This window comes from Chelonoidis abingdonii, chromosome 5, assembly GCF_003597395.2.
Source record: "Chelonoidis abingdonii isolate Lonesome George chromosome 5, CheloAbing_2.0, whole genome shotgun sequence".
NCBI lineage: Eukaryota > Metazoa > Chordata > Testudines > Testudinidae > Chelonoidis > Chelonoidis abingdonii.
The window spans coordinates 11,143,657-11,203,459 of NC_133773.1; the positions used below are offsets into that span (position 1 = coordinate 11,143,657).

Sequence of the window (59,803 nt, forward strand, 5' to 3'; positions counted from 1 at the left end):
AGTCAGGGGACAGGAAGTGGGTGGGGGTCAGATAGGAGGCAGGGCCAGGCTGTTTGGGGAGGCACAGCCTTCCCTACCCTAAAGCTCATTCAGCAGTTTGAGGCTTGCAGACAGCTATTTAACACAAAGAGCCAAGCTGTTATCTTTTCCCTTGGGCTACCATCCTTTTCACTTCTCAAATGCCAAATTATAGTCTACGTTTACTTTCAGTGCCATAGGGAGATTCATGTCAGGGGAGGGCAGCTTCATTAAAATTAGCCACTTTAGATTAACTGTGATAGAGCCAAGAGAGCCATGGGGGAGGGATCACATGAGAAGAGCAATATCCTACACCACCTACCTCCTTCCCAATCCCACCAAGGGAGACCCCCCTTCCCTGCATTCCCCGAGGCTCCAGAGGGGTTAATTCAGTGGTTCTCAAGCTTTTGTACTGGTGACCACTTTCACATAGCAAACCTCTGAGTGCAACCCCCCCCCTTATAAATTAAAAACACTTTTTTATATATTTAATACTATTATAAATGCTGAAGGCAAAGCAGAGTTTGAGGTGGAGGCTGACAGCTTGCAACCCCCAGTAATAACGTCGTGACCCCATGAGGTGTCCCGACCCCCAGTTTGAGAACCCCTGTGTTGATTTAATTTTAGCACCCTGTGTCCATTCACATGCATATGCTATTTTGAGCATTTCAGTTTTCACAACATAGGCTCATCGCAGATTCTGGAACAAGGTCAAATGCTCAGTTCGTGGAGTATGTACATAAGCTGTACTAAAGACAAACCCTCAGTAACCGTCTCCAGTTTCTGAGGGACCCCATGGAGCCAGCCTCTAGGAAACATAAATTCATGAAGGTTAAGTCCATTAATGGCTACTAGCCAGGATGGGTAAGGAATGGTGTCCCTAGCCTCTGTTTGTCAAAGGGTGGAGATGGATGGCAGGAGAGAGATCACTTGATCATTACCTGTTAGGTTCACTCCCCTTGGGGCACTTGGCATTGGCCACTGTCAGTAGACAGGATACTGGGCTGGATGGACCTTTGATCTGACCCAGTATGGCCGTTCTTATGTTCTAAGCTAAATGAACCCAAAGTTATGGAGACAGATGTGAGTTAAGGAAGCCAGCAGAGTATCAGAAACCTGGAAAAATCTCTGTCTGGATGGGCTCAGGCATTTGGTCACAAGCTGAGGTGGTTAAAAAGTTTTGGATTTTTTTTTAATCAGAATTTTTGTATTGTTTCTTTAAACAATCAAACACAGCAAGCAGCAAATATTTGGCCACGCACTTCTGAAACCCCAAGCCATGTTCAGGTTTTGGCAGACTAATTTCAGCTTTTCAATTAAAAAAACCACAACAAATTTTGAAGGAAAGCAGATATTGTCCATTATTTTTTTCTACTTTTAAAAAAAAACCCTAGTTTTCGATCCAAGAAAAGTTTTGATGGAAAATCTTTGTCCAACCCTTTTAATGAGCTTTAGTGCCTTTTAGCACTAGTTGATGCTGAGACCCAGTGATACCTTGTAAAGGTGACTTGAAAAGAAGTTTTCTCAAAACTGGGTTTGTTCTGAGATGCAGAAGGTTTTTAAAAGTTTATTTTTCCCAGGGCTGCTGGGGGAGCAAGTGGGGCAATTGGCCCTGGGCCCCACAGGGGCCCCCACAAGAATATAGTATTCTATAGTATTGCACCTTTTTTTTATGGAAGGGGCTCCCGAAATTGCTTTGCCCCAGGCCCCCTGAATCCTCTGGGTGGCCCTGACTAATATGAGAGAGATCTTTGGATTAGCTTCAGTTGAAGAAACCTGGCCACTAAGCAGGGAAATTAGAACTGCAGCGGCAGCGAGTAGGAGGCTGCACTGCTCTTGTGCATGTTCCAAGAGTCACCTGTAATCTGGTGCACAAGGAGGCGACAAATACGGCTGAGGCTGAGTCAAGGAGATCAAGGACCCTATGCACATTAAAATGTGGGTCCATCACTACCATGTAGGTCCCCAGTGGCCTCACCCCCCTCCCCTTTCCAGGCAGGAGGAGGCCCCAAGCAGCAACAGTGGAGGACATGCCTCAGCCTCCCAGTGTGCATCTTCACTTCAGAGTTAACTCAAGTGATCAAGCTCTCAAATTAGTCTAGCACAAACCACATTGCAAAATAACACTTTGGTTGGCCAATAATACCAATATGCACAGGAACATGCAGATAGATTGGAAAGACTCCAGCAAGGAATGGAGTGAGATTCCCCTCTTACAATATTGTTTAGAGTTCTTGTTTTTTATAAGGCAGTAGATAAGGAAAAGCTGAATTTCCATGCAGTGGTTTATGGGAGAGAAATAGTTTGAAATCAAAACACTTCAGTCCGCATTAGAAAGTATCTGATCTCTTCCTACAGCATGAATTAATGCTTTATGTGGCTCTTGGAATGGGTCTCTTTCCAGCTGTGGCCTGATTTTGGAATGAGCAGGCCTCTGTATGGGGGTAGGGGCTTGCCCACACTGAGCTCCTTGCAAGATTGGGGAGTGAACAGTAAACATTGCTACTCGAGAAGTGCTGTGAAACAGAACTGACCTTTGTCCAGATGAAATGTTTTATCAGCATTTGTCCAGGCCCCAAAAGAGTGCTTTCTTGGTGCTTTTCTGAATATCCCCAGTGCTTTCTGAAGCAATATCAGAAGGCCCAGAATTGCTACAGATTCCGAATGCAATGAAGGTAAAAATCAAGCCCCTTTTGTATTTCTCTCTCTATAGCCTGGTTTATAGGTGTCAGAAACAGGTGCAGCTAGATCAATGCTGAATATGATTTAACTGCCAGTATTTCTGGACTTTTTCAGAAACTGAGGCTCAAAACGGGTCAAAGTGCATTGGAACCGCATGGAACCCAGTTTGCCCTGGGCTACACTTGCCATTAAATAGTGTTCAGCACTGATTGTACTGCACCTGTCGCTGCCACCCATTGTCAGCAATGAGTCATTTCTCTAGTGCATGCAGTCCCATGTTATCATCAGAACAGCAGCCATTCCTGGGTTGTGTTCCAATATGGTTCTCTTCCCTTGCCAGCAAACACAAGCTTGGTTAATTTTACATGTTCTCCTCTATACCGGAGCTAAGAATTTGCAATGAGGAGGTGGGGATCAGGGAATAATTCACTATGTAACCGTATGCACAGTTGTAAAACATTGCAAATATGAATGCTAAATGAGAAACCATGCTGCTTGGAATTAAACAAGCCAGTTTTGACCAAGGTATTAGAAATACACTATTTAAAAAAAAGTTTTCATCTTTTTTAATAATTAAAAAACTATTGTCTAACCATTTTCTTAATTTTTTTTTCTAAAAAATAAATGACTCTCCTCTGAGGTCTTAGATCAAAGTCCTCGTAGGTCTCAGCTGATGGTATCTCCAGCTCCATGTACTCTGATTAAATTAGGGATGGTTGAAATGGACCACCTAATCACAGAGGAGCTGCAGCAGAGACCCGAGTCCAAGGCAGGAGCTGGGGGCAAAGAGGGGCTGCGTGGCGCACAAAGGTGGACTGATGCTCCTGCAGCGAAGTCAGTGAGGCTCTATGCAGCCGTTGAGCTACATACTGCATATTGCAGGGCTGGGGCCTAGGAGTTGTAGGAGCCGCCACAGGAGCCCAAGGAAGTACAGTGGATATTGCTTAGTAATTATAATTCTGATATCAACAACTTTAGTTTAATTGCAACATCTTGCCTGGAACTGATCCTGTCCCATTGACATTAATGTTGACGGGATTCAGATATTGGCAATAGGAATGTGGTTAGTAACATTTTCCCTCGCTGCATGCAGGTTTGAAAGGCTGCAGCCCAGGAAGGCAATTCACAGATAGGTTGCAGCCCTGCAAACTTGCCTTTTGCTTATTGGCAATTCTAACATAGTAGCAACTTCTTCTTCGAGTGATTGCTCCTGTGTATTCCACTATAGGTGTGTGTGCTCGCTACGTGCACCGGTTCCAGCAGTTTTTCCCTTAGCAGTATCCGTAGTGGGGGAGCCCCACTGCGATCCCTGGAGTGGCACTGACATATCAGGCTATAAAGGGGGCTGCACGCTTCCCCCACCCTCAGTACCTTCTTGCCACCAGTGAAGGTAGTTGAAACTTGCTCCAGCCTTGGCTGCAGCGTTATAGCCTTAGTGGTATCCAGTTTCCTTGAAAACTTGTTTGCTGAACTTTCTCTTGCAAAGCCTGGCTTGGGGCATGCCTCGTGGCCCAGACTTCAAGTCGTGCGACTCCTGTCGCAACTCCATGCCCAGAAGCAATCCACACAGTCAGTGTCTTTGCTGTCTGGGCGAGGCTCACATTAGTGAGAAGTGTAAAATTTGCCGCTCCTTCAAGCCGCGAACAAAAAAGGAGCGTGAGATCTGACTTCAAGCTCTCCTCATGGAGTCAGCATTGACCCCAGCACCGGCGCGTCGATCCGACCCCATGCCTGGCACCTCATCTTTGGTGTGCAGCAAAGTGCCTCTGGTGCACCATCCTGATTCCGTGCCCGGTACCGTGTCCTTGGTGCACAGCGAGGCGCCGTCAACGAGCTGGCATTGCTCCCCTGCTAAACAAGGGAGGAGGACTCAGCGGCGCCGAGAGTAGCAGAGGGGTGAGGCCAGACCTGAGTTGGGCAGCCCATAATCCCCATCAGGACATAGACCTCCAACTTGCACTGAGCGGAGTAGTCCAGTCCCGTCCGCACGAGCCTCACCCGAAGTACGCATGCCTTCAACACCAGAGGCAGCTCAGGCCATGCGTGATATCCTGACGCTTCCGGTGTCGGGTGTGCCACCTCAGTAGGGCCCCCAATCCCATGGGAAGCCACCCTTGGGCGCCCATCAGCCATCCCCGGAGGTGTCGGAGGTCTTCAGTGAGCGGATCCCACTCCTCCGGTCTCGGACGCCATCAAGGAGGTGACAAGAGATGGTGCCGTTCCTCCTCCAGTCAGTCCGAGAGGAACAGGTCTCGCCGCCATCGGCACTGATGCTTGTACTCAAGCGCCCGCCATTACAGAGGCCATGCTCAGAGTGCGTCCTGAGAGCCCCCGGCACCGAGGCGCCATGGTCACAGGCGCCGCAGGAAGTCCAGAGACACCTCTTCAGACATTTACCTCTCGACTTCCTCCAGGTCGAAGTCTCAAGGCAGGAGCCGTCATGATAGAGACTGCTCCAGTTGTTCCTACGGCACTGTGCATTCCTCTAGGACTTCGGCGTCGGCATGCACCTGTCTCTCCCTAGGCCGTGCCGCACCGCATGAGCAACCAGCCCTGCCGGTGCCTGATGCGTCTCATTTCCAAGTCGTTCCCTGGCAAGGACAATGGTGCCACTGGGCACCGTGGCCTCAGAGGAGGTGAGGCCTCCCCGGCACAGGGATCAGACTGTGGGTGCCGAACCCCCGGCACCGATTCTGGCACCGGATGTGGACGTCAAGCCCACGATGCCGTCGGTTGCTGAAAGCACCGCACCATCCACCTTTTTGGCGCAGGGTGACTCAGTTGCAGTGCAGCCTCCCTCTTCCCAAGAGGACTTCAAGGTGCACCAGGAGCTGCTTAGGAGGGTGGCAGCAAATCTCGAGCTCTGGGCCAAGGAGATGGAGGAGCCCTCCGATAACCTCTTTAATGTCCTTGCCTCCTCGTTACCGGGGCGTGTGGCGCTCCCATTCCATCAGGGAGTAGCCAACATCCCCACTGGCCCCTGGCAGACCCCAGCCTCGCTTGGGCCAATTTCCAAAAAGGCTGAGAGGAAGTACTTTGTCCGCACAAAGGGTCACATGTACCTATACACCCACCCACTCCTAACTCCTTGGTGGTAGAGTTGATCCACCACCGTGTGCGGAATGGCCAGCCCGCGCCCACACCAAAAGACAAGGACGCTCGTAGACTGGACATCTTTGGGAAAAAGGTTTATTTGTCTGCGAGTTTCCAGCTCCGAGTAGCCAACCACCAGGCACTGCTGAGCCAGTATAAGTTTAATCTCTGGGGTTCCCTCTCTAAGTTTGAGCCCCTTCTTCGAGACAAGGACGGAAAGGAGTTTCGGGCTCTGATCGACGAGGCTGCGGCCACGGTCAAAGCAGCTCTCCAGGCGGCTTCGGATGCAGCAGACACAGCCGTTCGTACGATGGCTTCCGCAGTCTCCATGAGATGGGCATCGTGGCTCTCGCTCTCGGGGCTGTCGGCTGAGTCCCAATCTATAATGCAGGACCTGCTGTTTGATGGCAAGGCCTTGTTTGAAGAACAGTCAGACACCCGTTTGCACGTGCGTGGCAGCACATTTTGCCAGCACATACAGGGGAAGGTGGTCAGAGTCCTTACAGACAACATGACCGCCATGTATTACATCAACAAACGGGGGCACGCATTCCCAGGCCTCATGCCAGGAAGTCCAACTCCTGTGGGAGTTTTGTATAACCCACAACGTACTTCTGCGGGCTTTGTATCTGCCTGGCAAGAGCAATATACTCGCAGACTGTCTAAGCAGGGTGTTCTCCCAGCAGCAAGAGTGGTCCCTGCACAGGGAGGTAGCCAGGATGATCTTCCTACAGTGGAATGCTCCCCAGGTAGACTTGTTTGCCACTGCCCAGAATCAACAGTGTCCTCGATTCTGCTCCGGGGGGGGGAAGGCAACGGGGCAAAATGGTTTGCCTTCCTGCTCCCATGGTCGGGGCCCGTGTTGTATGCCTTCCCGCCCTTCCCCTTAATAGGCAGGGTCCTACAGAAGATGAAGTCAGACGGGACGAGGGTTATTCCCATAGCCCCGCATTGGGCCCGTCAGCATTGGTATGGGTCCCTACTGCAACTCTTTGTGGCACCTCCGTGCAGGCTCCCGATCTGCCCTGACCTCCTCTCCCAGGAGGAAGATGGTCTTCTCCATCCCAACCTAGCCGCGCTCTACCTGACAGTGTGGCTGCTCCGTGGTTAAATGAGGAGGAAGGGAGGTGTTCTGAGGATGTAAGGAATGTCCTGCTGGAAAGTAGGAAACCCTCCACACATCGCACCTACCTGGCTAAATGATATAGGTTCTCTATGTGGGCGAAGGATAGAGGTTCCTCTCCTTCCTCCACATCTATCCAGCTTGTCCTCGACTACCTCCTCTTCCTTAGGACCCAAGGACTGGCGCCCTCTTCAGTCAGGGTGCACCTGGCGGCCATTTCGGCCTTCCACCCCCCTGGTGCAGGGTCTGTCTGTGTTCTCGCATCACATGACAGCCCGGTTTCTGAAAGGGTTAGATCGGGCATTCCCATATGCCAGACCCCCGGTTCCACTCTGGGACCTGAACGTGGTGCTCTCCCACCTCACAGGGCCTCCCTTGGAGCCGTTAGCCACGTGCTCGTGGTCCCACCTGTCGTGGAAGGTGGCATTCCTAGTGGCCATCACCTCAGCTCTCCGGGTCTCGGAGCTCAGGGTCCTGACTTCTGAACCACCGTATATGGTCTTCCATAAGAACAAGGTTCAGCTCCGCCCTCGCCCCGCTTTTTTGCCAAAGGTAGTCTCAGCTTTTCACATGGATCAGGATATTTTTCTCCTGATCCTCTGTCCTAAACCCCATTCCTCCAATGAGGAATGCAGCATGCACACGTTGGACGTGCGCAGAGCACTGACCTTCTACCCGGACAGAACCAGGTCATTTAGGAGGTCCCCCCAGCTTTTTATTGCTTCTGCCAGGCATATGAGGGGACAGCCAGTGTCCATCCAGCACATCTCCCGCTGACTCACCTCGTGCATTTGCACCTGTTATGCCCTGGCAGGGGTTCCCCCGCCTCCTATTGTAAAAGGTGCATTCCACCAGAGCCCAGGCCTCGTCAGTGACTTATGTGGCTCATGTCTCTATTCAGGACATCTGTAGGGCTGCTACGTGGTCCTCTGTCCACACCTTTTCATTGCACTATGCAATCGTCTTCCAAACAAGGGATGACGCCCGGTTTGGTAGGGCAGTGCTGCACCCAGGTAACCCTTAAAACTTTACATTTAAACTCCTACCTGTCTCCATCAGGTATAGCTTGGAGTCACCTATAGTGGAATACACATGAGCAATCACTCGAAGAAGAAAGGACAGTTACCTATTCCGTGACTGGCGTTCTTTGAGATGTGTTGCTCAGGTGTATTCCACATCCCACCCTCCTTCTCCTCTGTTGGAGTTGTCTGGAAAGAAGGAACTCAGGGTGGGGGGAGCGCACAGCCCCCTTTATAGCACGAAATGTCAGTGCCACTCCAGGGGTCACAGCGGGGCTCCCCCACTACAGGTACTGCTAAGGGAAAAACTTCCAGCACCGGTGCACATGGCGAGCATGCACACTTATAGTGGAATACACCTGAGCAAAACATCTCGAAGAACGCCAGTCACGGAACAGGTAACTGTCCTTGTTTGCTGGGAACTGAGAGGTTGCTAATAAGCAGAATCCCAGACTTGCCAATACTTGAAAAAAATTCAAGGAACAAATCTTGAAATAACCCCACAGCCTGCAGGACAGCAGGCTCCTGGCTGCCAATGACTTGGGTGCATATTTGGGGGCGGGGGGCTGTGTTATTTTTTAAATATCTCATAATTTTAAGTCAGTCTCATGATTTTTGAACAGTTGGAGTTGGCAATACTGACTGCATCACTTTAAGTGGTGAAATCAGTCCATGTCAGGGCCATCCAGAGGCAGGGACAAGTGGGGAAATTTGCCCCAGGCCCCGGGCTCCGCAGCGACCCCCATGAGAGTTTTTCAGGGCCCCTGGAGTAGGGTCCTTCACTCACTCCGTGAGCCCTGGAAAACTCTCGCGGGGCTGGGGCTCCCAGAGCTTCTTTCGTTCTGGGTCTTCGGCGGCAATTCGGTGGTGGGGGGTCCTTCTGAGGGACCCCCCACCACCAAATTGCCGCCGAAGACCCGGCACTTTGACGGTGGGTCCCACTTTGGAGACAATTCGGCGGTGGGGGGGCCCCACCACGGGTTTTTGGGGCACTTCGGCAGCGGGTTCTGGAGCGGAAGGACCCCCCCACTGCTGAATTACTGCCAAAGCGGGGCCCCCCGCCACCGAAGACCCCAGGCCCCCTGAATCCTCTGGGCGGCCCTGGTCCATGTCATCCTTTCACTCTTTGATTCTGCCTGTTCTGCCCTCTTTGTTCTTTGGCTCCCATCCAGGAGAGATCTGAGATAAGAAAAAAGCTGCCATTGGGATTCCCTACCCATAAAGTGGGGTACGATGGAAAGAAGTGGCTATCCTTTGAGTTTCCTTTTCATTCCTAAACTTATTGATAGCCAATTTATATCCATTTGTTCTTGTGCCAATATTGGTCCTTAATTTTAATAATTCCTCTCTCTCCACGGTGTTTATCCCTCTGATGTATGTATAGAGAGCATGCTTAATTTTGTTAGGCAAGCAAGCCACACTCCTTAAGGCTTCTCTTGTAAGGTAGGTTCTCCATTCCTCTGATCATCCTAGTAGCTCTTCTCTGCACCTGTTTCAGTTTTAATTAATCTTTTCTTAAACATGCAGTAGTCCAGATAAGGCAGGGGTAGGCAACCTATGGCACGCGTGACGAAGGCTGCACGCAAGCTGATTTTCAGTGGCACGCACACTGCCTGGGCCTGGCCACCGGTCCAGGGGGCTCTGCATTTTAGTTTAATGTTAAATGAAGCTTCTTAAACATTTTTTAAAATGTATTTACTTTACATACAATAGTTTAGTTATATATTATAGACTTATAGAAAGAGACCTTCTAAAAACATGAAAATGTATTACTGGGACGTGAAACCTTAAATTAGAGTGAATAAATGAAGACTTGACACACCACTTCTGAAAGGTTGCCGACCCCTGAGATAAGGTCTCACCAGTGCCTTGTATAATGGTACTAACATTTTCCAGTTGCTTCTGGAAGTACCTCACCTGATGCAGTCTAGGATTGCATTCAACTTTTTCACAGCTGCACCACTGGCAACTCATAGTCATCCTTTCATCAGCTAATACACCATGTCATTCTCCTCCTCTGTTGTCAAACTGATACATCTCCAACTTATAGCAAAAATTCTTGTTAGTCCCTAAATGCCTGACCTTGCACTTTGCACTATTAAATTTCTGTCCATTTCTACTCCTCCAGTTTTCAAGGTTATCTAAATCATGTTGTATGATATTCTGATCCTCCTCCTTATTGCCAATACCTCTCAAGTTTGGGTCAGCCACAAAATTTTATTTGCACACTCTCACATTAATGAAAATGTTAAATAAGATTCGTCCCAAAACCAATCCTTGAGGAACTCCAATCTGATAGCTCACCTTTCGGCAAGACCTGTTGTAGTCTCTTCTTTAACCAGTTCCTTAATTTTCGATTCTCATATTAAACCCCATATTCTCCAATTTAACTAATTTCCCATGTGAAACTGTATCAAATACTTTACAGATATCCTGGTAAATTAGATCTATTACATTTCCTTTGTCTAGAAAAATTGGTTATTTTCTCAAAGTGATCAGGTTGGTCTGGCACAATCTAACTTTTTAAAAATCATGTTATATTTTATCCTTTATGTCCCTAACTATATAGGGTGACAGATTCATCCTTTATGTCCCTAACTATATAGGGTGACAAGTTGACAGATTCATTAAAATCCTTGCTAGTTGGCTTGCAATTTCATGTGATAGTTCCTTTAATGTTCTTAGATAGAGATTATCTGCTCCCCCCCCCCCCTCAATTTATCCCATTACACTGTTTTGAGTGTGGCTTCCATGTTGGATGTGGTAATTTCTACTTCCATATCCTTGTTCCCATTAGCCACCCTGCCACTGCTTCTAAACTCATTACCCTCATCAAAACTGAGGCAAAGTATACTTTTATGCTGTGGAACATACTTACATTATCTCTAATCCTTATCCCATCCTCACTGCATAATAGTCCTACTTTTTCTTTCCTTATTTTCTTTTTATTTACGTGGCTAAAGAGCCTTTTAATATTGGGTTTAATTTCCTTGGCAAAGTCCTACTCTGCTTGGCTTTTGGCAGTTCTCACTTTTCCTTACACTTTTTGACCTGCAGGAGGAAGCTTTCCTTGGTAATCCCTCCCATCTTCCATTCCTTGTAGGCTTTCTGCTTTCGTATGATACCGTTTGAGATGCTTGGATTCATCTAGCTTGGTTTTTAAAACTCTCCTCTATGAATTTCCCGCCCTTGCTTGGGATGCAGGCTTCAGATAGCTTCTGCAAGTTATCCCAAGTCTCCTCCACATTCAGATTCTTGAGTTCTTCAGTCCAGTCCACTTCCCTAGCTAATTCCTTTTTTTCTATTTTGCCTTTTGAAATCAAGGACCCTATATGCATATCTTTTGTTGTTTACTCTTCTATTAGTTCAAACAGAATTAACCCTTGATCACTCAGTGATTATTATTTGTATGCAGTAGCACTGAGAGGCTCTGACCAAGATCATAGTAAGAGATGGTTCCTGCCTCAGTGAGCCTGCAACTTTACTTGGTAGTTTCAATTTACGGTGTGCAGTATCAGTGAAGTCATGGGCCTTCATGGGAGCAAAGTTATTCACATGCATAGGTTTTCTCAGGATTGTGCTCTAAGCTTGTAGACAAGTTACCTTATGAAAAGAGACTCAAAGAGCTTGGCTTGTTTAGCCTAACCAAAAGAAGGCTGAGGGGAGATATGATTGCTCTTTAAATATATCAGAGGGATAAATATCAGGGAGGGAGAGGAATTAATTAAGCTCAGTACCAATGTAGACATAAGAACAAATGGATATAAACTGGCCGTCAGGAAGTTTAGACTTGAAATTAGATGGTTTCTAACCATCAGAGGAGTGAAGTTCTGGAACAGCCTTCCAAGGGGAGCAGTGGGTGCAAAAGACATAGCTGGCTTCAAGACTAAGGAGGGGATGGTATGATGGGATAGCCTAATTTTGGAATTAATCTTTAACTATTAGTGATAAATATGCCCAATGGCCTGTGATGGAATGTTAAATGGGGTGGGATCTGAGTTACTACAGAGAATTCTTTCCTGGATGCTGGCTGGTGAGTCTTGCCCACATGCTCAGGGTTTAACTTAGCCATATTTGGGGTTGAGAAGGAATTTTCCTCCAGGGCAGATTGGCAAAGGCCCTCGGGATTTTTCACCTTCCTCTGCAACATGGGGCACGAGTCACTGGCTGGAAGATTCTCTGCACCTTGAAGTCTTTAAACCATGATTTGAGGACTCCAATAGCTCAGACATAGGTTAGGGGTTTATTATAGGAGTGGGTGGGTGAGATTCTGCGGCTTGCGTTGTGCAGGTCAAACTAGATCAGGGTTTCTCAAACGGGTTGCCGCTTGTGTAGGAAAAGCCCCTGGCAGGCCGGACCGGTGTGTTTACCTGCCCCGTCCGCAGGTCCGGCCGATTGTGGCTCCCACTAGCCACGGATCGCTGCTCCGGGACAATGGGAGCTGCTGGAAGCGCATTGGCCCAGAGCAGCGATCCGCGGCTAGTGGGAGCCGCAATCGGCCGGACCTGCGGATGGGGCAGGTAAACACACCGGCCCAGCCTGCCAGGGGCTTTCCCTACACAAGCGGCAACCCCTGTTTGAGAAACCCTGGACTAGATGATCAAAATGGTCCCTTCTGACCTTAAAGTCTATGAGATACCCAGGGAGATGTTCAAAAGTAAGAGTAAAGGTGAAATACACAGGTTCACATTTGGTACATTATAGCTGTCCAGATTATATGAAACAATTACACAAGTACTAGAATATAGTTGAGGAAAGAACAAAGTACATAGGAAGTAATTAACATCTGTAGTGAATTTAATTCTTAGTGTTATGCCTTTTGATTTGTCTTTTGCACTTTTAAATATCTATGGGTTCTGCAAAGTTAATGCCATTCGGTGTTCATTTCAGTGCCAGCAATCATAGGAGAGAGAGATACACATGCAGTTTTTTAAATCTGTAACAGATTCAAAATTTTAAAAAGTTTATGGTTGCACCTTGGGGTGGGATAATATCATTCTTTAAAAAGAAACTAATAAGATGCATTGTGTGTTAAGCAGTCAAGTGATTGCTGTGTTCATTACTATGTATTCTGTGCATTGTAGATGTGCCTAGAGGCTCTAATAAGGGATGACCATTGTGCTGGATTTTGCACGCATGCACAAAGAGCGTTCCTGCCCTTCACCGTTTACAATGATATTTTTGTTTGTTACTTATGCAGCTACATTGAAATTAATGGAAGATGCACAAGTAACTGAGCAGATTTGCTCAGTGTCTGTTACCTGGGTGAATCTTATTTTCATAAGTCCAAGGCTGCTTGTGGTGGTGGTAGGCCTCAGCTGCTACTTGAGTGATTCCAAAACAGAAACAAACACACACTAAAGATGAAGATTTAAGAACAATCCCAGTCTTATCAGCCCTGGCAGCAGAACAGGAAGTTCTTGCTTTAGAAAACCAGTTGACAAAGCTGCTCCTATAAGTACAGAAAGGCCTGATCTTGCTTCGCTGTAGTCAGTAGTGCAACTTCCATTGACTTCACTCAGAACAGGATTAAGCCTGAAGTGTGGGGAGAAGGGAGCCAAAATACGTTTTAGAAAAATAATTTCACTCCAGCTGAGTGTCATAGATTATTGATTCTTTCTGATGCTCTAGTCTGACCTGCATAACACAAGTTATAGAGAGCTACCCAGTGATCCCTTCAGTGGAAGGGATTATTCTTTCCTGTTGTCTCACAAGGGAGCCCAATATAAGCTGTATTTGAACTACAGCATCTCTCAAAAAGACAGTCAATGTTGATTTCAAGACTCCAGGCTAGATTCAAAGGACTTAGGCACCACATTCAACATTTATGCACTGCTGCCATTCTCAAAACAACTGCTCAGTTGCCAACTAACCCTGTAAATCCCTATGTTTTGGCAGTAGGCACATGCGAAGCCACCTAAATCCAGATATTGCCCCCGCCCCCCCACAGCTAACAAGCTAGTTGAAGCCCCAGTGGGATTCTTAAACGAGGTTTTCCCCCATTTATTGCACCAGTAGGTCTGAGTGTGCATACATACCCGGTGGTTAGGGCATTCACTTAAGATGTAGGAGACCCAGGTGTGAATCACCACTCTGCCTGAGTTAGAGCAGACTTGAAGCTAGGTCTCTGACATCCCAGATGAGTGCCTTAACCACTAGGCTATTGGGTATGATGGTGGGGGGGAGTCATTCTCCCTGAGAAAGGCCTGATGTGACAGAGGCACCTAACTCCAGAAGAGGGTTCATTGTTGAGAATCCTTAGCAAAGGGAGGCAGCTGTTGCCTGCCTGTCAGTCAAAGTATGTCTACACCAGTTGTTGGCCCAGGTTAGCTGACTCAAGCTCATGGGGCTTAGGCTGCAGGGCTGTAAAACTGCTGTGTAGATAGATCTGTGGGCTCAGGTTGGAGTCTAAGCTCTGGGACCCCACAAGGGGGACTGTCCCAAAGCCTAGGCTCCAGTCCAAGCCTGAACTGCAATTTTTAGCCCTGCAGCTTGAGCTCTGTAAGCCTGACTCAGCTGATCCATCCCAGCAATGACTATGCTGGGGTCTCTTATTCCAGTGCAGAGTACTCTCTGGCACCCGAGGCCCAGATCAAAGGCACTAAAGGTCTAGATTCACAAAAGGCACCTAAGCCCTATGCCTTTCCTCTGCATTTCACACCGGGCTAGGTTAGGTGGGTCTCACCTCTGCTTCCTGGCTTCTGAGCAACCCTTTCTTAGGTGCTTAACTCTTCTCTTACTGAGCTTAACTTGGAGCTGACAATTCCATGAGGCAAAAAGGTCCCTAGGAGTTAAGCACTGCAACACCTAAGTCCCTTTGTACCTTCTGGCCCCCCAACTCGTGGTTTACACACATTTTTTGTATCTATTTAACTATATTGGTTTAGAAATTTATAATCTATGCAACTCCAAGGGTTGATAGTTACATCAGTATAAAGGAGTTTATGAAGTAAGCTGTAGCAATATAACTGCACTATAGGTAAATTGATACAGAAACCGTGTAGATGTGATGCTGAATTTACCATATCCCTTAGGAAGCTGTGTAATCCCTCTCCCTGTTAAATAGCTGCATTTATTTCTATTTAGATTTTTTCTTTCTTCAACTTCCAGCCAGTGGATCTTGCCTACTAGAGAGAAAAAATAGCTGCTCTTAGGCCACCTTCTGTGCAGGTCCTTATTAGACCATGACCAAGTTATCTATTAACCTTTCTTTCCTTATACTGCCACGCTTAATAAGTTTGGCATTTAAATAGGCCCAACCAGCAGTTAAAATTAAAATGTCAGGCCAGAAGGCTGGAAGGTGGAGTTATCACAACTAAGCATCACAACCTTTCTCTGTGCAAGAGAAGACTAAATGAATGTTCTTAAACGAAAACTTAAGCCTGGTCTACTGCTAACTGATACGGCGAGGCCAGCAAAAGTCCTGCTGTAGATGCATTTATGTCAGCAAAGGAACTCTTCTACTGGTACAAGCTGCTGCCTACGCTAGGAGGAGTCAGTGAAATAGTGACACTGGCAAACCCTTTCTAGTGTAAGCCAGGCTTTATATTTTGCAGAAAGTAGCTAAACTTATGGAAATACCTTAAAACCACAGAATCTGTTATTCTTTTGCAGCCCTGATGTCACGTACACAGTGCAGAATAATGCATTAATGGAAAGTGAAGTTGTCAGTTTTGATACTAGGGGTACCACAGTCAGTTATAGCTCTGGGTACTCAGGTACTCTTTCAGCTTCCTCTCTTTCAAATTTTGTGCTGCTGGGGCCTTCTCTTTCCTGTTAGGCCCTTGTGCACTACAACCCAGCCATGTTTAACCACAGTTGTAAATTGGCTTTTTTTTGTATCTGTTCAGAAAAAGCAATGGGGGAAAAATGTTTAAACATAGCTGTGGCCAAAGCATGTTACAATGCACTTAATATTGTAGCTTAGATAGTGTTCAACACCAGCTGAGCTACATCAATTGCCAACATCTGCTGTCAGCAATAGGTAGTTTGGTTTCTTTTAGTATAAGTGTACCATAGAATATTGGGCAGACAAACAACAACTGCTTCTCCTAGAGTGGAATTTTCATGCATCAGTCACCACTTTTTACAGTTAGTTATAAATTTCTGAAAGATTAATTAGTCAATATCCTTTTTATCTGAAATTCACTAATACTAAAGCACTTTTAAACATACCCAAAGTTAGGCTTAGCATAACGTGGGGGGCGGGGGGATGAATGCAACTCAACTGGAATCCTCTCCTTACATATGACTACTTTTCAAAGCACTCTAAATTAAGTATTCTTTTATAAGATTTGATGTAGAGACATACTACTGACCACCTGACCAGGATGGTGATAGTTACTATGTAATGCTCAGCGAGATTAGAGAGGCTATTAAAATAATAAAACTCAATAATAATAATGGGGAATTTCAACTATCCCCATATTTACTGGGTACATGTCACCTCAGGACGGGATGCAGAGATAAAGCTTCTTGACAACTTAAATGACTGCTTCTTGGAGCAGCTAGTCCTGGAACTCACAATAGGAGAAGGAATTCCTGATTTAGTCCTAAGTGGAGCACAGGATCTGGTCCAAGAGGTGAATATAGCTGAACTGTTTGGTAATAGTGGCTGTAATATAATTAAATTTAAAATCTCTGTGGCAGGGAAAACACCACAGCAGCCTAACACGGTAGCATTTAATTTCAGAAAGTGGAACTACACAAAACTGAGGAGGTTACTGAAACAGAAATTAAAAGGTACGGTGCCAAAAGTGAAATCCCTGCAAGCTGCATGGAAACTTTTTAAAGACATCATAATAAAGGCTCAACTTAAATGTATACCCCAAATTAAAAAAACATTGTAAGAGAACCAAAAAAGTGCCACTGTGGCTAAACAACAAAGTAAAAACAGTAAGAGGCAAAAAGGCACCCTTTAAAAAGTAGAATAAATCCTAGCGAGGAAAATAGAAAGGAGCATAAACTCTGGCAAATGAAGTGTAAAAATATGATTAGGAAGGCCAAAAAAGAATTTGAAGAACAGCTAGCCAAAGACTCAAAGTAATAGCAAATTTTTTTAAAAGTACATCAGAAGTAGGAAGCCTGTTAAAAAAAAAAACCAGCGGGGCTATTGGACGATCTAGATGCTAAAGGAGCACTCAAGGACAATAAGGCCCTGCGGAGAAACGAAATGAATACTTTGCATCGGTCTTCACGGCTGAGGATGTGAGGGGGGATTCCCAAACCTGAGCCATTTTTTAGTTGACAAATCTGAGGAACTGTCTCAGATTGAGGTGTCATTAGAGGTGTTTTTGGAACTAATTGATAAATTAAACAGTAATAAGTCACCAGGACGAGATAGTATTCCCCCAAGAGTTCTGAAGGAGTCTGTAACCTATCATTTAAATCAGCTTCTGTACCAAATGACTGGAGAATAGCTAATGTGACGCCAATTTTTAAAAAGGGCTCTAGAGCTGATTCTGGCAATTACAGGCCAGTAAACCTGACTTCAGTACCAGGCAAACTGGTTGAAACTACAGTAAAGAACAGAATTGTCAGGCACATAGATGAACATAATTTGTTGGGGAAGAGTCAACATGCTTGTTGTAAAGGGAAATCATGCCTCACCAATCTACTAAAATTCTTTGAGGGGGTCAACAATCATGTGAATAAGGGGGATCCAGTGGATATAGTGTAACTTGATTTTCAGAAAACCTTTGACAAGGTCCCTCACCAAAGGCTTTTAAACAAAGTAAGCTGTCGTGGGATAAGAGGGAAGGTCTTCTCGTGGATCAGTAACTGGTTAAAAGATAGGAAACAAAGGGTAGGAATAAATTATCAGTTTTCAGAATGGAGAGAGGTAAATAGTGGTGTCCCCCAGGGGTCTGTACAACATACTCATAAATTGTCTGGAAAAAGGGGAAACAGTGAGGTGGAAAAATTGCAAGTGACACAAAACTACTCAAGAGAGCTACAAAGGCATCTCACAAAACTGGTTGACTGGGCAAATGGCAGATGAAATTCAATATTGATAAATGCAAAGTAATGTACATTAGAAAGCGTAATCCCAACTATACATACAAAATGATGGGATCTAAATTAGCTGTTACTCAAGAAAGAGATCTCGGAATCATTGTGGATAATTCTCTGAGATCATCCACTCAGTGGGCAGTGGCAGTCAAAAAAGCTAACAGAATGTTGGCAATCATTAAGAAAGGGATAGATAAAACGACAAAATATCATGTTGCCTCTATATAAATTAATGTTATACGCACATCTTCAATACTGTGTGCAGATCATACAATATCAGGGTTGGAAGGGACCTCAGGAGGTCATCTAGTCCAACCCACTGCTCAAAGCAGGACCAATCCCCAACTAAATCATCGCAGCCATAGCTTTGTCAAGCCTGACCTTAAAAATCTCTAAGGAAGGAGATTCCACCACCTCCCTAGGGAACTCATTCCAGTGCTTCACCACCCTCCTAGTGAAAAAGTTTTTCCTAATATCCAACCTAAACCTCCCCCACTGCAACTTGAGACCATTACTCTTTGTTCTGTCATCTGTGGTACACCCCATCGTCAAAAAGATATTCGGAATTGGAATAAAAGTTTCAGCCAAAGGTCCAAGCAAAAATTAATTAAGGGTCATAGGAACAGCTTCCATCTGTGGAGAGATAATAAGATTGGGACTTTTTTAGCTTGGAAAAGAGATGACTAAGGGGGGCTATGAGAGAGATCTATAAAATCATGACTGGTGTGGATAAAGTAAATAAGGAAATGTTATTTACTCCTCATAACACAAGAACTAGAGTTCACCCAATAAAATTAATAAGCAGCAGATTTAAAATAAACAAAAGTATTTCTTCACACAATGCACAGTTAACCTGTGGAACTCTTTGCCAGAGGATGTTGTGAAGGCTGAGACTATAACAGGGTTCAAGAAAGAACTAGGTAAATTAATGGAGGACAGGTCCATCAATAGCTATTTGCAGGATGGTATCCTTAGCCTCTGTTTGCCAGAAGCTGGTAATAGGCGACCGGGGATGGATCATTTGATGTTTACCTGCTCTGTTCATTTTCTCTGGGGCACCTGGCACTGACCACTGTCAGAAGACAAGATACTGGGCGAGATGCACTTTTGGGCTGACCCAGAATGGTTGTTCTTATATTTTCTTACATTGGAATTAGATTGTTTTGCTAGATTTTGTTTGCAAGACTGACAATAATAAATCCTCTAATAATTCCCCCCTTTAAAACAAAAGATGGCATATACCAGCCTTGCAGATGGATGTGCAGGCTAATAATGCTGATTAGGAAGCCAATGATGAGATGCAACCGTCACTCCAAAGGTGCAGTGGTATTACAGTGCGCTGTAAAATAGCATCATGGTATACTGTAAAAACATGGTAACGAGAAGAGTCATCTAGGCTTTAGATACAGTGTACTTCCTGGGGTTTGAAACAGTACCTCCCCCCATGAATTGTTTGCTTTTGCCTTGCCCTTTGTTGCTTTAATAAAAATAAATCAATGGATAGGTTGGTAGGGCTGTAGAAATATCAATGTCATCAAGGTTACCCATCAGAACAAATACATAATAATATTCAAAATACAAAGCAAAGCATTATATGAAGCATGTAATATACACAATTATGTATTTCTAAGCCAAGCACAGAATTCAAACTCCATCCAGACAGTTCTATGATAATGGATATTTATCTTGCACAGCAAGGAAACAAAGTGCTAAAAAAGCTAAATCATACATTAAATTTCAATGAGAAAATAAATTACAAATTAAATGGCATGATACATAGCTAAAAAATATCAAGATGGCTAAGTAAAAATACGCTACGTTCCTCTACTTGGCCAACAAAACCAAAAACCCCACCAAAAAAAGCTATCAACCCTTGCTACCATTTACTATAAGAGCTAAGATAGTTACACGCGCATTCTAGCAAGCCAACAGTAAGACTAATGCTCTCTCCCTGTTTATTCTGTTCTCTAAATTGAGAGCGAAAATGAACCTGCTCAATTCCTCTCCCGAACAACCATGTGGTCCTCGGGCAGCTCTAAACAGCAAAACTCCCATCCTGGACGTGCCCACCGTCCCAGATCAGTTACTGTCTTTCTGGCTGTATAAGGGTGACTGTCTCACACATAGACAGTTAAGAGGTTTTTTTTTTTTGTTTTTTTTTAAAACAGTGTTCCTTCTTTGGCTGTCAGGATCAGTAATGAGCAAGCCAAGGCCTGAATGTGGTGTTCCTGCAGTAGTCTTGGTCCCCACTAGTCCAGCAGAAAGCAGATCCAGATCTCTCAGATGGTGAAGTAGAAAATTTCTACAAATTTGGGACTAAGTGTTCCATACTTCCACCTTTTCATGTTCTCTGTATGTATAAATATCTCCTGTGTGTTCTATTCTATGCATCTGAAGAAGTGAACTGCAGCCCACGAAAGCTTATGCTGAAATAAATTTGTTGGTCTCTAAGGTGCCACAAGTACTCCTGTTCTTTTTGCGGACTATTTTTAGTGTCAGTTCCTCATTCTTAATAGTTTCTTGGTTAACAGGATTCTTATAAATGTAGTCTTCTTGCATGAAACAAGCCCCAAACTCAGGCAAAATAGTCTTAAACAATTGCATTTGTGCTTAATAATAGTTGTGGTTATATTTTTCTTTTTGCGCCTACTAGCATTGAGGCCAGGTTTACATTAGGACTTTTGCTGGTACTGAAATGTTGCTAAAAAAATTACCACTCAAACTGCCATTACTATACCATCAAGAGTTTCTAGTGCATACCTGGCCTCAGTGTCATATTATTCTCTTCATACCTCTAGTGGTCCTTAGAGGATCCTGTTTCTTTGCTTTTTAAAGCAGCTCCTCTTCCCTTCCTAGATCATGATGTGAAGAAGGTAGGGGAAGCTCCCACAGAGCCCATCACTGGTGGTTCCAAAACAACATCAGAAAGCAATGCCAAAGGGCCACAGAGTCCATGTTACTGAAAAAGGCTACAACATTTTTAAAAACAAAATCGGCAGAGCTGGCTCAGACACAGCCCTGTAGGGGTATGCCTAAACTGCAGCTTGAAGGTGTGATTTCAGCACTCAAGCTGGTGCACTAAAAATATCAGTGTGGCTGTTAGAGCATTGGCTGGTTGCCCTAGTCCAAGCCCACCTGACCCCTGGATCTGAGCTTGGGCAGGTAGCCTGAGCTACCACCTGCACTGCAATATCTACACTGCTATTTTTAGTGTGCTAGACCCTCACTAACTCAGCTCATGCTGTCTACCTGTGTTAGGAACCATGCCTCCAAGATGCAATGTAGACATATCCTAGGAGACCTGGATTCACATTCTGGGCTCAGTCTCGAGGTCTGCTGTGCTCTGGAGGAAGACATTTTAGTTTTTGAGTAGGGGCAGCAATGCTCTTTGTCAAATTACAGTGATCACTCCCAACCAATTGAGTCCTGGCCACTTCTCCCTAAAGGAAGGATGGTGGCTGAGGCACAAGCTGTGTCTGCACTAAGGATTTTTCTGGTAAGAGCTTTCCACCATAGCTAACACCCGTGATTGAAACATCTGGAGCCCTACTATAGATAAAACAAATGTGGCCATAAGCACTTAACACATCAATCTGCTCTGACGAGATTTGGAATTAAAGGCAATGGCCAGTTGCTTCTTATCTAGGCTAAGTCACCCAGCGGATATATATTTAAAAAACTAAATACCTAATAATGCACATAAAAGTCATGTCATTTCAAGGATGAATGATAAAGCAAGGAAGTCTTCAAATATACAACCTTCAGGCCTCAATGTTGATGCCAAGATCCCCATTACATGTGGGACAAAGGCAGAAAAAGTCCTGAACATCAGAACTCTATTCTTTTTTTGCACTCCTACAATTATGGACAATGCCTGCATATATGATTAACTGAATTCACTGTTACTGTAACACACATCAATTCTATAAGTGAAAAAGACCAACTGGATCTTCAGAAAACAGCACTGAGCTGAACAATTCCTTACATGCCAGGCTTCATTCTGTACTGAGGTCCGGATCCTCAAAGATATTTAGGCTCCTTTCTCTTCCATTGATTTCAATAATATCTTTTGGGAAGCTGGGCTTGAGTGTTTTATTACCAAGTTTGCTAGTGTCCCTGTATCCCCACTGGCTTGCAGATGCTGGAGCACAAAGACTGAGAAACCCTGGTTGAAAAGAACTGGCTCCCAGGGCATGGTAAGCTAGTTATTTTGGAAGACTGGGACAGGTACCATTGCCAGATCGCTAAAATAGTAAAGATTGGTAAGATATCCCTTTGTAAACTTGGAGAACTTTGTTTTTATTATAGGAAAATAGGGTATGTTTTGATACCTGCTAAACCTCTAAACAAGATGGTAGTATCCAACCTCTCTGTTAGGGCTATGAAAAACTCATTGCCTATATTTATTCATTCATTCATTCATTCCTCTCCACACAGTCATACAGACTAACCTGAACACATCAAAAAAACTGTTCTTCCCCACCAAGAGCAGTATCTGCTCACTGATCTTATCTCCATTTTCTTTTCAAAACAAATATCCAAAGCATAACATCTATAACAACATCTTATAAACAAACTAACTCAACACCCAGCCTCTAAGTCCTCTGGAGAAGGATTTCAATAGTTTTTAAAACTGAAGTTCCATATTTTAAAAAGACGACGCTAAAATGCAGGGAGGAAGAGTGTATTTAACTGCAACCATGCCAGGAAACTAAGAACATCATCTCCTTTTTGTGCCTCCAAAACCTGCAAAGGAAAAAGACAATCATTACAAAAACATTAACAGCTTCAGCCCAGCCACCAGCTTTCCATTTGGTTCCCCTCTCCTTTACACTTGTACACACTGATAACGGAGTTGTGTTAAAGGTAGCCACAGGATTAGTGTGACAGAGCGTAACACTGAACTGGCCTGGGAAAGATTTCTAGGCGACGACTTGGACTGTCTGATTTCTGACAAAAGAGTTTACTAAAACACACACAAATAGAAGAGAGGAGAACTCCCTAACAGACTAATGAAGTCTGCAGACTATTAAGGACGGGCCTAGTGCAGGGAACATGATGTTCACTGAAAGCCTACAGAGAAGCTCCACATGTGTCATTTAGATTGCAAACCCTCCAGACCAGGAATTTTTTTGAATGCTATGTGAGGATAAGTAGAACGGGTCCTCAATCCTGATGACAGTCTTTGGTTGCTACTATAATATAAATGTTCATTAATAATCAACCCTTGGCCCCATATTAATGAACGAGCAATATCTTAGAACACAGCTATGGCACTTGCCATAAGCTGCCACTACTCAAGCAGGAGCAAGAGAAAGACGAACTCATTGCACCTAAAGCAACTTTACTGCCTCCATGGAAACAAAGAAGAAAAGGTGATGATCTGGAATGACAAAACCTATTTACATGAGAAAAGAGTTAAGAGAGACCTGGTTACAGCCTGGTTTCAATTTGTAGCGAAGATGGAATCGTAGCTTAGTTCGATAGTCTGAAGTTTTAGTCTGGTTAAGAAATACTTCTAAGTTTCTGTCTATGCTACAACCTGCAATAGTGTTATAACAAGCTCTTGACTATTGAAAATGTAGGGTGGATGGGGCACTAAAAAGGAAAAATCTCCGTGTGCCAATCCAGACCACCAGACAGCCCTGTGTCCCTTTATCTCATACAATATGGAGGTTTAATGGAGGTATTGTGAATAAGGATGGGAACCACACACTGAACACCAAGGATAAAAATATAGTTCAGCAGTTTCATTCACTCAGCAACTTCCACAGTGACTGAGAAAAATTAGTAGTAAACGTTCATGTAATTGAAGACTATACCACAATGCAGATGCACAAGGGGCAGAGCAAGGATTGCACAGTGGTGCAATTAAATCCTAATGATCTTCTAAGGAGAGTTTTTTTTATGTTAAATTTATTACATTTAATCAAGTCAACTACCACAGTCTAGAGAAGGCTGATGGGGGGCACACGGTAACAGCCTTCATATATGTCCGGGGTCGGCAACCTTTCAGAAGTGGTGTGCCGAGTCTTCATTTATTCACGCTATTTTAAAGGTTTCATGTGCCAGTAATACATTTTAATGTTTTTAGAAAGTCTCTTTCTATAAGTCTATAATATATAACTAAACTATTGTTGTATATAAAGTAAATAAAGCCTTTAAAACGTTTAAGCAGCTTCATTTAAAATTAAATTAAAATGCAGAGCTCCCTGGACTGGTGGCCAGGACTCAGGCAGTGTGAGTGCCACTGAAAATCAGCTCGTGTGCTGCCTTTGGCACACGTGCCATAAGTTGCCTACCCTTGATATATGTAATAGCCTGTTATAAAGATGATGGGGATTAATTGTACTCCATGTCTGACAATAAGGATAGTTAAGCACTGAAATAGGCTTCCAAGGGAGGTTGTAGAATCTCAGTCATTGGAGGTTTTTAGGAACAGGCTGGACAAATACCTGTCAGAGACCTCTTGAGGTCCCTTCCAGCCCAGCATTTCTATAATTCTATGTACAAATTTTGAATTCCTGAATATGGTCATTACAGAGCTGAAGGCAGCAGTCTTGGAAGGTAATCTGGCATTTCATGCATACAGTTTACTTGTAGCTGTATCAGTCCCAGGAAAAGATATTACCTCTCCCGCCTTGTCTCTCTAATTTGGCATTTTGGTTATTTGTGTTATTTAATCAATAATACTTTGGGAAATAAGCTATCTGCAGTAGGAAGTTCACACACATTCAAGGAACTTTATGGAGAACAGCTACCCAGCAAGATGTTAGGTTTTATTTTGCCCAGGAGGAGTGGATCCAAAGCCCACTAAAATCCATGGGAATCTGTTCATTCATTTCAATGTGCTTTGGATCAGCCCCAAAATCTCTTAAAAAGCCACAGGAAAATAAAACAGTCTTTGCCTTACCAGAAGCAGTTCTTGTCCCTGAGGGATGAGGCCCCGTAAAGCCACTTGAATTTCTGCCTGGAGGAGGAGTGGTAGGACCAGCGTATGGATTGGCATAAGGAAAGTATGAGGAATGCGGTTGTGCCCTGACAAAAGAAACATGCATTTAAGTTGGTTTGTTTTTGTTTTTAAAGAAAGGTCACTGTTTAAGAAGGTATTAACACCCAGAGTGAAGCATCTCTTTTAAAAAGGCAGAAGAGAGTAGAAAAATGCAATTGCTCATATTTTACTTATTTTTCGGCCTAAAAATTAGCAAGATGCAAAGAGGAATTAGACATATACATCAACAACAAGGTTTTTCAGAGCTATCCTACTTAATGCTAATAACTTTTGGAAGAGATATTAAACCTCATGCTTCAGGATTTAACCAGTCTCTAATTCCTAGTGATTAGGAGGTTTCTTGCACCTTCCGAAGAAGAATCTGATGCCGAGTATTGACAGAAACTGCACTAGATTTTTTTTTATACAGTCTGGCAATTCCTTTGTTCTTCTACTACATTCATGTAATGTAAAAAAAAAAAAAAAAAGTGCTTTAAAATATCTCTAGGACATTTTACTAGAGAAGATATGAGCAACTGCAATACAGGTGTGACTAGAGACACTGAGTAAAATTCATGATCTTTGACTCATCTCACTTCAGTTTATTCTTAACTTCTACAGGCAGGAGATTTCTACTTTTTGAAAATCCAAAATCTACTCCTTCACACTAAGTTTGAATCATAATTTCTTCGTATTCTTGTCAGAACATGGGGAAAGAAGAGTTTTTTTACGGAACAAAGCTACTATGGTACTTGGTAACATTGGTATCCTTGTGGCATGTGCTGTCACAAGTTTGAAAATGTTGGCTTAAAATCTGTTCTAAGAAAGGAAGCTAAAGTTAGGCTGTTAAATACTTATTTAGACCACTAAATAAGTGACTCGAGTTTCAGGCATTCTGAGCACCCAAGAGCTCCGACTGAAGTCAACAAGCACATATTTTCTATATACAAATTTTGTGGTGTTTAGACCAGTTTAAAGCTTAAAAAATCCAGATATTTGAAACATCCTAGGAGCCCTAATGGGGGTGACTTCATTTACTTCAACAAGCCACTCTCCTCTAAAGAGTGACACTGTAAACATTTCTGTTTCCTCCTACTGAAGAAATCTGCACAGTGTGTGTATTCAGTCATATCTGCCAGCTTTGCTGCTTTTACTTCTGTTAGCCCTTCAGAGCTAAGAGTGTCAGTTGGATTCTATTGCTGCTTGTACATCAGAATTGGTCTCTGATCCCAAACTGTTTTTTCTGCAGAGTTTGTCTCCTCCAGCTCCCTCCCAATCACTTTTCAAAGTAGAAGCAGCAGAGAATCCTGTGGCACCTTATAGACTAACAGACGTTTTGGAGCGTGAGCTTTCGTGGGTGAATACCCACTTCGTCAGATGCAGGACACCTGCGTATTCACCCACAAAAGCTCACGCTCCAAAACATCTGTTAGTCTATAAGGTGCCACAGGATTCTCTGCTGCTTTTACAGATCCAGACTAACATGGCTACCCCTCTGACACTTTTCAAAGTAGACTGAAACTTCAGTGCATTCCAGCATGTTTTGTATTAGAGTCATAAAGCTTTTATCAGTTAGTATCCCATCTTTTGTTCCTTAAATACACACAGCCCAATAAAAGGTGAGCTGGCATATCTGCAGGTAGCCCAGTCACTTGATAACAAAACCCTCCTGTGCAAGATCAGTTTGTGCTCTGCAGAGTCCCAGAAGAGCTATAAAATCCCACTAAAATGGCAACTGTTGCTACTCCTACTAGGCTGTTTGGAAGAGTTTATAAATTTTTTTGATTTTTAAATAAACATTTCAAAGGTGAATGGTAGCTGAGGGCTCAGATATTTAAATTACTTTATTATTGTAACACATTTTTTGCCTATTACTTTGTACAAAGTAATATTTAAGTAACATGCCACTTGGATTTTCATTCATGGGATACGAGGTGGGGAGACTAGTCCATGTACTGGAATCTGGCTCCCTATAATGTCACAGAATGGTGCATTCTGGATGTCACAGCAGAGCAGGAACCAGCCCAAAGTGACTTTAGGGGAGATAAAATTAAAAACAAAGGCTAATTTATAGGGCTGTCATGTGATTAAAAAAATTCACAATTAATCATGCAATTAATTGCGCTGTTAAACAATAATATAATACCATTTATTTAAATATATTTTGGATGCTTTTTACATTTTCATATATATTGATTTCAATACTTTATTTTTATTGCACATATTTGCACTGTAAAAAACAAAACCAATAGTATTTTTCAATTCACCTAATACAAATACTGTAGTGCAATCTCTTGATCATGAAAGTTGAACTTACAAATGCAGAATTATGTACAAAAAATAACTGCATTAAAAAATAATACAACGTAAAACTTTAGAGCCTATATGTCCACTCAGTCCTATTTCTTGTTCAGCCAATCACTTAGACAAACAACTTTGTTTACATTTGCAGGAGATAATGTTGCCCGCTTCCTGTTCGTGATGTCTCCTGAAAGCGACAACAGGCATGTGCCAGGCACTGTTGTAGCTGGCATCACAAGATATTTACGTGCCAGATGCGCTAAAGATTCATGTTCCTTCATGCTTTTACCACCGTTCCAGAGGACATATGTCCATGCTGATGATGGTTTCTGCTCAATCACTATCCAAAGCAGTGCAGACAGACGCATGTTCATTTTCATCATCTGAGTCAGATGCCACCAGCAGAAGGTTGATTCTATAGTTTCTGCATCAGAGTATTGCTCTTTTACGACTTCTGAAAGCATGCTCTACACCAGTGGTTCTCAAACATTTTTTTGTGTGGACCACTTGAAAATTGCTGAGGGTCTCGGCGGACCACTTAATGAGCTTTCCAAATGTTGTTTGTACCATTAGCTAACTACTGTAAAGCACTTTGGATAAAAGCACTGTATAAAAAAAAAACCTAATAAAGTTTTTTTTGTTCTACAAATCAAAGCACACTAATATTTTAATATCAGTAGTCTTGCCTTTCTAATGTGCCCTCTCCTCTGCTGCAGCAGCCCCCAAGCTCAGGCTGGGAAGGAGGGGAATCTCTCCCCAGCAGCCTCAGCCCTGGAGCTGGGGAAAGTCACCTCTTTCTCTGGCAGCCACAGCCCTGCATGTCCCAAATTCCCCCCCTCTTCTCACTCCCTTGCTCCCTCCCACCTACCCCCTATTTCCCCCAAGGCCACCACCTCACCTTACATATGCATCTTCTCCAGGGTCCAGGCACCTAATTAGTGGAGCCACACCTGCGTGGCTCCACTAATTAGGTGGGTGGCCCTTCATTCTCTTGTGTGTGGCTGCCCAGGTGCGCACCTTAGAGGGAACTATCTGCGGACCACCTGAATGGAACTCGCGGACCACAGTTTGAGAACCTCTGGTCTAAACCTTATCCCACCCCGATTTTGGAAGGCACTTCAGATTCTTAAACCTTGGGTCAAGTGCTGTAGCTATCTTTAGAAAATTAACATTGGTATCTTCTTTGCATTTTGTCAAATCTGCTGTGAAAGTGTTCTTAAAACAAACATGTACTTGGTTATCATCCGAAACTGCTACAACATGAAATATATGGCAGAATGTAGGTAAAACAGAGCTGAAGAGACAATTATCCCCCCAAGGAGTTCAGACACAAATTTAATTAACGCATTTTTTTTTTTAAAAAAGCGTCATCAGCATGGAAGCATTTCCTTCGGAATGGTGACCAAAGCATGAAGGGGCATACAAAAGTTTAGCATATCTGGCATGTAAATATGTTGCCATGCTGGCTATAAAAGTGCCATGCGAATGCCTGTTCTCACTTTCAGTTGAGATTGTAAATAAGCAGGCAGCATTATCTCCAGTAAATGTAAACAAACTTGTTTGTCTGAGTGATTGGCTGAACAAGAAGTAGGACTGAGTGGATGTGTAGGCTCAAAATTTTACTTTTTTTTTTATTGCCATTATGTAACAAAAAAAAAATAAATCTACATTTGTAAATTGCACTTTCACGATAAAGAGATCACATTACAGTACTTAAATGAAATAGTATTTTTCAATTCACCTTGTTTATAATTTTTATAGTGCAAATATTTAATCAATAATATAAAGTGAGCACTATACACTTTGTATTGTAATTTAAATCAATATATTTGAAAATGTAGAAAAACAAAAATATTTAATAAATTTCAATTGGTATTCTATCATTAGTGCAATTAAAACTGTGATTAATTTTTTTGAGTTAATCGCGTGAGTTAACGGCAATGAATCAACAGCCCATTTAATTAACAATTAGCTATATCACTGGAGACATTCCACACAGCTTTTTTACATAATTTTTTAAATTTTCAATTCATTTAAACAAGCTACAATGGTAGGTGTCTTAACCAAAAAAACCCAGTCTCATAGAACCCTTTTAAAATGCCCCATTTGCTGAAGCTGCAGCTTCCACCTGGGAATTGCTACTGTGGCAGGACTTCGCAGTTTGGATGATGCAGGATCCTGCAGGCTCAAATCCAGAAGCAATGTGAATATTTTATAGCCAGGTAAAGACTACTAGGAACAGAGAGGGAGAGAGGGAGTGTAGTGCTTACCTCTGACTACCAGCCAAGTATCCTAGCAGGCCTCCTGTTCCGAGTCCAGTCCAAAACCCTCGTCCTAAATTGGCCTCAGAACTGGAACTGCCACCAAAACCATAAGCTCCTTAATTCAAATTGCAAATGGGGGGAAAAAAAACAAAAAAAAGCTATCAAATATGAGTCAGTGGCAGTTAACCATCCTCAGAGTTAAATATGTCATATTAAAGAATTATTTTAACAAAGAAGAACTGTGAGACTGACTCCAAATGACTTCAATCCTTCAATAGATCAATCCCCATTTGAAAAGCTTCAGGGAGCAGTTCTGTTCTGGAAAGTGACTACATTAAAAAATTGAACCTTGGTAGAGCATCTGACTTTTAATCAGAGGGTCCTGGGTTCAAGTCCCTCCTCAGATGGAGGGACCTTTCCCCCTGTGATATCTTCCTACTCCTTCAGATGGTGTCTCCCCAGGACCTTCTTTAACATTTCCTTTGGGGGGGATACCTTAGTGGTTTGAGCATTGGCCTGCTAAACCCAGGGTTATCAGTTCAATCCTTGAGGGGACCGTTTAGGGATCTGGGACAAAAATAGGTCTGGGGAGTGGTTGTGCTTTGGGCAGGGGGTTGGACTCCTGAGGTCCCTTCCAACCCTGATATTCTATAAAATGGCACCTTCTGTTTGTATTACAGTAATGTTTAGTGCTGGGGTCAGCAACCTTTCAGAAGTAATGTGCCAAGTCTTCATTTATTCACTCTAATTTAAGGTTCTGCATGCCAGTAATACATGTTAACATTTTTAGAAGGTCTCTTTCTGTAAGTCTATAATATATAACTAAACTATTGTTCTATATAAAGTAAATAAGGCTTTTTAAATGTTTAAGAAGCTTCATTTAAAATTAAATTAAAATGCAGAGCCCCCCAGATTAGTGGCCAGGACCCACAGTGGGAGTGCTGCTGAAAATCAGCTCGCGTACTGCCTTTGGTACACATGCCATAGGTTGCCTACCCCTGGCTTAGTGGCTCCATCCAACAGTGTCTTTGTTACTAGACATTGCACAAGAACAGGGAGGCGTATAAAAATATTGCTCAGGCATGCTGGAGCAAAATCAGGAAGGCCAAATCACACTTGGAGCTGCAGCTAGCAAGAGATGTTAAGAATAACAGGAGATTAGCAATAACAAGAGGGTTCTTCAGAGGTATGTTAGCAACAAGAAGAAAGTCAAGGAAGTCTGGCCCCTACTGAATTGAGGAGGCAACCTAGGACCGAGGATGTGGGAAAAGCTAATGTACTCAATGATTTTTTGGCTCTGTCTTCACAAACAGGGTCAGCTCCAGACTGCTGCACTGGGGGCGCACCGTATAGAGAGAAGTGACCAGCCCTCTGTGGGAAAGAAGTGGTTCGGACTATTTAGAAAAAACTGGACAAGCACAAGTCCATGGGGCCGGTGCGCTGATCAAGGGTACTAAGAGGTTGGGGATGTTGATTGCAGAGCCATTTCATATATAGAACCAGAAATCGGGAGGTCCAGAGACTAGAAAAGGCTAATGTAGTGCCCATCTTAAAAAAGGAAGGGGATCTGGAACTACAGGCCAGTCAGCCTCCTTGGTCCCTGGAAAAATCATGAGCAGGTCCTCAAGAGATCAATTCTGAAGCACTTAGAGAGGAGTGATCAGAACACATCAGCGTGGATTCACCAAGAAGGCAGTCATGGCTAACTAACCTAATTGCCTTCTAGATGAATAACTGCTGTGGCTGAGGGGCGTGGATGTGTTATTCCTTGACTTTAGCAAAGCTTTTGATACAGTTCTCGACAGTATTCTTGGCTGCAAGTTAAAGAAGTATGGACTGAATGATTGGACTGTAAGATGGATAGAAAGCTGACTAGATTGTTGCGGCTCAAGAGGTAGTGATTAAAAGCTCCATGTCTAGCTGGCACCGGTTTCAAACGAGTGCCCAGAAGTTGGTCCTGGGCTTGTGTTCGTAACATCTTTAATATGATCTAAGTGTGATCGTGGACTGCACCCTCAAGCATTCGCGATGACACAACTGGGGGCTGAGCTAGATAAACTAGGAGTGGTAGTGATTAGTGAAATACAGAGGGACCTAGACAAATCAGTAATTAGCTGTGCCAAAAGAACACTCCATGAAGTCACAAGGCAAGTGCAGAGTCCTGCTCTTAGGACGGAAGAATCCATTTCACTGTCACGACATAGGACCGAATGCTAGAAGCAAGATTCTGCAGAAACGACCTAGGGGTTACAGTGGACGTAGCACTGGATTGGAAGCTTAATCTGCAAGGTCTTAATTTTTGTCAAACAACGCTCTGTTGACTTGTTAGCTACAAAGAAGGATTCTAACGGCATTTTGGTCTGCTATAAAGTGTCCGTGAGGCAACATGCTCGAAGGGTCAGAACTGACGGAACTGTGATCACGTTCCGCTCTATTATTGAATTAGGTGGCTTCATGCGTTAGAGTAACTTCGCTGTACTTCTAGCTCTCTTTGTGCCCAACACTACAATGATAAGGAATGATTGGAAAAAAACACTTGGCATTACAGATAAGCTCAGTCTGCGTAGCAGGCTTGACAAAAATGTTAGGTGGTGGTAAGTATAACAAATGGGATCTACTCAGAACGGAGAGAGCTGAATGGTGATACTGAGGATTGTTAGGTTAAGTCCCAGAAGAGAGTATATTGAGGGGGAGATTTTTAGCCTGCTTATCAACTACCTGAAAGGGGGTTCACAAGAGGATGGAATCTGATGTTTCTCCGTTCGGGCAGATGACAGACGCATAGTAATGGTCTTCAACTTCGCAGTGGGGGCTTTAGGTTGGATATTAGGAAACAGTCTCTCACTGAGGGTGGTGAGCGCACTGTGGTGGAATCTCCTTTCTCAGAGGTTTTTAAGGTCAGGCTTGACAAAGGCCTGGCTGGGATGATTTAGTTGGGAAATGGTCCTGCTTTGAGCAGGGGGTTGGACTAGATATCTCTTGAGGTCCCTTCCAACCCTGATATTCTATGATTCTAACACATTAAGAGACAGTCCCTGTACCAAAGAGCTTATACAGGCAAGTATACTCATCCAAGATCACACAGCAAGTAATTGGCAAAGCTGGGAACAGAACCTCACTCAGTACCTTATACATTAGACCACACTGCCTCCCAGTCTTCTCACTCAACAAATTTGCTGCCATTTTGAGTAAATAAGTATGTTGACTAGTATGTGCTCAATCTAGTGATTAAAACAACACTACCACATTTATCTCCTGGTAGTTCTGTCTTAAGTGTGTATTAACAGAACTGTTAACTAAGATCAGACTGCAAAATCTTCATTACTGGTGATGCATGAGTCAGGGAAAACGCAGCTTGACTTAAATGTCTGGTTGAACTTGCAGAATTATCAGTTAGAAAAAGCCAGATTTTTTAATTGTAAGCAGAAGCCTTTTAACCTGGAGTCAGAGGCAATGTGGAATTTCACAATGTCATTTACAGTCACATTTTAGAATAGAACTGCACTCTAAACTAACTCCAGAGATAAACATATTCATAATTACTAAAAATAAAAAATAAAAAAAAGTGATCAGAGATGGCATTCCAAACTCCCCCTGAACTCGCCCAATCTAAACCATCTGCCAGAAATGTCTCATGCACTTTATGCCATAGTAGTCTGAGGGAAATCAATAAGGTATCTGAGATAAGAGCTAAAGAAAAATTTTACAAACGGAAAATTTCCTAGCATGTCTAAAATCTGTTGGCTCTGGCAAGGACGGGGACCTTGGCTAAATTTGGATGATAAGGAATAGGATGGAAGAAGAAAATGACTTTTTGCTCTGCGCTTGACAACACCCTAGCACAGTAGGGTCCTGGTCCACGGCTGAGTTTTGTAGGTGATTCATAATACTAACACATAATAATGATAACAATACCCATTGCTGTTCCGTAGGAACTCACCAGGGTCATTAATGGGCACATGGCACAGACACGTGGTTTAGAAATTCCACAATAAGCGAATGGGAACAGATTTTTCAAAAGCATTTATGGAATTTAAGAGCACAAGTCCCATTAACATACATATAAAAGCACTCACCACCACACTATTTCACAGCATTAAATTTTCAAGGTTCCACATGATTTATCCCTACCCTACCTCTCAGTCAGTATTAAAATGTTGACCCCCACTTCTGATTAGCCAATGATGCCAGCCTCCATTGCCCACTACTTACATTTTCAAACAAGCACCTTCATGCTTTCTCCTGTGCTGCCCCACATACTTGGGAGGCACTCCCTGTAAACATCTGCACAACTATAGTACAACCTCTAAGCTATTAGCACCTCAGGAATGGAGGTTGTTCGTAACTCTGAACAAAACATTATGGTTGTTCTTTCAGAAGTTTACAACTGAACATTGACTTAATACAGCTTTGAAACTTTACGATGAAGAAAAAAATGCTTCTTTCCCTTTTTTTAAAAAAGTAGCTTACATTTAACATACTACTGTATTTGCTTTTTTTTAGGTCTCTGCTGCTGCTTGACTGTGTACTTCCAGTTTCAAAGGAGGTGTGTGGTTGACTGGTCAGTTTGTAACTCTGGTGTTCATAACTCTGAGGTTCTACTGTACCGCATTATCCACCGTCAACTCCCTCCTCAAAACTCCCCTTTGCCATGAAGCCTACAAAAAACTTGACAATCATGGCTGGGCTGCTGGCATGCTGAGACCACTGCCTATCATGCTGACCAACCTTATCTCATTGTTTCCTTGTGGACCTCTGTGGATCTGTCTGTATCCATCTGCTGTCTCTTTCCTTATATTTAAGTTTATAAACTTTGGGGCACTGGACTGTGTTTTTTCTGTTTATATAGCACCTAGCACAATGGCATACCACAAAAATAATTGTACTCAAAATGTTTGACTCCTTTCAAGTTGTGACCGACCAACCCCCCAGACCAAATAAATATGAAGTTTCATGCTAAAAGGATGGTTTTGAAAAAAGTTAAGTTTGCCAAAAATAATGGGGAGAGTTTCAAAGACAAAGGGCAGCCAGGCATCCAACTCTTTGAGGGTCAGTAGGAGTTGGCCATTTGTGCCTTTGAAAGTCTCCTCCAAAGAGTATGGTGCAAAGCTAGTTGCAACTTTAGTAATGAACTCATGACTGTGAGCTCCATAACTGACATTCACACTCAGCAATGCAGGAAGATATAGTTTAAGAAACAAAACAATTCCCATCCACATTTGCTGCAGCCAGACCAATATCTCATTGCTTTTTATTTCTAACACTACAACAAGCTTAGAACCAGACCTGTGAAGCTGGATTTAAAACCAGGAGGAGGTGGTGTCTGAGTATTCTGCCAAGATGTCCTAGCGTGTCCATCACCATTAGAGAAATCCTGTTGAGGCAGCTGATTACTGAGGAATAGCTTGTAACATCCGTAAGCAAGGAGCAGAAGTACCATTACAACTATCACTCCAGCAACAGAGTTAGAGGAATCCTGAGAATTCACTTTACTTGATTGGTAATAGCTGGAGCCAAAGCTTCCACCAAAGTTGTTCGCTTGTCTTTGGCCTTCCTCAGTTAACTCTAATCCATACTGCAAACCACAAGATCCCCTTAAGATGTAAAGGTCATCTGGATAATCGTAGCCTTCACAGCTCACTTCGATTCTTCCAAAGCGATAGGAGTTCTCCAAGTCTGCCTTACACTCCCACTGGAATTAGTAAACAAAATTCAAAGTAGTAACCATTTCCTGGTGGGTGAGAGTAGCTCTTTGTTTGTTTTCCTATATATGTAGTGAAATATAGCAATAACAATTTAAAAACAGTAATTAAGAAAGCGTCTGGACATCTGTATTTTAAAAGTTAGCTATCAAGATTCACAAACCTTTGACTTAAAGAACCTGAACATTCAAAAAGTAAAGCAACTGTAACTTTAAAAGACAATGTTTCAGTAGTTCACAAATCAGGTTTTTCTAAGCATTCATCTTTAAAGAATACTGCAGAGTATCATGTAAGAAAAACAACAACAATAGCCTTTAAAACGTTTTAATAAGCATCCCCCACAAGATGTGTGGTAGTTACAATGAAATACTAATCAAGGTTCCAATCCTGCAATCTGATCCATGTTAACAGGCTGTTGTATCCAGGTGGAGCACCATTGACATCAGTGAGACAGAAGGGTTGCCCACACAGATTAAATTGCAGGATCAGAAACAATGATGTAAAGAAACCATTCTGTAAAGAGAGTCATAAATGCAACTCTTAAAGATGTACCTATCTCAAACAAAAAAATGGCTTTAGCCATAGGGCACGCATAGCTTTAGCAAGATTTAAATAGGTAATTCCTGAAGAAACAATTCGACTGAATTTACAAAGTTATACCAAGATCTTTCACTGTTTCGATTGCTAAGACTCCCATTTCAGCTTTTCTTCCTCAGAAATCTATTTTGCTATTACCTAAACTTTTGACTATTGGATAAAATATTAAACCACATTTTTGCTTGAAAGATTTGCATCAGTTTAACTTAAATTGGTTTTAAAAATCAGTTTAGCTAAGATGGTACAAACCTCTGTGTTTGGTTACAGAATGCTTTGTTTCTGTTTTAGCATAAATTGATTGGCAATCTGTTTCAACAAAGCCAAAATAAGGGTATCCAAGTATGGTCGTGCACTGCTTTAACTAACCCGGTTTAAAAATAATTAAGTTAAACTGCCGCAACTTTCTCATGTAGACGAGACCTTATTTGCACACTAAAGAAAGGTATGGTTACTATGGAGACTTTTGTATTGGTCTGATTTCAGGAAGTGTATTTGAAGAAACCTAACATTTGGCTCAAATTTGACTGGATAGTGTTCTTTTAAACAAAATCTAAGTTTGGGATGTAAACTAACAGACAATGTCCCTTTAAAACTATGCTTTTAAACAATCTTTAAAGGAATAATCTGCACTACCATTTAGAAATGTTCTTGTGATTCTTTTCAGTTTATGGTTGCTGAACAGTTCATTCAGTCCATGCAAAGAGATTCTTATTTAATATTTAGCATTTCATTTACATGCACTTTTAAGTGAATCTACCTGTATATCAAAGCCATCCCAGCCTTTGTTATGACACTGAACAACCATGGGAACATACACACATCCAGCTGTGCCTCCAGTACATTGTAACTGGGGAATTGGAGATGTCCGCCGAGAAGTAGTATATTGATCTCTGTAGAACGTGAGAGCTTGGATCTCCCGCAACAAAACTCTCCCTGAAACAGGAAGTACACAAATTAACAGAACTAGCATCCATGAAGAATTTGTTTCAGAACAAGAGTAAATGTAACAGTTAACACAAGCAGCCTGCCAAGGTGCTTTCAGAACAGGGAGCACCAGGATTTGATTTTAATCACTAGTCAGGAAGACTCAATTTAATCATGGATTTCTACATAAAAGTGCACTCCTGTTGGTTGTTACAACTGTAATACATATTCTTCACAGGTAGGGGAACTTCATTAAAATATTCCCAAACTGGGTCTCTTTTACGGCCTACTGCCATTATAGGTTTTCCCTTTTAGTGAGAGAATGGTATGGCAGATTTCAAATCAATTAAGGCTACACTCAGAAAGACCTCAAGACTTCTGGAATATGCTGCTCAAACAGTTTCACTTTTGTTTCTACTGCCTGTCCCTCCCTTCTCACATTTACCTCCAGACTTCTTCTCCTTGTCCAGATCTATTCTGCCCCCAAAAATCTTCTAATTCATTGAACTTTTTGAAACTTTGCACTTTTAAAGAGAGAGTCAGGGATTGATTCTGTGTACACAATTTGCAGAGGGACAATAGGGTTGAGGTCAGTTATTTCTCACCTCTATATATTATTTATTTATGTATTTATTTAAAAACATTTTTGCTGTTAACAAGCATGTTATCTCTGGAGACAAATCCACAGTTTGAGAACTGCAAAACTAAACATCTCTGCTGGCATCTTTTAGACTGAGCACGGAGTCTCATTGGGGAGATAGAAAGATTAACCTAAACAATCTAAACAGAAGACCCTGGAACCCCGTAAGATTGGGTCCCTAATCCATGAACTATTGGAACTCATTTACAAAAACTTTTCTTAAACATTAAATGAATACCGTATATACTTGTTCATTACCCTGTTTGTTTATAAGCCGACCCCCCAGGATGGATAAGTAAAAATAGCAAAAACTATATGATCCTTTCATAAGCTGACCCTATATTTCAGGGGTTGGAAAAATTTGGCTCCCAGCCCATCAGGGTAAGCCGCTGGCAGGTTGGGATGTTTTGTTTACCTGGAGGGTCTGCAGGTATGGAGCCCCTCAGCTCCCTGTGGCCGCAGTTTGCCATTCCCGCAGCTCCCATTGGCTGCCACAGGGAGCTGAAGGGCTCCATGCCTGCTGACGCTCCAGGTAAAGAAAATGACTATGTATTAGATATCCAATTCAATGATTCCATAGAGTTTAAAATCACCAAATTTTGGTGTAGAACTGTTTATAAGCCAACCTCCCCCTTTGATATGTCACTTTTTTACCAAAAATATTCAGCTTATGAATGAGTATATACAGTATATTGTCTCATAATACAAGAACTAGGGGTCACCAAAGTGGGTATTCACCCACGAAAGCTCACGCTCCAAAACCTCTGTTAGTCTATAAGGTGCCACAGGATTCTCTGCTGCTTTCACAGATCCAGACTAACACGGCTACCCCTCTGACAAATGAAATTAATAGGCAGCAGGTTTAAAACAAATAAAAGGAAGTTCTTCACACAGCGCACAATCAACTTGTGGAACTCCTTACCTGAGAAGGTTGTGAAGGCTAGGACTATAACAGCGTTTAAAAGAGAACTGGATAAATTCATGGAGGTTAAGTCCATTAATGGCTATTAGCCAGGATGGATACGTAATGGTGTCCCTTGACTCTGTTTGTCAGAGGGTGGAGATGGATGGCAGGAGAGAGATCACTTGATCATTACCTGTTAGGTTCACTCTCTCTGGGGCACCTGGCCAATGCCAGGTGCCCCAGAGGGAGTGAACCTAACAGGTAATGGGCTAGATGGACCTTTGGTCTGACCCAGTACGGCCGTTCTTATGTTTTTATACTATAAAATTAGAATTTATAATCCCTATTCCATGATGAGATATCTGAGCTAAAATGTATCTTAGTTAAAACTATCTTTAGATTGGATTTTTTGATTAAATGCTTTTTGAATAAAAAAATCTATTTAAATAAAAAAATACAATTTTTTTTTTAAATCACTGATTTTTATCCACTCTGAGCACTTTAAAAACCACTTGGGACTCCCAGCAACAATGTGATTGTGGCTGAAAGTCTGACACCGACAGACCCTACCAATAGGACCCAGCTCTGTTCTACTCCTTTCAAAGAGATGTTACTGTGTAAGTCACAGACCAGCTAGCATCTCACCAATAACATAGACTTCATAGAATCATAGATTATTAGGTTGAAGATCATCTAGTCCAACCCCCTGCTCAAAGCAGGATCAATTCCCAAATGGCCCCCTCAAGGATTGAGCTCACTACCCTGGGTTTCGCAGGCCAGTACTCAAACCACTGAGCTATCCCTCCCCCTTATGCAAGAACCTTTAGTAGCAATACAATAGTTTCTCTGACAACCAAATCCCTGACTGTGTATCTACCATATAGATGCTCATGAAAAAATTTGTTAAAAATAAATAAATTTCTCTACTTCAAAGACTCCATAAAAAGCTTTTGACTGGCACTCATGACAACCTAAAATTAGTACAAAATGGAAGTGGAGGAGAAACCTATGACATTAGTCAATCTATGTATCAGTCCATCAAATTCAAGACAGCAATATACAAACTGAAGACTTCAAGAAAGAAAGGTGAGTAAAACAGGGTTTAATTTCAGCCTAGCCTTTTTCTATTTATACATCAGTGACATAACAATGCTATTGGAACAATCCCCAAGTCAAGAATGCTCATTAAAAGACTCAAAAATTAAATGCCTGCTGTGTCATGACAACTAAGCATACTTATGAGGATTGTCAATAATCTTACACTTTCTAGACATTTACCGCAATACATGAGCCATGCAGGTCAAACAAGCAAACAAACCCTCACAATCATACTTTTTCAGGGGGACAAAAAATGAAAACATGCAAAACAGTAAAATTCTGTCAGAGACTTGAAGACAGACCCTAAATAACACATACCACAAGAACAACCATATTGAGTCAGTCCAATGGTCCATCTAGCCCAGGATTCTGTTTAATGAGATTAGGGCAGTGGTTCTCAACCTATTTACCAACATCCAATACTACCTGTATGGCCCTGGGGCTGTGGCTCTGTGCTGACTGGGCTGCAAGTGGCCTGCGGGCCACAGGCTGAGAACTGCTGGGTGAGGGGAAGTTTATAAAAAGAAGGCCTGGACCGATAAGGCGTTGGGTGACCAGATGGAAAGTGTGAAAAATCAGAACAGGGTGGGCAGGGTGCCCAAATGGGATGAAGAAAATAATGGGACAAATGGGGGGGGAGGGAGTCCCGCCAGCAGAGCAAAAAAAAAAAAAAAAGCCAGAGTCCCCCTGGCAGGCAGAGAGAGAGAGAGAGAGAAAAATATAAGGGAGTCCCAGAGTCCCGGGGGGAGGGGAGGGGATAGAAAGAAAACAAACAGAGTCCCACCAGCAGAGAGAGAGGAAAAAAAACACACCAACAAAGGGAGTTCTGGAGTCCTGCTGGAGGGGTGGGGGCGGGAGGGGGAAGAAAGAAAAAAAAGCAGAGTCCCACTGGCAGAACAAAACAAAAAACAGGAGTGCGAAATATCAGGACAAATTGTGTCCTGACAAAACATTAATCAAGATGTGGGACAAACACCTAAAAATCAGGATAGTCCCAATTTTATTGGGACATCTGGTCACCCGGGAGGGGGGGGGTAATAGGAACCTATACAAGAAAAATCCCAAATCAGGACTGTCCCTATAAAATCGGGACATCTGGTCACCCTAGACGGGGGTGACCGAAGATGGTTTTAAATAAGACAAAAAGAAAGTATCTTAAAAGAAGCAAACATAAACCTGCCCCCCCCCCTGTTATCTTATGGAAAACCTGGGGACCAACAGGGAAGAGGAGAGGAAAGGCCTTGTTGGGACAGGAGGTTGCAAAGCTCGCCTGGGTTAAGACTGGAACTAAGGGTGCCCCGTCTCCCAGTCCTTACAGCTAGGGCCCGTAGCTGGCGGTGCCATCACTTGTTTACTGAGAAGTATAAGGGGAGCACGCGGGAGCGGAGCCTGCCAGGAGACTGTTTGTCCCTATACTGAGCACGCGCTTCGGCCAGCTCCGGTACCGTGCGGGGCGTGCGCATGCGCAGCGCCGACTGGGAGGCCGAGTTAGCGCAACGGTGCCAAGCCCGTGCGCCCTTCCCCCTCGCACGTTAACACCGGCTCGTGCGGTCGTGAGGCCCGCGGGCGGGCTCGGGGCGCTCACACCCGCTCGGGGCGCTGAGAGGCCGGCGCAGCCCGGCTCCCGCGCCCCCCCGCGGAGGGGTCGAGCCCTTACCCGGCTGGTCCCAGCCCCGCGCAAGCCCCGGCCCGCTCAGGAGCAGCAGCAGAGACACGAGCAGGACCCGCCCGCCAGCCGCCATGACGATTACAGGGCACCTCCGGCTACTACAGCTCGCTGTCACCCGGCGCCGACAGCTACCGTTATTGCGCACGCGCCTGCAAGCCGCGCCCTCTGATTGGCTGGTGATTGTTGAGCGGCGCTCGCTCGCGCATCCCTGTTGCGTTCCGGCCTCGCTCCGCCCCCCGTCTTGGTCCCGCCCCCTGTCCTGCAGAGCCAGTGGGAGGCGAGGAGTGTCTGAGCCAACAAGAGGGGTTGGCTGGGAGATGTCTAGGGTTAGATTTAGTCAGGGGTATTTTTAGTAAAAGTCATGGACAGGTCACAGCAATAAACAGAAAGTCAGGGCCCTGACCTGTCCATGATGTGTCCTATGTACCCCTGACTAAAACTGAGGTGCTTACGGAGGGTGGGGCAGGACTCCAGCAGACGCTGCTGCTCTGGGGGGATGATCCGGGGCCTGCAGATGTTGCTGGGGTAGGGAGGTGGCCTGGGGCCCCGGCACTGCTGATCTGGGTAGGGTGGGGCAGCCCAGGGCATCATCACTGCTGTTCCTGGACCGCTGCTCCGGGGCAGCACAAGTAGAGGCTGGTGCAGCTGGCCTCTCGCGCCCTGGGGTCAACCACACCAGCCATTGCAAAAGTCGTAGCAGTCCGAGAAAGTCATGGAATTCATGACTTCTGTGACCTCTGTGAAAGACTCATAGCCGCAGCAATGTCTAATAGGTGCACATGTTATTTCTGTACTGCAGCTGTTTCCCATATTCCCTCGCTGTTCAGCACCACCCAATGTGAGTGCCACCCAGGCTGGGCCTCTGCCCTGCCACAGCGCTGGAGCTGCAGACCAGTGCAGCCAGAGTTAAGGGTGTCTGGAAGCGATTTTGTGTCCTCAGGTTGTTTCATTAGGAAAGAGTGACGTTGGGTGCTGGTGGGGCTGAAGGAGCGGAAGGTTATTACACCCCATACAGGGTGGCCTTACCTGGGGCTGAGCCACTCCCCGAAGCTCCTGGGGCCCTCTCAGAGCAGGGGGCCCCTCCACAGCACATGGGCCTCTGACTCCAGCCCCACTGATCAGAATACATGCTCCCTCCTGGGCACGTTTTAATGTAAAAAGCAACTAAGAGTCCTGTGGCACCTTGTAGACTAACAGATGTATTGGAGCATGAGCTTTCGTGAGTGAATACGACATAGAGAGCCCAGCCTGCATCCCTTTGGCCAGGCCTCCTAGGGGGAGTCTTGACTTAGTCACAGACTAAGCTGGTTACACAGTGTGGGTTAAAACCTGGGTTACTTACAACAGCAGGAAGATAAGGGCTAACAGCTCAAGGCCAAGCCTGCCATGTAGCCTTGGTTGAACGTGAGCTGCTAACCCAAGTTAAATGCCGAATAGTTGCGTCTTCTCTGCTGTTTTAATCCAATTTTGCTATCCTGAGTTAAGAACACACTTTGCAGCCTAGACATACCTAAATGGTGATGCTCTTGTTCAATCAAAAGTTATTGGGCTTGCTGCAGGACACACTGCTTGAAATTGTGTGGCTTGTGTTATGCACTAGATCAGAGGTCAGTTTAGATAAACATAGTGGTCCTTTCTGGCCTTAACAACTGAATCTATAGACCCAATTTATGCATTATAGCTCTCATTTGTGTTAATAAACTTTTTTAATATTGTAAACTTTCTGTGGGTCATATAGTGCCTAATGTATTAAGCCAGAGGTTCTCTACCTTTTTCTTTCTGAGCCCTGCCCCCCTCATGCTATAAAAACTCATTTGCCCCCCTGGGCCACTATAATAGTTTTTCAGCATAGAAAAGCCCAGGCTGGCATTGAGGGGTAGCAAGCAGCCAAGCAGGGCAATTGACTGGGGCCCCACACCACAGGGTACCCTGTAAAGCTAAGTTGCTCAGGCTTTGGCTTCATCCTCCCGTGGCGGGGCTCAGGCTCAGGTTTGGGCTTTTTGCCCTGGTCCCATAGAGTCCAATGCCAGCCCTGCTTGGCAGACTCCCTGAAATCTGCTTGCAGCCCTCCATGGGGCTCTTGACCCCCAGCTGAGAACTGCTGCGTTAAAATTAAATGTAGACCACACCCAATCCTCCTCTTGAAAGACTGAGCCTTACATTTTTTTGGCAAAATGTAGCAAATTGGTTGTGCTTATTGAGGACTTGAACTAGATACAGATGTGCAAAAAGCATGTGAGTCATGGAGGGCCTTTTTCGCTTTGTACTATCTGCTCCCTCCAAGTTGCTTTGCTCTGCATTCAGAGTGCAGTTACCTAGTTTGTGTGTGGCTCTTTTGAAAGGGATGAGCAATTATTTTATACATCCAACAACATCTGAAATTGTTCAGGTGGGAGGGAGGAGCAGCACTCTGTAAGCTGCAGAATTGCCAACCTCAAGCATTCACAAATCATAACTCAGACCCAAATTAAATTTGCCTGAAAAATAACAAAATAACAACAGTGGGGATGTTTTGATTTGTCTTCAGCATCCTGGTCTGACTGGCTCACAGTGTCAGCCAACCACAAGGGCTAGAAATGAACTTGTTTTACAGAGGAACGTCTCCCATACTGAAAGCACCAAATGTTGTGCAACTAATGATAATATCAGGGGGGTTGCAATATTTCTAAGATAAAAGCTAAGGCACTGCTGGCATCTGCACCCAGCAGAGAGCGATCCAGGACTGGGCTGAAGGGGGTATGACTTGAATGGTTCATCCAGGACCCCCAGAGGGGGGGGACAAGTGAGGCAATTTGCCCTGGGCCCCACAGGGGCCCCAACGACAATGTCTGAGGCTCCCCCCTGGACCTGCCCCTGCCTTTCCCCATCCCCCGGCACCTCAGCGGGCTGCGTCCAGGAGCAGCCCTGGACAGAGCTAAAGCGGTGTAGCTTGGGCAGGGCCTGAGCTCCTCTCGCTCAGAGATGCTTGGTAAGGGGCAGGGCTGTGAGCTGCGGCCAAGCAGTGGGAGCTCAGGTCTCGTGGAGTTATGCTGCTGCAGTGCTGTCCAGGGACGCTCCTCAATGTGGCGCACTGAGGATCCAGGACAGGGGGGGGTAAGCAGCATGGTAAGGGGGCCAAGGGGATTGGATAAGTGGTAGGGAGTCCCGAGGACAGTCAGGGGACACCTCTGCAGCTGAGATCCCTGGGTTGATTTAAAGCCCCTGGATCTCCCAGCCACAGGCTGTGCCCCACGGCCTTTAAATCTTGAGGCCACGCCCCCCTCAGGACTCCTGCAGTACCGGTAAGTCCTGTAAGTTACTTTCACCCCTGGGCGGGAGTAAGTGGCATGGTAAGGGGGCCAGGGCCAGGGGGGTTGGATAAGGGGTAAGGGGTCCTGGGGACAGTGGTTCTGCGGGTATGGTCAGGGAATGGGAAATGGGGGGTTGGATTGTGGATGTTCCAGAGATCTGTCAGGACTCAGGGGGTGTGTGGATAGGGGTTGGGGTAGTCAGGGGACAAGGAGCGTGGAGGCGGGGGGGTTGGTGCGGGTGGTGGGTCCCAGAGTGTGGTTGGGGGCACCTCGGGGGCTAGTGATGAGATAAGGAGCAGGTGGTCGGGATTCTGAGGGGGCAGTTGGGGATGCAGGATGGGTGGTGGGGGTTGGATTGGGGGCGGGCAGGCTGTTTGGGGAGGCCGCTTTCCCCTACCCTAACGCTCATTCAGCAATTTGAGGCCTGTGCAGACAGCTATTTAACCAAAGATCCAAGCTGTTATCTTTTCCCTTAGGCTACCATCCCTTTCACTTCTCAAATGCCAATTATAGTCTCGTTACTTTCAGTGCCATAGGGAGATTCTTTCAGGAGGGCAGCTTCATTAAAATTACATTTTAATTAACATTGGTGATAGACCAAGAGGAGCCATGGGGGGGATCACATATGAGAAGAGCATATCCTACCCCCACTCCTTCCAATCCCACCGAGGGAGCCCCCCTCCCTGCATTCCCCGAGGCTCCAGAGGGGTAATTCATGTGTTCTCAACTTTTGTACTGGGTGGACCCTGTCACATAGCAACCTCTGTGCGACCCCCCTTATAAATTAAAAACACTTTTTTATATTATAAATACGTATACATGCTGGAGGCAGAGCAGAGTTTAGGTGGAGGCTGACAGCTCGCAACCCCAGTAATAACGTCGTGACCCCATGAGTGTTCCACGCCCCCAGTTGAGACCCCTAGTTTAATTTATTTTAGCACCCTGTGTCCATTCACATGCATGTACTATTTTGAGCATTTCAGTTTCACAACATAGGCTCATCGCAGATTCTGGCACAAGCTCAAATGTCAGTCCGTGGGTATGTACATAAGCTTTATACTAAGACAAACCCACGTAAACGTCTCAGTTTTGTGAAGGGACCCCATGGAGCCACTCTCTAGGAAACAGATAAATACATGGAGGTTAAGTCCATTAATGGCTACTAGCCAGGACGGGTAAGGAATGGTGTCCCTAGCCTCTGTTTGTCAAAGGGTCGAGATGCATGGCAGGAGAGAGATCACTTGATCAATACCTGTTAGGTTCACTCCCTCTGGGGCACTTGGCACTGGACGTTTGGTCTGACCCAGTATGGCCGTTCTTATGTTCTAAGCTAAATGAACCCAAAGTTATGGAGACAGATATGAGTCAAGGAAGCCAGCAGAGTATCAGAAACCTGGAACAATCTCTGACTGGATGGGCTCAGGTGTTTGGTCACAAGCTGAGGTGGTTGAAAAGTTTTGGATTTTTTTAATCAGAATTTTTGTATTGTTTCTTTAAACAATCAAACACAGCAAGCAGCAAGTATTTGGCCACACACTTATGAAACCCCAAACTATGTTCAGATTTTGGCAGACTAATTTCAGCTTTTCAGTTAAAAAAACCACAACAAATTTTGAAGGAAAGCAGACATTGACTGTGATTGTTTCTGGTTTTTGAAAACCCCTAACAAAGATGGAAAATCTTTGTCCAACCCTTTTAATGAGCTTTAGTGCCTTTTAGCACTAGCTGATGCTGAGACCCAGTGATACCTTGTAGAGGTGACTTGAAAAAGAAGTTTTCTCAAAACTGGGTTTGTTCTGAGATGCAGACGGTTTTTAAACGTTTATTTTTCCCAGGGCTGCTGGGGGGGGGGGCAAGTGGGGCAATTCTATAGTATTGCACCTTTTTTTATGGAAGGGGCCCCCAAAATTGCTTTGCCCCAGGCCCCATGAAAGCCTGAATCTAGGCGGCCCTGGCTTCATCTTGCTGGTCTGCGGAGGCTGAGTAATACGCAGTCTCTGGCCCTTTAAGGATTCCCCGCTGCAGTACTGGCTCTTTAAGCAGCCACCTCCCTTCCCCCACACGCCCGCCGGCGCAGGGCTTCACGGTGCCCGAGTCACATGACGGAGGAGCGAGTTCTTGCCTTGGCGGCTGCGCAGTTCTCACCGGAAGTGTTGCCCCGTCCCGCTCCTACGCACTTCCGGGGGTTGGTTAGGGGCTTCTCCCTGTTAGCGGCCGACTGTGCGGTGAGGGGAACGGTGGCGACACTATGGCCGGGATCAAAGGTGCTGGGGGCAGGAGCGGTTGTCGGCGTTGGGAGGGGCCGGGGAGCGAATGGGCGCCCCTGAGACCCAAGGTCTCAGCCACACCCCGTGCCCCGAGGGGGGGCAGAGCCTTCACTCCCCGGTGCGGGGCCCGTCTCCCGCAGCCTCGGGTCTGGCAGGGAGCAGTGCCTGGGCCGCGGGGTGCACGGGAACGGCTGTCAGAGCTGCCTTGCCGCCCCCAGAGACGGAGCGGCGCTGAGCGCTCTCTGGTGTGGAGGCCCGAGAGGTCTTATCCTCCGTGTGGTGAGCCGGGGCAGCCCGCCGCCGGGCGTTGGTTTGATGTAGCGGGTGGAGGCAAACTCTACCCGTACTTTGTCCCCGCTTGGGTTTGACAGTGAGGTAGCTGCTTCCACGTGAAAACAAAGCCTTAGCTTGTAGCACGTGGTTGGTTTAGCCTTGGCTCACGTTCGTGTGGGCGCCTTTGCAGACAGAAGGGCAGGAGGTCAAATTTTAAACACCCACAAAGAGTAAATTCTGCAATAAATATTACTTGTGCGTTCCCTCGGTCCGCCAGTGAAAGTCATCTTCTGGCTATTGGCAACCTGACTCATCAGATTCTAGCTTTACTCTAATCTTCGTTTGTATCGTATCTATACAACTTCCAAATCTCCAGTAACATTTTTCATAAATCAAATCCTAACTTTTAATGGACTGATCCATACAAAGGAACAAAAGCTTTCTGAAATCTCTTGGGAATACCCTATGTTTCTGTGAAGTTAAATAACTCTGATTTCAGGATGTTATTTAAAGAAAGAGTTACAATAAAGCCAGCGGACTGGTTAAGAATTGGTAAGCGTTCAGCTTCTTGAAAATCTGTCATTTGCCTCAAAATGTTTCTGGATAAAAATGAACACATGGAACCAAAAGCACCGTATCTTATTGGGGAACAGGTTTAAAATGAAATCTAAAATATTCCTCTATTAATAATTCCTTTGTTTAACATTTTAAACAAGCTAGAAGTAGCCTCAGGTACTAGCTCTGCTTCTGAGATCCCTTGCTGATTTTTGCTGTATAATTATATTTTCTTTTAAAATAACCCACATAAATAGAAGAAATTGACTGAAACTGTGTATGGGTTAAACAGTATAATGTACTATGGGTAAAATGCTGTCAACTTAATATAGGGCCTGATTCAGAGTTCTCTGAGGTAAGAGTTTTTGTTAGCTCCATTGGGGTTTGGATGCCGTACACAAACTGAATAATCGATTTTGAAAAATTTGAAAGAAAATTTACAGCTCCAAAAACTCTGTTCACTTCAGTTTTATTGTCTGAATCTATACTGGGACATTGGTGTGTATATACTACACGGCTTCATGAGAAACCTCTATTCATTCTCATTGCTAGCTTAATTATACTGCCAAAGTTAAATCATGTTTTCTTCACAATAGGATTAATAAGTGAAGTAACCCCATGAGGTTACAGTTAGGGACTTATAACCTTTCTTGTGCTTCAGAAAGTCCCAAGGTGGATATGATGGTCCCATTTGCATCATCTTTGTTCTTTAAGTATTAACAGGTGAAAACATGTAGAGCCTGATTTTTAAATTACATTCAAAACTTCATCTAACATAGACTTTGTTTTAAAGCTTAATATAAATGTTCATATAACCAAAGTTACATTTTTGTGTAGTATTATATACAAATGTACAGAACCTTTAATACCAATAAACATCTCCTTTAAATTAAATATGAAACAAACAAGAAATAAAATGCTCTGATGGCTTGGAATCAGTGGAAAAAATCTGGGAACTTGAGTTTCAGTAGATTTGATTGAATCCTACTTAGTACACGAATAGTCACACTTCAAAAGATTTAATTCTGAAAAGCATAGTACCTGTAACATTTAATTTGGCTGTATATCAAGTTAAATTTTCATTGGTAAATAACCGAGCAGTTTTAAGAGGGCATCATTTGATAGGATGATAAATGAAGATTTAAAACAATTATACTTTCACATCAGTCAGTGGGACTATTCCTTCTGTTTTCTGTCTTCTATTTTCTGATTTTAAAAAAACTGACTTCTAGTGGATGCAATTACCATACTTTATTTTTTATATAAACTTGGACATCTGAGAGTGTGAAATAAAACTGAGGTATATGTTGCATGTGACTTGAAACTCATTTAGTCAGATATAACTTCAGAATAACATTTAAAAAAAAAATCACTTAAGAGAAGAGGTTTCAGAACATAGCCTTGTGAACAATTATCAGTATCTGACCTATGATACTAAACAATGAATAAGCATAAGGCAGTGAATTTATCCAAAGGAGGCTGGGCTTCTTTGCTAAAATCTTATTGTGCTAAGCGAATAGAAGTCCTTTAGAAATATATCCAGTTGTATTTTTTGCAAGTTTGATTATGAGATATTCCATTCAATAAGCATGATTTGTGACTCATTTCAAAGTTCAGCCCATTTGCATTATTAGTGTGACATTTTTAGTGTCTCACAATTCAGGTAGTTAAATAGATTTCCTCCAAACATGCAAAAAACATTTAATCTTCTGTCTAGCCCCATGGAGCTTTTGAGCAAGTGAAAAACAGGATTATTATTGAATCTGTTTTGCAACCTTAATTACAGCGTATTCTGTCAAGCAAATGCTGGGGAAGGGTGAGGAATGAGATCAGCTCACCCCAATCTACTGCAATAGCATCTATTGATCTGTTTTAAGTGTTTGTAAAAGTAAAATTGACTTGGATATTATAAAAAGAACAGGAGTACCTTAGAGACTAACAAATTTATTTGAGCATAAGCTTTCGTGGGCTGCAGTCCACTTCATCAGATGCATAGAATGGAACATACAGTAAGAAGATATATATACATACAGAGAACATGAAAAGGTAGAAGTTGCCGTACCAACTCTAAGAGGCTAATTAATTAAGATGAGCTATTATCAGTAGGAGAAATTGTTTTTTTGTAGTGATAATCAAGATGGCCCATTTAAGACAGCTTGACAAGAAGCTGTGAGGATACTTAACATGGGGAAATAGATTCCATTTGTGTAATGACCCAGCCACTCCTAGTCTCTATTGAAGCCCAAGTTAATGGTATCTAGTTTGCAAATTAATTCTAAGTTCAGCAGTTTCTCGTTGGAGTCTGTTTTTGAAGTTTTTCTGTTGGAAAATTGCCACCTTTAAGTCTGTTACTGAGTGACCAGAGAGGTTGAAGTGGTGTTCTACTGGCTTTTGAATGTTACAATTCCTGATGTCAGATTTGTGTCCATTTATTCTTTTGTGTAGAGACTGTCCGGTTTGGCCAATGTACATGTACTTTATGTTCCATTCTATGCATCCGATGAAGTGCGCTGTAGCCCACGAAAGCTTATGCTCAAATAAATGTGTTGGTCTCTAAGGTGCCACAAATACTCCTGTTCTTTTTGCGGATACAGACTAATGTGGCTGCTACTCTAAAACCTGTTGGATATTATAGGATACTCTGTGTAAGCTCGAAAGCTTGTCTCTCCCCCCAACAGAAATTGGTCCAATAAAAGATATTACCTCCTCCACCTTAACTTTGAAAGTCTGTTAATGCAGCAGGAGGAGGCTGTTATTGCAATGACACCCTTGACTTGTGTAGATATTGTTCAGCTTTGCCAATAGCCAAAAAAATAGTTAATGCTTTCAGATTGTATTCCATGTGGTACAACAAACTGACCATTCTGTTCTTGATTTGTGTTTTCCTTACAGCTTTGATTAGTCTGTCCTTTGGGGGAGCAATTGGACTAATGTTTCTAATGCTTGGGTGTGCTCTTCCACAGTACAATAGGTAATGTATACAATTTTAATACACTTTGACCTCATGGCCCTTTCACTCCTGAATAGTCTGTCCTCCAGAGCCAGTGTAGTGAAATTCCTTTTGCTGCACACTGGCCAGTTCCTATAGGCAATTTTTTGATTATGAATTGAAAATGTTGGGGAAAAAACAAAAAGGGTCACCTGTGAACTAGTTTTCAGCTATCTGGTCAGAAAAGGGAAATCAGCTAATATTTATAGCATAGTCTTAAACACAAACCATTAAGGAAAGCATCAGAAAAATGTTTCTCAAATACTCCTTTTATCCTATAATCTCTGTGTACTTGCGATTGACAACGGTTTTAGCATGTATTGAAATGGGTAATGAAGTGTATTGCCAGTGTGATTGCCACTTTGTCCAACAAACTCTATTGGATAGTTGACAGATTCACTGATACGTGCAGTGTTGTAGCTGAGTTGGTTCCAGAATATTCAAGAGATGATGAGGGCAAAGTAATATCTTTTATTGGACCAATTTCTTGGTCTCTCTCAGCAACAGAAGTTGGTCCAGTAAAATATATTACCTCACCTACCGTGTCTCTCTAGATTCATTGATAGACAAGCTTGTAGACCATCTAGCCAAAGGGCAGGCCTTGCTAGTTTCTTCCGTATACCAGGTCTGTTTGATAAATTGTCCTGCCCTTCCAACTGATGGTAAAATGAAAAAATTACACTACACACCTCTTGCTAGGTAGGATGACATCCTGTGCTGCTGTTGTGGGATAAGTTGTCCTCATGGATCTGTATTTTGGTCTGTAGCATCCTTTTTCGTGCCTTCTGTGTGTTGAATGTCAGGTGTAGCGCTAAATATAATTTGTGATCCCTTCTTATTGAGTGAACTCTAAACTTAAAAATATCTGCCAAAGTATTAATTTTCCAAGTTCTTAAAAATATTATGGAGGCATTAATTCCATTGCTATGCTTTTTTGCCTTTTTTTTTAAAATGTCTGTGGAGAACAATTGTCTCCTTCCACCGATAATTTTTTATGGTCAGCTTTTAAATCCTGTAAAACTTGGCTTGGTTGCTAAAATATTCAGAGTGGAGTTGATCATATCCGGTTCTCTTAAATGATGCAATGAGGCTCCTAGAAAAACATGGATGAGAACTCCCTCTCAACCTGTTTTCCTCCACTGTCACTGAGGTCAGCTGAAACAGCCCTGGGCTTGAACATCTGAGGCTACTGCCAGAATATTTTCATTGGTGGCCCCACCTTAGGTATGGAATTCACTTCCCACATAAATGAACTGGAGCCAATATGTCTGTCAGTTCATGTTGGAATGCCCCATTTTTAAAGCTTTGCCTGAAGAGGAAAGGGATTAATAGGGGGTTAAATAACTTTGCAGTGAGACAAGAAACTGTAGTTCTTAATATGCTTTGTACAGCAATCACTGTGGTATAGGGGCTTCTTCGATGTTCCTGTTTCCTGGATGGGGGGATAAAAGTATACTCTTAAGGGTGTATATCAGGAAAATGATGGCAAACTAGTTACTTTGAAGAAATGGGAATATTAACTCTTCTTTTTTTCTTTTCCCCAGCCAATACTGGCCACTGTTTGTTCTGTTTTTTTACATCCTTTCTCCTATTCCATACTGCATAGCAAGAAGATTAGTAGATGAAACAGATGCTACAAGTAATGCTTGCAAGGAACTAGCAATATTTCTTACAACAGGCATTGTTGTCTCAGCATTTGGACTACCTATCGTATTTGCCAGAGCACAGCTGGTTAGTAATGTTTCCATATGGGAACATGTTCTTTGCTAAATGATTCTATGTTGTGTAATACTTTCTCTGAGCTTAACGTTTTGCTGATACACTTTAAACAGCTTAGTTTAAAGTTGTATCAAAATGTATCTGAGTAGATGAAAATGTATATAACACTGCAAACATTCAAGAAGGAAAACAGAACAGCAATATAAAATCTTACCCACAGAAACAAAGCTAGAAATGTTCCAAATAATATGGAAACCATTTCTGTAATAGTTAGAAAGGACAGTTCCTTAGTGGTCAGCTATTTCTCTTTCTTCTTTTTGTTAGGCTCAATAAATAAAAATATAGGATGTCAGAGTATTATGAAAAAATGAGTGGACCTCCATTCTAATCAATGTATAATTCTCTTCAGCCCTTCAAACCACTCTGTACTGCTTTGTATTCTTTCACTTATACCTTTTAAAAGAATATTTAGTGTGCATTAATTCCACTGAGAAAATCAGAAAATAAAGGTTTTTTTTAAAGTTCTTTCCTAGAGAGAAACTTCCCACTAGAGTGTGGCTTTCAAAAGTGCCTGAGAGAATCAGGTGCCCAACTTCTATTGACTTTTAATGGATTCTGAGCATTTAATTCCTTTTAGATGGTTTTTGAAAATAACTTTTTCTAGAGGGCTGCATCTATAATTCTACGTTTAGGCAAGTCTAGCACTGGGGCCAGCAACCAAAGGAGCACCAGGGTAGATTGAGAGCAGACATATTTATTATTGTTATCTAACCCTGCTTGGAGCAGGTCTAGATGATATGGTGGTAAAAAACAGCTGTACCTGAACTCTAGCAATGAGGGGAAGCTGCTCGGGTTCTGGATCAACTTGTCCTTGCATCAGTGAATTGTTACACTTCAGACCACATTCAGTAACTTTGCACTCTATTCTTTTTGTCTCATTTGGTTGCTTCTGCTGTCTAGTTCTCTGCATATGTAACTAAATTTCCCTTGTCCACAGATTTTGTGGGGAGCGTGTGCACTCGTCCTCACAGGGAATACTGTCATCTTTGCTACTATCCTAGGATTTTTCTTGGTCTTTGGCAGCAGTGACGACTTCAGCTGGCAGCAGTGGTGAAAGGAGTTGCGTACAGAACTATTGTAGACATCTTATCATTCAGTGGCCGTCCATATAAATGAGAGAATGGGCAATAAGGAGAAATAGCATAGCAAGGCTTTGTTGTATTTTAGATACTCCTTTTCACCTTGTTTATTGTTAAGTGTACTATTTTCACTGACTTGTTGATGGATTTCAAGGTTTCTATTGTTTGGAAAGACACTCTGTTTTCACTTCTTTTTATTTAAATATGTTTAGTATCTCACTTCATTAAAAATTGTAACTGTTAGTTCCATTCTGTTTTGTATTTATGCTACATATAAATGCTAGAAGAAGAATTTTTAAATCGTTTCCTTGAGAGAGTTTTTAAAGATAAATTTTATCTTTTTTTTTCTTTTGAGCATGGTGACTAAAATATAATGTACAAAGGAGACAAAGTAAGCTGTTGTGCTGCCAAAATGCAACATTGTCAATAAGCAAATGTGTAGATTGTCAGTGTGTTTTGGTGGGGGGGTATGCGTACTGGATGAGAGTACCAGTTGTAGACTGTTCTGCTCATACTTCACTGCGACTGAAGTGTTGATGCCACTAGCTTGGGGATGGGGCAGCTGTTCTGCTAATAAGCAGGTAATTATTTTCTGGGATCTGATTCCTATGTTTTTAACACCCTTAAAGGAGTACTTCCCCTTTTTTGTTCTCAACTCTTCTGTGGGTGTGACATACAAATCTCTTATACGTAAGTTTATTGATGCTATAAAACGCAATATTTAAGTTGCATTGGTGAGAAGAAAACTGACATTTAATTCCATTTTCAAAAAATCAGTGTTGAAATGTTTCTATTTATAAGTATTGTATGTTTTTGTTCTTATGTCAGCTTTTCACACTTTATCAAAGGGGAGGTAAAATGTTCATTTATGGAACTACTGATGTATATTTGCAGCATATACAAAATTTTTTTCCTGCTTCCCTTTTTTAATTTATTTTTTACGTAGTATATATTGAGTAAAATGGCTTTTCAAATGTAGGCTAACACTTAAATCGTAGGTATTTAACTTGCGTAAGAAAATGAATTGCTATATTAATATACAGTACAGTCAAAGCACAACTTTTTTGCAAGTCTTTGACTGAAATGATTTCCTAGTGACTTTGTCAGTCTTTCAGTTCATGCATTATTTGTTAACAGTAATGTTACCTGTAATAATTGTAGTTCTTGTTCCATAAGGCTATGTCACCCGTAATTTACAATATTTTAAGTTTTCTGCATACCTCTCAATAGTCTGTCTTTAACTGATGCAAATCCTATTTATTAGACGTTAGTTGTGATACACAGTAGATTAATGCAGATTAGCCAGGCTTGATTATATTAGATGCATCAATAAAGCTGACCAAAAATACTTCTAAAATCTATTTTTATTCAACTTTTTTAAAAAAAATGAAGATTAGAAAGCTAACTGTGCAGGTATGATAAAAATTGATTACTTAGGTCTTAATTACTCTGTGCTTTTTTATACTGAAGCACTGGTAAGTGGATCTTGGCTTATCTTGTTTGAAAGGGGATTCTTTTATTTACACGGATGTAAACGAACTGTAAAACTATTTCAAGTCTGATAATCATGATAGTTACATATGTGATATTGTATGTTCAAGATATTTAGTCTAGTGTGTAGAGCTACCTGTCAGTCTGTTAAGGCCACACAATGTTGTGGGTAAGAGCTTTGAGCAATATTCCCCATAGCTGTAAAGGAACTGAAGAATAAAGTCTAGGTGTGCAGAAAGTGAATCTTTAGCAGATAGCGTTTCAGCCACCTGTAAAGACATGCAACAGAAGAATCTGAGTAAGGTGGACATTTTCAGAAGTGCCTAAGTGAGTTAGAAGCATGTCTCATTGACTTTCAGTGGGACCTGTTCACCTAAATACCTTACATGCTTTTTAAAATCTTCTAAACCAGTGGCTAATGATAGTACTTGCCTTCACACAAAAGGTAGCACTTGTGACTTTGACAACACATCCCAGATTCTTGAATTTTTTTTATGACCTGACCCAGTCAATTGCCCAAGAAATGAGTTCTGTTTTTCCCATGCCCACATTGCTTTCCTAATTGTCAATGTAATACCCTGCTACTCTTCCACTTGGCCACAGAATTTTTTATATTTAATAGCTGTGTATTTTTCTGTTCATTGCATTGACAGCATTGTGTTCTTGACCTTGCACACTAATTGGACATAGTGCTGTCTCTGGTTTCTAGGCTAGACACTTGAGAGGTATGATTTTTCCATATAATATGCACTGAAATAGCATTGCCATCCTTCTATAAAGAACTTTTAATGATGAAACAATAAACATTTTAAATATCAGCTTGAGTTCTGGGTATTTAATGAAAATTTACTGTTATGTTAATGATCTGATGTGTTTAAAACATGGATTGCTTTCCCCAACTTTTTTTCATAGGGTTGTCCTTGCTGTTGGAAAAATGTGCTTGTTTTCAATAATTACTTGAGGCAGTTCTGTGAGCCAGTTCTTCATTAATCCAAGGTTTATCATAGAGGTTTAACATTATATATTCATCAGTATCTAATGTCCCAATGAACTCCAAATAAAGCCATTAAAGATAATATTTAAAATGTTTAGACACTTTTCCAAGTCTTTTTTTCCATTTTCTTGAATTTTATTTGTAAGATATATAATATCAGATACTATCTCTCTAACTTAATTGTATATGGCTCCAGACTTACATTGCCAATAGATATCACAATATGGGGACTTCTGAAATTCTTAAATTATATATAACAGTATGCTAAACCATACAGTATTCTTTTTGGGCAAATCCACTGGTTACAACTAAGTTAGCACAATTTAAACTTAAATATTCCACAGTAATATGTTGTCAGTCAAAACTTTGATATGTTGTGTTTCTGCTACATTTATTGCCTCAGTACACACAAGGTGTAAGAATACTGATTTTATAAAGAGTGGTGTGAAATACATCCATCAGTAAACTTCTGAAAATTGAGAAATTGATAACACACAGGGCCTGTTTCTAACAAAGAAATCAAATGGAAATTGTGGATAAGCCCTTTTCTTTTTTCTAAGGGGAAAAATGTATAACTTGATGGGGTCAAACCAGTTTCTGAAAGCAAAAAAGTGTGTATTTCTAATGTGTGAAATCTGAGGAAAATTATAATAGATGGCTTCTGATGGTTGAAACTTTAATTTTCTAACCATCACTCATAAATGAGGAAAACCAGTGAGTTAGAGTCCTGTAACAGATGAGGGAAGAACTTGACAGTAACAACAAAGAGCTGTTTTTCTGGCGTAAATGAGATCTCTTGGGACCAGTAGTGCGAGAAGTGTTAATGTAGTTTGTTTATTGGAGGCAACTGAGTTGAGACTATTAGCAAATAAGGATTACAGATTAGGTCTAAACATAGCAATGGAGATTAAATAATTAGCACAATGGCAAATGGAATTTGACTAGGATAAGTAACTCTTGACTAAAAACTAAAATGCTCATGAACTCTGAACGTGCACTATCTTCTGAGTGGAAAAGGCTGAAAAGTCATTGTGAACAGCTAGTTTAAAGAATAAGGCTGCTATCAGGGTTCCCTCCCCACTCTGAACTCTGGGGTACAGATGTGGGGTCCCGCATGAAAGACCTCCCTAAGCTTATTTCTACCAGCTTAGGTTTAAAAACTTCCCCAAGGCACAAATTCTTCCTTGTCCTTGGATGGTATTGCTGTCACTACCAAGTGAGTTAGACAAAGATTCAGATTTTCCCCTAAAATATCTCCCAAAGCCCCTTCATCTCCTTTCCTGGGGAGGCTTGAGAATACTGTACCAACCAAATAGGTAACCAAGGTGAGCACAGACCAAACTGTTGGGTTTTTAGGACACTAAAAACCAATCAGGTTCTTAAAAGCAGAATTTTATTATAAAGAAAAAAGTAAATGCAGCACCTCTGTAAAATCAGGATGGAAGGTAATTTTACAGGGTAATAGGATTTAAAAGAGGATTTGCCCTCTAGGCAAAACTTTAAAGTTACAAAAAACAGGAATAAACCTCCCTCTTAGCATAGGGAAAATTCACAAGCTAAAACAAAAGATAATCTAATACATTTCCTTTATTTACTTTTTTTGTAATCTTAGATGCTTATTTCAGGTAGGGTTTTAGGAGAGGTTTTTTTTCCTGTCTGGTCCCTTTCGCACACAAAAGAGCACAAACAAAGCCTTCCTCCCCACCCACCCACATTTGAAAGTATCTTCTTTCCCTATTGGTCCTTCCGGTCAGGTGCCAACTAGGTTAATTGAACCGATAACCCCTTACAGGTACGTGATTCTGTACCAAGAGGGATTTAATATTACTGCATACATAAAGGTTTTTACCCTTCCCTTTATATTTGACAGCTGCCTATTGCGTTTAAAAAAAAAAAAAAAAGATTTTAGGTTGCATTTGCAAAAGGATGGAGAGTACAGACTTGTACTTTATGCAATTACAAGAAACCACAGAGATGTTTATACAAAAATAGTGGTACAGTGGGTTTACATACCAGAGATTGGAAAGAAAGTGAAGTATTAACAATGTCAACATAAAATGAAGCTTCTGAATCTGCCTATTGCAAGTTACTCCTTCAATTAGTATAGTTTTTCTCTACTTTTTAGTTATAGTAACAATGTTTAGCATATAGTTCCCTCAGATTTGTCTGTGTACAACAAATGACTGAGCAAGTCTAAAACCTCTAAATGTAGTCTCTCCCTTATTGTCTGTTTGTTTAAAAAATAAGTCAGTGGCAACATTATCTACCAATTTACTATGGAAGTGTTACATGTACCTGTATTGTTATGATTTTAGTGTTCATGGATAATAATCTTGTATCCAGGCATTGCTGCTGACCTGCAAGTTAAACAAAGAAAGGCTTTTTGTGCCAAAGATATTGTTAAAATGAAGTCCTGTAATAACAGCAAACTGTATGTCATGGTCATTGTGTAGTTTGCCTATTCTTGCAAGAGGAGTGATGTTCTGGAAAACATTCCAAGAAGAGCAGTGGGAGCAAAAACCTAACCTGAAACCGATTCAAGACTGAGCTTGTTATGTTTATGCAGGGGATGGTATGATGGCATATGGCCCATGTGTGACTGTTATTAGCAAATCTCTTCAGAGGCCAGAGATGGGACATGAGAAGGGAAAAGCTCTGAGTTACCAGAGAATTTTTTCCCAGGTATCTGGCTGGTGGGTCTTGCCCACATGCTCAGGGTCTAACAGACTGCTATATTTGGGGTTCGGAAGGAATTTCTTCCAGGTCAGGTTGGCAGAGACCCTGGGTTTTTCTTCCTTCCTCTGCAGTGTGCGGCACGGGTCACTTGCTTGTTTGAACTAAAGTAAATGGTGGATTCTCTGTAACTTTTAAGATTTAAAGCAAGATTTGAGGACTTTAATAACTCAGCCAGAGATTATAAGCCTATTACAGGAATGGGTGAAAGAGGTTCTGTGGCTTGTGATATGCAGGAGGTCAGACTAAATAATCATAATAGGCCCTTCAGGCCTTAAAATCTGAGTCTAAGATGTGGGAACCTAAACTGAAGCTGGAATAAGAGCTGCCTCAAGATGATCCCAAATGTGTAAAATCCTGCAGGAGTTTGCTGAGGAAATTTATGGCACAGGTGAAAAATCAAGAACAGACAAAGAATAGAGAGGAAATTGTCATGTGGTTGGTGGAAAGCTGCAGGGGGAAGATTGTCAAAAGTTATTAGAATTTTTTAGAATATACCATATAAATGAACGGGCTAATGAACGAGTATATAAGATGACCCCCCAAGATGGTTAGGTAAAAATAGCAAAAACTGTCTGGCCCTTTTGTAAGCCAACCCTGTATTTCAGGGGTTGGCAAACTTTGGCTCCTGGCCCATTAGGGTAAGCTGCTAGCGGGCCTGGACGTTTTGTTTTCCTGGAACATTCACAGGCACAGAGCCCCTCAGCTCCCATTGGCTGGGAATGGCAAACAGCGGACACTGGGAGCTGAGGGCTCCATGCCTGCAGATGCTCCAAGTAAACAAAATGTCCCAACCCGCCAGCGGCTTACCCTAATGGGACGGGAGCCAAAGTTTTCTGACCCCTGCTATATTTTAAAAGCTGGCATCACAAGAAACACTCAAAAGTTTTGCTAGAATTATCTTAATGTAATCTAATGAAAAACCTGTTACAACTACTGAATATGTATTCACCTTCAAAATTACAGTCAATATTTAAAATTAGTAAATGGATATTTAAAATAAGTAACTTTAGAACAATGAGACTTTAAAAAGTCTTAAAATCCTTCAAAGTCTGAATCAGTCTCTGATTCACCAACCAGTTCATTAAACTCTGCTTCAGTCACAGCTGTACCTGCATTGTCATCGTAGATGTTGGCAGTTTCATTGTCAAACTCAGATTCCTTCTCATCATCAGCCTCCGTTGTGTCATCATCAAATATGACATCTTCTGACTCGTCGAGTGAATTGCTGATACAGCATTTCCTAAATGATTTTTCTATCATTTCCGAGGGAATGGACACCCACGCATCCTTGACCTACTGGGCGACCAGATTCAT

The 59,803-nt window shown here is 42.7% G+C and overlaps 2 protein-coding genes across 3 annotated transcripts; one reads left to right on the forward strand and one right to left on the reverse strand.

Annotated features, from left to right (window-relative positions):
• Nucleotides 1-19,455: 19,455 nt before the first annotated feature.
• On the reverse strand, nucleotides 19,456-41,279 carry SARAF (store-operated calcium entry associated regulatory factor). 2 transcript variants are annotated; one of them, XM_032782981.2, is made up of 6 exons: nucleotides 41,025-41,279; nucleotides 36,559-36,734; nucleotides 34,789-35,194; nucleotides 29,509-29,617; nucleotides 24,860-24,984; nucleotides 19,456-22,692 (listed from the first exon to the last, which is right to left on the reverse strand). In XM_032782981.2, the coding sequence occupies exons 1-6, from the start codon at nucleotides 41,107-41,109 to the stop codon at nucleotides 22,667-22,669; spliced, it is 927 nt and encodes a 308-aa protein (XP_032638872.2). In that variant the 5' UTR covers nucleotides 41,110-41,279; the 3' UTR covers nucleotides 19,456-22,666. The 2 variants fall into 2 exon arrangements, with proteins under 2 accessions (XP_032638872.2, XP_074922166.1); XM_075066065.1 differs by lacking the exons at nucleotides 19,456-22,692; nucleotides 24,860-24,984 and adding an exon at nucleotides 26,764-26,970 and having other exon boundaries at nucleotides 41,025-41,144.
• Nucleotides 41,280-46,483: 5,204 nt separating this feature from the next.
• Nucleotides 46,484-55,577, forward strand: LEPROTL1 (leptin receptor overlapping transcript like 1). The gene is made up of 4 exons (XM_032782989.2): nucleotides 46,484-46,590; nucleotides 50,314-50,392; nucleotides 51,955-52,141; nucleotides 53,127-55,577. Exons 1-4 carry the CDS (start codon nucleotides 46,575-46,577, stop codon nucleotides 53,241-53,243), a joined length of 399 nt encoding a protein of 132 aa, XP_032638880.1. The 5' UTR covers nucleotides 46,484-46,574; the 3' UTR covers nucleotides 53,244-55,577.
• Nucleotides 55,578-59,803: the final 4,226 nt, after the last annotated feature.

Coding starts and splice junctions, on each gene's coding strand:
- SARAF (XM_032782981.2), bottom strand. CDS start 41,109: ATGGCGGCTGGCGGGCGGGTCCTGCTCGTGTCTCTGCTGCTGCTCCTG. Junction 36,735..41,024: donor GCGGGGCTGGGACCAGCCGG/GTAAGGGCTCGA, acceptor TTCCTGTTTCAG/GGAGAGTTTTGTTGCGGGAG. Junction 22,693..24,859: donor AGGGACAAGAACTGCTTCTG/GTAAGGCAAAGA, acceptor TTTCCTTTGCAG/GTTTTGGAGGCACAAAAAGG.
- LEPROTL1 (XM_032782989.2), top strand. Junction 50,393..51,954: donor GCTCTTCCACAGTACAATAG/GTAATGTATACA, acceptor TCTTTTCCCCAG/CCAATACTGGCCACTGTTTG. Junction 52,142..53,126: donor TATTTGCCAGAGCACAGCTG/GTTAGTAATGTT, acceptor CCTTGTCCACAG/ATTTTGTGGGGAGCGTGTGC.